The sequence below is a fragment of the Pelmatolapia mariae genome, linkage group LG14 (assembly GCF_036321145.2).
Source record: "Pelmatolapia mariae isolate MD_Pm_ZW linkage group LG14, Pm_UMD_F_2, whole genome shotgun sequence".
NCBI classification, from domain to species: domain Eukaryota; kingdom Metazoa; phylum Chordata; class Actinopteri; order Cichliformes; family Cichlidae; genus Pelmatolapia; species Pelmatolapia mariae.
The window spans coordinates 16,872,000-16,944,088 of record NC_086239.1 but is presented as its reverse complement, the minus strand read 5'-3'; the positions used below and the strand labels follow the sequence as shown (position 1 = coordinate 16,944,088).

Here is a 72,089-nt window from a genome sequence, read left to right as displayed (position 1 = left end):
AGGCTGGTGGAAAGGGAAGGTTTTCAAACCACTTCAAGTGCAGGCCTGGAGTCAGCTCTAACAGTGGTTACTGAGCCTCCCTCTTCCTGCCTGTTTGCTTAACGAGCTCTCTTGTTTAAACGATTTCTTTGCACTGATACTATCCAAAAATGATTACTTTTATTTAAAACACAGAAAAGCTACATATAAAAATGTAAGTGGTTACATCTTTTTGGACACACGGAGATAACTTGATAAAGTTATTTTGATCATGCTTCTTTCAGCAGCATCCTCTGCGTCTCTGTAAGCTGGAGCTTAGGCGCTCATAGCTGAACATCAGAACACGCACACAGGATTTGTTAACCGGTGACGCAGCACACACCATCGCAATACTTTGGAAATGAGCAAATGAGGTGACTGCTTCACTGCACTGTAATTATGTCCACATGATTGAGCCTGTGGATTATCCTGCTTGGCTGGGACTGCACTGTTTCCTAAACTACAGCTAGATATACTTTGGTGACCTTTTCAAAAGTGGACAGCTCACGCAGTGGACACGAATACTTGCTTTCCTTAATACTGCTATTCTTACACCCTCTATTCAGGTAGCCGGGTGTAACAGGTTGGAGGAGGAAGATAGTCTGTGTAAGTGACTAGTTTGTTTGATCAACAGGAGCCAATGTTCAGACTGCGCCTTGTTTGTTCTGAAAAACATTTGTTTTCTGTACACTGAGGAATGGATTAGATGGCACTTTGTGGTGTAGAGACTGAAATCTAAGCAGCAGGTATTGACATGAATTAGCATATTAATTCAGCATAGCAGTCATTTAATCTGTCCCAAATTTACCTTTGGGAGTCTGATCAAATCAGCCTTTTTTATTCTGAAGTGGACTGTGAAGCACTCAAGCCTTTAATAGGAGTGCCCTCTAGTGAAAAATATAAGCAACTGCATGTAAAAGTTTCAAAAGATCTTAATAAAGTGGACAGTGCCTGTGTTGTGCCAAAAACAACAAACGTTTTCCCAAAAATTGATTTTTTTGTTTTTTATTTATTGTTTTTTCTGTGATTTTGAGTCATTTTGAGCCAGAAATTTGCACCGTCAAAACTCCTAATGTCTTTTTCAAGATAGATCTGGTGTAGAGGGTGGCAGGAAATAGGATCACAGTGCTATAAAAATATTTTAAGTGGCCAAGATTGATTATAATGCAGGTTACTACTTGCAAAGCAGGTCATTTCTTTATTTTGTTTTTTTTTAATCTAATCCCGTCATGAATCCTATTCACTACAGTCTATTTATGAGTATAAGTAAAGAAATTATACATAAAACACATAGACACATCAGAAATCACTTTTTTGCACAACATGTTAAGACACAACACAACAAGTAAGTGCAATGCTGAATACAGCTTGTCCTGAACAACACAAGCTCACAATGCTCTGCAAACTTGAATCATCTATTAGCTCACTCGAAGGCTCCAGGAATCATTACAGATGCCTGGAAGAGGATTATGAATAAACCTATTAACGGGTTCATCTGTCTGACTGCATTTCATTATGCATGGCCAGGTTGTTATAAGTAACCATGTAACAGATGTCCAGCTGCTTTAAGCTTTTTATCAGTTGAGCCCACTGATCACACCGCACTAACACAGTGTGTCAACATGTGGGAAGTTTATAACCACTGCCACTACCCCTCTTTAATATTGTACCATAATAATAGTAATAATAATAATAATAATTCCAGTATTAATCAAACTTTTCCAGCTTTATTTTAATCATTGTAATTTCAAGAAACTTGAAAAAAGGGAAACAGTAGTTTAATTAAATACTGAGTTCACAGAGTAGTCGACCAGAAAGTCCAAAATAAAGCTCATAAGCTGCATCTACTTTCTGTAAGATGGACGGTCATATGTACTTAATCTGTGCTAGTTTAGGCTTCACAATGTGAGGATGAATACGCCAGGAGTATCCACAGCGAGGGGTTTAAATACAGCACAATGAACAGTACATGGTGAATTTATAGAGCTTTTATTTTGGTAGAGTTTGTTCACAGATTGTGTCAAGTTGTTATAGATTAGATATCGTGGTTAGACCTTTCCAGAGTGATGAAGAACCTGATCAGGCTCATGTTGTAGCTGTCTTTGAAGATGGTGGTTTCTCCTCTGAGCTCTGTGCAGCATCAAAAGTTAATGTGGGGGTCACACTTTTTCGGGGCATCAGGCCTCAGATTCACTTTCTTTGGGTTTGGACCTGTGGTTGCTGGACATGTGACATTAATCTACCGTTTATGATAAAGAAGTCCTCAGTTTTTCCCGAAGATAATCTTACAACCAAACAGTAAGTTTGGTTGTAAGATTCCTACCATAGAAGGGTCAAATTCTCGAATTCCTTCAATATGTAAGAAGTTTTTAATCCCTCCTGTGTACCACTATATAATAATAATTAAAAAACATGACTTCATTCATCAATAATCAAACTTTATTTGAATTAATTAAAAAACTGAAAAAGTCAAAGGAAGCACAAAAACTGTTCGGTCAAATATTGAGATCACAAAGCATTCAAAGAACTTTACCAGAAGATCCTGACATCCAAAATAAAAGTTGGGACAAATATATTGTTGTAAAATAAATATGAGAAAACATTTCTATAGAATTTTCCAGCATTCTGTGTCCAGCACTATAGTTAAAATAAAAATCTCTACAAAGTTGAGTTCTTCCTTCTAAGCTCTGAAGTTTCCCTGCTCATACACTGGGCTGTCTTTCCACATTTCATTTTGATATGTATTTATGTGCATAGTTTGTATTGTATTTCTCAAAGCCTGCTTTAATTGAAATCAATATAAGTCGTCGCTGGATCCTGTGGTCCTTCTCATCAGCAGTTGAGAATGGAGTTGGCCCTTTGGATGCGAATAACCTTCTTTGAGTTGTAACTGTACTCATACTGCAGGTGTTCATGGAAGAAGTACAAGTATCCTGTAAAACAGAGATCAGTATCAGTACTGGTGGATAAAAATCATACCTTTGGATACTTCTTCTACTCAGAGTGTGACTTTATTATACCATAGTGATAAGCAGCAGCGTCGACCTCATCCTCCATTCCAGGAAAGTCCTCCTCAATGGATCGTGGGTAGCCACTGTCCATGGTTCCTGTTGCTTCATCATAGCTGTGGGTGACACATAACCATTTAGTCATTCAACACTGTTGAGTCTGATTCCTGACAAAGCTGCAGTGTGACCATTACAATCACTCCTATGTCTCCACATACCTCCAGTAGTCTTCATCGGTGAACAGCAGAGTTTTCCCAGTGTCTTTGATGTGCACGGCTGCATCTATTTTCCTGATGCTCTTGGGAAGACCAAGTTTATGAATGTATTTTGGGTAACCATCCACAAGGTTGTATCCATTCAAAGCCCACATTTGGATCCCTGGTGAAACGTGGAATAGGTTTACGATGTACACGCACTCTACTGTTTATTTAAGAAATGACCAGAAAGTGTGAACTACTCACCACTAAATATCATAACCAAATCCTTCTCTGGGTTCTCATAAGCTGCATCTACTTTTTTGGGAATAGATGGCCAAGTGGACTTAATCAGAGTCAATTCAGGCTCCACCATCTGAGGATGTATGCGCCAGTAGTATCTGAAATGAGGTGTGAAAAAACAGCACGATGAACAGTACAGAATTTACAGAGCTTTTATTTTGGTAGAGCTTAGGCAGAAAATGGAACTCTTGTTCATAGATTGTGTCAAGTGGTTATAGATTAGATATCGTGGTTAGATCTTTCCAGAGTGATGAAGAACCTGATCAGGCTCATGTTGTACCTGTCTTTGAAGATGATGGTTTCTCCTCTGAGCTCTGTGACAGCATCAAAAGTTAGCTCGGGGTCACACTTTTTTGGGGCGTCGGGCCTTGGTTTCACTTTCTTCGGATTTGGGTTTGGACCTGTGGTTGATGGACATGTGGCATTAATCTGCTGTTGATGACAACCAGTCCTCAGTTTTCCATAAGTTAAGCTTACAGTCAAACAGTACAGTACTCCTACCATAGAGGGCTTGAATTCCTTCAATGTCATCTTCAGCCAGTGGGTAGCCTGTAGTATAGGTGTAGATGGGGTACATCAGTGCGCCTGGGTCTGTGGAATGGGACATCCCCAGGGCATGACCCAACTCATGGGCTGCCACTATATACAGGTTGTAAGCTGAAAGAAAAGATGTTGAATTCAAAATATTGTTGGATAATAGTAATTATCACTAGAAAAAAGTTTAGATATTGCTCAATATTCTTGTGGATAATTCTTACCCGATGAATCTTTGGTCCAGTGTTCATCCTCATCAAAGTGAGTGTCTCCTCCAATGCCTTGGCCAGGAGGGTAGGCATGAGCCAGCAGTCCATCAGGCCCATCAAATGGGTTGTAATCTCCATGCTCTTCAGAATAAAGGGTAGACAATGAGCAGGAATGCACCACAGCAACCCTTCAACACTTGTGTTCAATTCAGTTGTAATATATCAGAATTCAATCAATAGTTTGTGTACCTTTTGATCCAAAGCTGATCATAATGTCTGCATTGCCCTTGTAAAGCTTCTTAAAAGTCAGAGGAGTAACGTCAGCCCAAACGTTGAGAGCCCTACGGATGGCTTTGTCTACATCCGCTTTCTTCAGATCTGGTGTGTAATTCACTATCCTGAAACATCAGAGGATATAAGACCGGGAAAGCTGGTGAATAAATTACACTTGAGCAAAAATACTTGCGTCACCTCTTACTTTATGGCACCTAAATGCATACCTGAATGTTACGTTGTTATTTTCCCATTTGAGGTGTCGAGGGAAGTGGTTGTACTCCCCAATGTCTGGAACGCCACATCTGGGCTCCTTCATCACTGCTAAAGTATTGTCATCTAGAGTCCCTGTGACCTTTACAAGTAAAAGAGATAGTGGAGAATATGTCATGTGAGTACATATATCGTTTCGATTAACACTTTTGTTATTGTGAGCAGCTGAAAAGAAGCTGGATTCCCTGATAATATTCAACTTTTGAATGGTGAACTTTTAATACGGAATATACTTTTTTCATTTCTTTGGAAATTACTGGTTATATTTTTGAGTACCTCCAGTTTGAAGAATTTCTGCATTTCCTTGATCTTGGCTTGAAGGAAATTTGACGACGTCCGTCTACCTTGGAGACCACTTGGAAGGCCATAGAATCGATGAAGGTATTTCTGTTTGATACAGAACAAAAAACTGTGATATGAAGCTCATTTAAAAATCAGAAAAGCTCCAGACCAAACATTCATGCTCATTGTAACAAAAACCCCAGATAAAACAGAAAAAAAACAGAAGCCAGTTGAAGGCTAGATAATGACTGAATAAGAGCTCTTACCTCAGCTAAAAGCTGCTTGTCAATGTCTTCAGATGACAGAGGCTTAGCAGAGGACTGGGCGGCCAGCGCCAGCAGCAGCAGCACCACAGCGATCATACTTGTTGGCTCACAGTCGTTTACTGTGGCAAAGAAGCTCAGAGGGGTATTTATACTGTGTTTGGACCACTTTTTTCCCCCAGCTGTTCCAAGTGATTCATGTGAAAGCACCTACCCACTTCCTCTTTTGCCTGCTGAGAATGTGCTTGGGTCTGTAAAACTGCAGCAATTTTGGTTTGAATCTCCTTTGAACTCATAGTTTGATAACACGTGTTCTATTTCCTGAATGACCACTACCCAAGACGTTTGGAAATCAATTTACATGGAAATGTCTGTGTGTCAAAATTATGCAACCATGTGTTTGTTTTTCTCAAATGTGAGACATTTTGAAGAGATGCATTTTTTGGCAGAAAATACTGTCAGCCTCATTTTTATAAATACATCACGTCAGTTGTTATTTTCTGTACATCTTCTTCTTAGGTTACAGTAGATGACATATAAGTGGCTGACTATAAACAACAGGGGATTTTGTGAATTGTGGCCTCATGATCGTCTGTGCCTTTTTTTTAGCTGCACAGGTTTTAGGATGCATGACTAACAAACATATAAAAAAAGGATGTGATGAAAGCACAAACTTTTCATTTAAAATGTATTTTACATTTCATGTGACATCATGTGGTTGTGGGATGCAAATGTCCTGCATTTGCTTTGGTGAAATCAGCTCATTCAGATGGACAGTACTGTGCAAAAGTCTTAACCTAACCTTCGTTTCTTTCTTTTTCTAGGAAAATGGGAGATGGTAATATGTCTAAACACTTCTTGAAGGACATTAAAAGCTCTTCTTGGGATGTTGGCTGCCTTTTGTTCTGTTCTCTGTCAAGAATCCCACACTGATTCAATAGTGTTATGATTCAATAACGTCCAGGCTCTGGGGAGGCGAGTCCGTGACTGACAGTGTTGCATTGTGTGTTTTTCCATCCAGGCATGCTTTTACTGTATCGACAGTGTGGATAGGATCATTGTGGTACTTAATAAATGAAACCATGCCAACCAGACACTTTCTTAATGATATTGCATGCCATTGTGTGGATCAAAATCAGACTGTCTGTATTCATAATTCCATCAATTTTGACAGGATCCCCCATGACCCTGCCTGAAATGTAGCAACAAACCATGATAACGCCACCAACGGGTTTTATAGATGGCTGTAGACACTCACTGTTGGACCTCTTTCTTGACCTCCTCCATACATATTGACAATAACTGGACCAAAATCTGAATTTTTCATACTTAGATTCATCACTCACGTTCTTCGTTGCCTGACTTTCAAATACTATTCATCTGCTGTCAATTGTTTTTGTTTTGTTTTTTAGACTAATAATTTATCTTTTTCTGTCCTCTACATGTCGAGTTTCCTTTGAGGACACACCCGACACCATATTGAGATATGCCAGGTTTTGGGCTATTAGTAAATTAGCTGGTCCAAAAAGTGCTATTTAATGCCCGTCAAACTCTGTTATCTTGGGAATTTTTCATGTATTGAACAAAAGAAATGGCAACAAATGGTGTGCCTTTGTGACAAAGTGGCTAAAGATCCCATTTTAAACTGTTCTTTTGCTTGTTGTCTGTTGTGCTGAGTAAGGTAAATGTTTTATGCTTCTATGCTTTTATGATTCATAGATCAGTGTTAGGTCGTTAAAAAAAATTCCTCTGAAAATGGCCAGGTCCAAGAACTGGACAAAAAAATAGAGTTGTAATTCTCAGGAACTGCGTAGAGGATTTGGTCATAGCTGAGGTAAAAACGTTGCACATTAAAATGAGAATATTTTATCGTTATGATATATGAATAAATAGAATCATATAATTAAAGAGTCAAGATTATCAAGGTTTTATTATTCTTTTTATCATGAATACACATTTATTGTAAATTGACATTTTTAACCATTGCTCTAGGATTGCTCTGGGATCACATGCAGCTCTTTTCTCCATCTCCAGTTATGACAGTGCTTTACTTTCGCTATATATGGACCAGTCATGCTGAGGCGTGTATTTATTCTTTTTTTTGTAATTTTGGATTTTATTTTGTTCCACTTTATTGGTATTTTCAAAAATAATTTCATTATTTACACTCTTAGTAATGCATAGAGGTTAATTTATACATCAGCAAACGTAGCAAATTTCAGTATAATGGGACCAGTAGGACATGGTCTCTATGGGAACTTTCTAAACATTTAAAGTTACTCTGTGTAACTGTGTAGGCGGTCTCTAGCGGCATATGTAAAACGTGATTAGACAGAAGGGAGATGTCCTTCCCACCCACTATGTTCAAATACGGTCGTGGAACATGGCCACTTCCACAAACGGCATAAGTTGATGAGGATGCATAAGTTTGTTGGAAGATGCAATTACATGCTATTCTATGTATATTTATTAGCATAGCATGGCTTTTTTCTGTTAAATAACATATAAACATTACAGATTGTACCTTTAAAGTACCTAAAGGCCCTCAAGGAAGGTACAGACATGCTGGCTATTAGCCTACTATTACTCCATCCCGCTGTTGTTGATGAGGAGTAACAAAGCTTTGTAATTATTTGCTTCTTGTGCAACAGTGGAATTCTTTAGGCAATGAAAACAGACGACTCCAAACTGAGAAAACAAATGAATAAAAATTAAGACGGACCAGTCCATATGGGCATAAAAAGTTTATTTTAGACTTAAGCATTAAGAATTGTGTTCAAATAAAATTGCTGCCAGTTTTAACAAGATCATTAAGCAATGTTGTAACTCCAGTTATTAGCAAACATACTTTTGGAAATGGTCTTCTATTAATTTCTAGTAACAATGTTTCGGTAGACGCATCAAGTTTTGCATTTAAACTGCTGCACTGTTGGACAAAACCAAGTCTTAGACACTGTTTTACTGTAAGAAGTTCAGGTTTTAAATGATCATTGTGGTAATAGTTTGTGTACCTCCTGATTTTTTTTTTCTTGTAAAACTCTTCCACCTTTGTCTTAAAAGAACAAAACATACAAACAGGAATTGTTGCCTGGACTACATACATACTACAGGCCATCTGTATTTCATTAGTGATATCTTGCGACCACACACCAACATCCATATTTGGAGTAGCATCATGGCTTTTAGACAGCGGTTGAGTGCTCCTGACTCATTTTAGGGAAGTAGGCAGTTAGGGGGATTTTTGGTGTATTTTAAAAAGGTTATGAACAAACACAAAACATACACTGACACACACTTAAGGTAGACATCACTGGTCAGTGCTGTGACCCATTTTTTTAACACAAAAAATGGTCCTGGTCTAAGATGTAAATCTGTTAAATCCAAATAGACAGCTCATTAAATGATATAATATCATATTGTCCTAACCTTTCACCCAGATTTCAGCAAAACAGGAGATGTATTTACTGGACTCTTAAAGCACACTATAGACCTACTGTATGACCATCTTAGACACTTTTCAGGTAGTGGAGTGCACAGTACAGGTCAGCAGTCCTTTCCTGGCAAGCCACTTTCAAATTATGGAGAAACCGTGAAACGATGACATAATACGTTATTACTTTGCCCCCTTTGTAAAATAAAAAAAAAATGAAATAAATAAATAAAAGTGCACACTTCTTAAAGTAAACAACAGGATACAGTACCAGGAATAATTAGCTCATCATTACAAAGCCACAGTAGTAAAATGCAATGTAAACAACATTCCTGCAGCCAGTTTACTGCACAGTAAGCTACTTTTGATACCATTTCCACTACACTTTTATATACTTTTTATTTGCAGTGTGGTATTATTAGTAATAATAAAAACAAATGTTACATATGAGAGTTAGCAAAAACATTGAGGAAATGTTAGAGAAAAGGAGGAAAAAGAGAAAGCGCTTCAGAAAGAAAGGAGAAATTACCTTTTTGTCTCATTATTCACTTTAAGAGTGATAAGTACGTCTAGACTTCCCGAGTTTTTGTCAAAAACAGTTATTTTGGTCATTCCCATGTGTTCTGGGGAAAGATTTACCCAGTGACTGATGCATAACGATTGCTTCGATTTCTAGTTGTGTAGGATGCTTTTCTTGGCAGTTGCTAAGATAACCAGTGTGGGTTTCATGTGTTATGGTGGAAGTTCAAGTAAGGATAAACCACCAAGTACGTATATTGGCAAAGAGAGGGGATGTTGCTACCCGAGTAGCGCCTCTGTATTATCTTAAGCAACAAGAGTGGAGATAGTCATCTGTGTTGGAGAGATGGGCTGTTTGTACTTCTACAGTAAAAAATAGAAAATGTAACTAATTGTGAATGAGCCATAAATTGTGGTATTAAAAAAAGATTTGACAAATATTGAAATCAAGATGATTTGTATTAATAAAAAATATTAATATAATAAACCACTTTTCAAAATCTACCAAAAAGTTTTTCACAAGAGCAGCAAATCAAAATCAAGTCAGAAAACCATCAAGTCTAAAAGAAGCTTCGACCCAGTGTTTTGAGTTTGGGTTTCAGTTTGGTTCTTTTGTAGTATTAGTGAGATTGTTTTGCCACTATTATGCCCTGTTTTGTATTATGTTTAAATTCTAGTTTATCTTTGTTTGTGATCCCTTTCTATGTCCTGTTCTATGCTTTGCCCCCCTGTCTGTCAGGTCTCTGTTTAGTTACGTTTGTTTGTTTTAGTCCAGGTCTCAGTGATAGTTACAATAAGACAGAATTGAATGGAATACAATAGGATAGCCCTTTATTGTCATTTTACATGTGCAATGAAAATTGTGAACAATGAAAGTTCCAGTTTTACGTCCTGTTTTATTTAGTCTCTCAGCTCATGTGCATTATATTCACTTTTGTGTCCCCTTATCTCATTAATTTGATTAATTAGATTGAGTTCAGCTCTGTTCTTTGGTGTTTCCCACCTCACTAATTACCTGGATTATATCTGAGTCTCCTTCATGCTTTATGCTGTGTGCTTGTTTGTTGGCCTGTTGTCCTTTAGTCCTAGTTTTCATTCTTTTTAGCTCCTGATCTGCTGTTATTGTGTTTATTAATCTGTGAGCTCAAACCCAATAAAACTCAGCTAATGAATTTATTTCTGTCTCCTGAGTCCTGGATCTGGATCCACACTCTGCCTTCCTCACATGGGTCCATGACAGAAGCGTCATGAGCTGTGCAGTGGAGGAATGTTGAGAACACAAGGCCAGACACTTCAGTCAAAACAGGTTAACTCAAAACATGATTTTTATCAAGCAAAGAAAATACAAAAATCAATTAAAGTGATTGTAAAATGCTCTGGGAGCCAGTGCGAAGTGACAGAAAACAATCTGGGGCAGAAACTCCAGTATTAATATTAAATATGGGATCATCCAGTGTGTTTAAACTTACAGTGAAACTCTGCGAAAGGTCAAGGAAGAACTGTTTTAATCATGTCTTTCATTTTTTTGTGTGAAGTCCATTATCTTTGTGTCTAAAAGATGCAGTGTAAAAATGTCTAACTGCCTGAAATGGCTTAAGATTTATTAACTAATACATTGTTCATATACCGTACACATGCTTCTCACTTTAGCTGAACGTCAGAAATTTTGACGCTTGTCTTGTTTCCAGAGAATTGCAGAATATGTCTCAAGCCCTACTTGTGAATATTTCAGAACCTCCTCCTTGCAACACCCTGTGAGCAACATGACATTTGAAGTGTGAAGGAGCTCAAAAACATTTGTTACGACATACAAACTCAAGATGGCAAATATCCAGCAGCATGTGTGCTGACGAGCATCCGTGTCTCCATGATGTGTTTCTACAAAACCTGTGAAGAAAGGAGAAGTGTGATGAAACTTCATGCGAAATAAATCCCAGCATATAAACAGTACAGTAGTTCACACCCGAAATGTGTGAACTTTTTGTGTGTGTGTTTTGATGGAGTCAGAAGTATTAAGGGAGGACTTTTAATGGTTTACAGTGGTAAAAACCATAGAACTATTGTTGCCAGTGTACTACATGAGCCACTAAACACGTTTTAATTAGTGTTATAAACTTGTGCATGGCATGATCTGTTACTCAACGATTTTAACGAACTTGCATATGAGGTCACACAGTCAGCAGAAAATAATGATATGGGAAGCAGTCGAACTCACTTATTTGAAGAGAGAACAGCCATAGATATACTGTATGCCTTATTAGTACCATAGTGCCATTTGATCAGGATTTATCCAGCCTGAGGTTAGAATCAGAAACTTTGTTGTCATTATGCCAAAAGCACAACAAGATCACATGCAGTCCAATTCAGTGCAAAGAAAGTAATCTAACTATTTTATTAAACTTTTTATGTTTATATGTGTGTGTGCTTGAGTTGTTATTGAATGCAAGGTTGTTCACAGCTTAAGAGTAAGATAGTAGTGGGGGAAATGCTTACAGTTCAGGATTCACATTAATGTTAGTCTGCTGTTATAAGAGAATTGCAAAATGAACATCGAATTGTGTGATATATTCATCACACAATATTACATAGTTTTCATCCACATTCAAAATATACAAGAGATTAGTTAGCACATACTAATTAAGGAGGATGACCAACGGGGTTGGTCCGTCTGCAGCTGCACACTGACTAACTGTTTTCCCAGCAGAACATGTAGCAGCAGCTTTTTAAAATCATCTATAAATTTCCATAGGCTGCTTTGTAACATCTGTAATCTATAAATTGCGTTCTGTTTATTTAGGGAAAAAGGGGGTCAACAACATGGAACCAGAGGAAGGTCTGATGTCCCACTTTTCCAGTAGCGCTTGAACGCAGCCTGCATTTGTGGATCTGTTGGCGGCGTAAACCGGTTAAACAGTTCCAAGACCCCAGGTCGAAATATGACGTAATCTATGTATCGCACATTTAATATTCTGCAAGTGAGCGAGATGGATGTCACAAATACTTTTGGACAGGCCTTTATAAAATAGTTTTACATGTTTTCAAACTGCTCTGTATTTGTGTGTAGATTAAAGCGCATACTTTAATGAGTACTCAGAAACCACATAGGTAAAACTTGCGGGTCACATCACCGTTTTGAGTTCAGTGTAGTCTGGAGTCAGAAAGACTACATTAAAAATAAAAACAGTACAAAAAAAATAATTGTGTGGGAAGGAAATGCTCTTCTGATGCAAATTTGTTTTATTTGCTTCCTCCTAATGAGCAGCAAAACAAACTGAGGAGGAGAGAAATCCCTCAAACAGGCCCAGACTCCGGTGGACAACGAAAGAGGCAAGAATTTCCATGTACTGTCAAAGTTAGCTGGAAGAAGTCAAATTCTCTGATGCTATGGTAGTTTTGGTAAATGTTTTGGTAAACCTTTATTTAATTAATATGTATTTTCGCTTGTGAATTACTTGTAATATTTTAAAGCAAACATATCCATAATTATTTACTGTATGTAGTCACCTCCAGTCTGAAGAATGTCTGCATTTTCTTGATCTTGGCCTGAAGGCCTTCTACCTTGCAGACCAGTTGGAAGGACAACATCCTGCAGTTATTTGTTGCAGTTTCACATGTCTTCTGAGCAATCCCAGCCATTCTTCTTGTTGAATCTCTTAAGGTCTTCCAGATTTGATGGTCTTCTGCCAAGGACCTTGGGCATCAATTCACCCCACAAATTTTCGATTCAAGTCAGTGCTTTGTGCAGGCCAGTCATTCACATTTGCTTTAGTTTCTAGAACTCACCAGGAGTGGTGTATGTTTTGGATCACTGTGTTGGAAGACAAAGCAATGACCCAGACCCAGTTTTCTGCTGTCTGCTTGAGGGTTTCTTAAAAAAACCTTCAGATATTGTTCTTTCCTCATGATTCTTTCCACCTTGACAAGATTCTCAGTTCCAGACACTCTGAAGTATCCGGCAGCGTAATACTCCCACCACCGTGCTTCACTGTGGGGACGCTGTTCTTTGGGTTGTACACCTCACCCTTTCTTTCTCCAAATGTAATCAGTGTTTCTGTGGCCAAAGACATCTAGTTTTATCTCATGCATACTACAATGTATGCATAATCTAAGGAGTGGAGCTTTACGTGGTCTGAAAAACAGTCCATTCCTGTGGAGGGTTTAGTGATGGTCTTCTTTTAGACCACAATTCAAAACCCTCATTTTTAACTTAATGTTATAAACTTTGAGCATTACAAAGTTAAACTGTCTGACACAGGGCTAAGTGTGAGGTAGAAATGATAATAAAAATAGTAATAAATAAATGTTACATATGCGAGTTTGTAAAAAAGAAAAAAAGAAAAGGGGTTTAAAGAAAAGAAGAAAGAAAAAGTCAGGAATGAGAAATAACTTTTGTACAAATGTTCACTTTAAGAGTCAGATTAATGATAAATGAAGTCCAGGTTTCCCAAAATGAATGTATTTGCTTTCCACAAACAGGTCACTGGCATGTGGTATGAGGAAATATTTACCCAATTGTTGATGCTTACAGATTTTCTTGATCCTTTTTTGGCTGTTGCTAGGCTAACCAGTGTGGGTTTTATGTGTTTTGGTGGAATTTCAAGGAAAGGATAAACCAACAAGTATGCATACTGGCAGCGAGAGGGGATGTTGCAACCCAAGGCTGAAGAGCACCTCTGTGCTATTCTATTTGTACTTATATGGTAACTGCTGTGTTGTTAGGACCAGTCACTGAAAGCTACGTATATGAGCTAATTATCTGGCCTTATGTTAGCTGTTAGTGAAAAAATAAAAAATAATCTGTTTTAAGAGGGCAAAATAGTTCCAGATTCACAGTAATGTTAGTCTGATGTTATCAGAGAATAGCAAATTGAACATCAGTGTTCAAGTGTGAGATGCTTTCATCACACATTACATCCATTTACAAAATATACAAGAGGTTAGTTAGCACATACTCCCTTCAGAGGATGAGCCACAGAGTTGTGTAAGAAAACGTGTGAATTTAGGCAAAAAAGTAAAAAAAAACCCCAACCCCATAACATACAAAGAACATGAACACAGAAAAAGGTCTAGTCCTGCTTTTCTATTAGCGCTTGCATCTTGCATGTGTGGATCCATGCGAAGCTGGCAGCATGAACAGTCACAAAACCCTGTATACAGATATGATGCGATCTATCTGACACGCAGTGTTGGGAAGGTTACTTTTAAAATGTATTCCACTACAGATTACAGAATACATGCCCCAAAATGTATTTTGTAACGTATTCCGTTACGTTACTCAATGAGAGTAACGTATTCTGAATACTTTGGATTACTTAACATATTATCATGCTGTTTACAACTACATGAATGTGATTTATTACTATTACTGAAGGTCCGCGGCTCCGAACCATAGTAAAGGGCCCTCTGGCTAATACGTCGGGTTCCGTGTTGCGCTCGTAGCTGAAAAATAGCTTTACTTTGTTGTCTGGGTCAACTTTGCTAGCAAGAGACAGAGAGAGGCGTTGAAAGGCTGCTCCAACGGAACTTATTGTTTCGGAGGAAAACACGAACACAGTGTACAGTTGAGTCTTAATAGCTTACTTACAACTGGGCTCATCAGGCACTCTTCTTGGCTGCAGTGGTTATTATTATATTTACATGCTTCCAGCTCCCGTTTCTGCTCGATGACAACTCGTACTTTTCCACTCCCCTTTTTCTCCCTCCTCGCGCTCACAGACACATAACGGGTATGGCAGTCCATTCTCGCTGCAGCACGGACTACACTGCCCATGAGGCTACATTCTTTAGGGTTATGCCTGTAGCATTCTGCCTATTTGCTTAGCACAACAACAACAAAAAGGCGCTCTCTCACCCAGGAAACACAGTCGCAGAGAGAGCGCGTCACCCTGTAACCATGGCAACCGTAACGCTGCCGCCTGGAACAACAGAACATAGCTGTCAAACAAAACCCAAACAATCCTGACCCGTGACAATATGAAACAGGAAAATACCGCAGTGTAATCCATTTATTTCAACAAAGTAACTGTATTCTAAATACCACCTTTTAAAACGGTAACTGTAACGGAATACAGTTACTCATATTTTGTATTTTAAATACGTAACGGCGGTACATGTATTCCGTTACTCCCCAACACTGCTGACACGTGTGTTTAATGTTCTGCAGGTGAACAAGAAGTACTTATAAAATAGTTTTTTTTAGCTTTACATGTGTTCAAAGTGACGCAGTCGTGAGTTCTCAATAGCAGAAATCGTTGCACACATGCGTAGATGTTAGTTTATAGTTGTACATCATGTCACACTTATTTGTAACCCTTTGAGACAAAATTAAACGTAGGCTGGAGTGAGAGGCTGCATCCTGTGGAAATGGAAATCAAGCAAAAAATAATTTGTGTGGCAGGAAAATTTATGTAAACATATAAACACATAAAATGATACAAGGACAAGCCCCCCACTCCACCCATACATATATGTGTTTTTATATCCTTGTGGGGACATCTTATAGACATAATGCTTTCCATAGCTGCTTACCCTGACCCTAACCATCAAAAATGACCCTAAACCTAACCATAACCTCATTGTAACCCTGACACTAAAACCACATTTCAAGTCTCAAAGATGCCTTCAAACTCGTCACAATGACGGTAATACCCGTCCACACACACACACACACACACACACACACACACACACACACACACACACACACACACACACACACACACACACACACACAACAAGCAACAAAACAAACTAAGTGAGAAGTGACAGACCCAATTCTGTCCTAAGGATATCCTGGTAGCTCATATATGACTCATGCTGGATGTTTAGCATTAATCACCATTAATTAATTAAATTGTTAGTCATCGTTGTTACTTTAGCACTTTGATTACCTACAGATTATATTCAGATACTGAAATCTATAAATATATGACAGCCCACTGAAACATGTTGGAGTGGAACTGAAAAAAAGTACCTCAAACATGAAGTACGAAGGTGTCTAAATATAACAATAACCCTTTTGTGTTAACTGTCAAGTCATTCTTGTTTACATACATACACTCGAACAACAACAGAAGAGTCCAAACCAAAGTTCTTTCTAGAAAAGGGCGTTTACGTTCCGGATCTGCAAAGATAACCTTGATATGAGATGAGAACAGACGGATGGATAAATAAATAAAAGTAAAATAAATTAAAATAAAGACCGTTTTAAAGTGTGTGCGAAAATGGGAAAAGTGTGATTTGTTTTGCTAATGCAGTTAACTGCAGAAAGTGTCAGTCATTTAGCTGCCATGAACATGTATTCAGATTAATGATGACACTTCATAAATCATGGTGCGCTGCTCAAGTATAGAACCTGAACTCTGTGATCGGCTGAGAACATGGATGAATGTACTGAAGGGACACCACAGGGGGGCAGCAGAAACTATAATCAGGAGCTTGAACGTTTTGTTTGTTGCAATTTGAACATCTGGTCTTCCTACAATGTTATCTTTGTTGAAAACAGACATTTATTAACAACATTTGGTATCTTCATCTCTCTCATCTGACATCTTACACGTGTGGAAGGATGCAGCACATTCCATTGCATTTTTATACCACCACTAGGGGGAGCCAAAGTAAGAGCTCTTTGCCTCCAATTTTACAGTCACTGACTTCAAAGGGGCAGTTTGTTGCAGTGTGGTCTCAATTCTGTATTTTCTCATTTTTAAAACTGAAACACTGAAACCTTTTTATTGAAAAAAAATGATAATATAAAAGGACATGATTCAGTTACAATAACAATTTTAATCATTCTTTTGAAGTTTGTGATTGACAAGCAACACAATAAATATTTTCCTTTAAATTATGGTAATAATATTATTTGGAATTCATTCGGTCACTGAAGTTGTCTATTGATAATCACTGATATTGTAACAACCCTTGTTATTGACAGTGCCTTACTGTAAACTCATCGGCCAGGTGTTCAAAGTTTTGTAACTTTCAGGTTTTATACTTTTTAACTCAGTTTTCAGGTTTTGTCACATCTGGCTGTGTGGCAAGCAGGATGTGGCCCAAACATCTAAAGAAAATCAGCTTTAATGCTGAACTCAATGCAAAATAACAAGACAGAGGGGAAATAAAATAAAATTAAATAAATAAATAAATAAATAAATAAAACATGTCACCAAAGACAAAGCAGTAATTAAGTAAACAAAAACAACAGACTAACATACAAACTTAACACAACACAAGGGGGAGACTTGACAGTAACAGGAGGCTAAATAGAATAAACAATAAAATACTAATAGCAAAACATGCTCTAACTGAAACAAGAAATTAAGGCTCAAGATACTAAGGTGATATCAAATACAACAATAATTTAAATTGAAACCTCTGGGTCCAAAACCCAGGATCAGGTTTATTTAAATAGCACCAAATCACATCAAGTCACCTCAAGGTAAAAACCCTGCTGTATCCTTGGCAAGCAAGCAAGCACTTTGTGAGAGTGGGAAGGAAAACTGCCTTTTAACAGGAAGAAAACTCAGCAGAACCCCTCTCAGCGAGGGACAGCTATCTGAAGCGACTATTTGGGGGTAGAGGGGAAGGAGAAGATAATTCTTAAACCCGTAACAAACTGGATTGATCCTACTTGTGATCCCAATCAGCTTGTAACCTTGCAGCTGCTGCCTGTGACCTCTTTCATCATGGCTGCTTTAGAATGATGTTAGTGCCTCCTCTTTTCTGCTTGGAACACAAAATCTTACTTTCTTTTGGATTCCAGTTTATCTCACTGGTTAGGGTTGGGGTTAGGTGCCCGTATTGATGACGTGCAGCAGCCTGGTTTTGAATTCAATCTGGGGCCCTTTGCTGTGTGTCTCCTCCTCCTCTCTTTCTTGTCTACTCTTGACTGCTGAACTGTCAAATATAGACAGAAAAGCCCCAAAATAAATGTCTTAAAACAAAAATCTTCCTTTCTTTCCACAAAACAGCGTGGGCTACACTGTAAAGGTCCGCTCAAGTTGCCCTACAGTGGTATGCTGTGTTGGCCCCATAACGCTCCACAATGACCAATCAACCTTAATTGTAGCCTGAAAGTACCACAGCACCACCTTTGCCAGTTTAAGCATCCTGGGTTATGCCCAATGAGGCCTTAATCCCCTCCCTCTCAATTTAGGCTCCCGTTCTGCGAACTCTCTCATTCAGAGTTGTGACATGCATTTGCTAAAATGGGGACGAGAGCTGGCCTCGATGGGGTTATTTTAGGAGACCTCGCAGAATGCGTGGGACGTGTTGCATCAGTCTGGAAGGAGTTTAAGTTGAGATTCCTCTACAGAAGCTCCATCACTATTACGCTATCACTGCTTAGTTATTAACGCTGTAAATATAAACATGTTTATGCCATGCCCATTCATAGTGATGGCAATGAGCACATAGTGAGGAATGTTTTACTGTATGTTGCCTCATGTTGTAGTTTCACCATTGATTCAGGATTATCTGTGAACCAGCGTGTTGCAAGTTAAAAACTCCGACTGCGCTGTGTCTTGCTCTGGTTTCACATATCTGCTGAACCGAAACAAGATTTTGAAATTGGAACTGTGCACTGCTCTTTATTTGATTTAAACCATCATTGGTGCAAACATGTCATGTGACAAAATGTTCAAACGTTATTTTTTCTTTTTTTTTTCTTCTTCTTCTTCTTTTTTTGTCCTTGGCCCTTTCCAAACTCCTCCCTAATTCTGTAGTGCTGTCAGAGGCTTCCCTGGGATTTGCAAGTGGTATGAGTCACAATAACCATTTAAAAGGCTTTCTCATTAACCAGAACTTCCATCTCCACATGCTTAAACTAGGCCACTGCAATTCACTGCAGCGTTAAGTCTGTGAAATGCATGTCATGCTGCTCTCCTGCTGTGTTCTGGTCTTGCTTGTGCCCGGTCCAGGTTTTACGGCACCCACATTTACACCGAAGGAAGAAAGCACTCCTACACCAGAACCACAGGTTGACTTGAAGCTGGCCACAGTAAGTGTATAATTGCACGAGCTCCTTTTACAAATGTTTTCAGAGTGGACTGCATGTGAATTGATGTCTTGTACAATGCAAAGTCATGCTAAATTGGCGGGATTTTACTGCAGGGTTAAAGAATTTGGAAGGATGCATTATTTCCTGTGCGTATTTTAAGATATTTTCTTTTATTACATTTGTTTTTGTGTGGGTGGAGGGTGGAGGTACACAACTGCACTGCCCTTTCAGCCCTTGATGCTGTTATATTATGTCCTTTAAAAGATTTGCTTGGCATCCCCATTTTCACATTCTTCATCCCAATTTAATTCCTTACATCTATTTTTTTTGTCTCTTCCTTTGAAGCAAGTTGCTTGTCTTTGTTCCATCTTGTGCCGGCTTTTTATGCAAGTGTAATTGATAGTTGATGCTGAAAATAAGGGTGTTTATGTTGAAGCCATGATAGATCAGTCAGACTTTTTATAGCAGTTCATAATCTGTAATGCATGTTGTGATACAAGAATAAAGTTTTGCAGTAACTAGGTTAAAATGAAGAATTTTATATCCAAAATGCTGACTTTAGCTAATTAAATTATTCCACTAGTCGGTCAGTTTACGCCAACCACATTTTTCTTAATGATTAATTATTGGAATTAATAAACGTTTGATTTTATATATTTCTGTTGCATTTTATTTAAAATGATTGCTTTCTGTTTATTAAAGGTGCAGAATCTGATTTTTTGTTGAGTGAATCCAACCCTCTTTTGTGCAAAATGCTATCTGATGTGATCTGATCTTAAATCTACTTTAAGGACTATCTCCAGCACTATTACCACCTGCAAAATGATCCTCTGGGGCGCATGAAACGAAGCGGCCCCTCTTTTACCTCCAAGGTGAAAGACATGCAGATTTTCTTTGGGCTGAATGTGACAGGAAGACTGGACTCTGATACCCTGGAGGTGATGAGGAGTCCTCGATGTGGCGTTCCAGACGTGGAGGAGTACAGCCACACCCAGGGGACGCGCTGGAATAAGAATGTCATCACCTACAGGTATTTACTGTGGTCTTCACTGATGCTTAATGATTATGCTTAATGAAAACTATCTGGAAATGAATGTTATATAGTGGGCATGTCTAACCTTGAATGAACTCAGGGGGGAAATAAAAAACACAAACTGTCTGGCTGTCTTCACCAAACCTCAGAAATACGTGAGGATCATTTTAAGAAGACAATAAACCCTTTGGCAGAAACGGGGAATAGCCACTGTCACAAATCATTATGGCTTTTGGTTTGGGACTTCTGGCTTTGAGAGTTACTGTGGGCTTGTTATAGTGCCAAGCTGAGCATACATGCTTTAACTTACGTAACACTGTTTGAGACATCCTTATACATTCCTGTGCAGATTCATTTTGAGGCATGGCTGCTGGATTACATACTGAGTAAATGTATAATTAAAAAGTAACAAAGAAAGACAATTGTTTTTGTTGTTATTAAAAAAGAGACTTCATTCAAGTTAGTATAATGTTTTGGTATCACAGAAATTTTTATTTCACAAAACCTTGCAGGAATAACCTAACCATGGCACAGCTCCAGATCTCTCTCTTTAAAAGAGTGAGACAGGGCATTGGCTTTAGTGGATGACTGCACCCCCTGAGTGCCCTTCTCTTGATTTTTTAACAGGAAGTTTACACAATAACTACACAATGTATGAAACTTGGTGAGGAGTTGGATGGAGAAAAGGGGAGAGCATTCATTTTTGCTGCAGATCTGGATCACATTCAAAAGTTATGAAATAGAGAATTGGCCTAGAAAGATGGTGTTCTCTACAATACATTTGTATTGCGTGTGCAGTTTGATATTAATCAGCATGTGTTGCTCTTGTAGCATTGGCAGGTACACCAGAGATTTGCCTCGCAGCACTGTGGACTCTTTGATAGAGTCAGCTTTCAGCGTCTGGGCCAGAGCCAGCAGTCTGACGTTTGTCAGGTCAAACACTCGCAGTGCTGACATCATGGTGGAGTTTGCGAGCTATGGTGGGTTTGTATTTTGTTCTACACGGTGCAGTCATGGAATATAACAGAAAGAAAAGCAATTCTTAGCAGCTCTCATCCTATTATCTCATGCAAATATAACAGAGCAGCAATTGTACACATAGGAAACTGCAGTAGTAATTTCATTGTTAACCAAGGTAGTGTCATCATGCACTGGCTGCTAAACTCAACTGACTCATTCTAATGAGGTGAAGAGAAGCCTATAATTTTCTTTTGGCATGAAAGAAAATGGTTTTCTCTTTGGTTTCTGTTTCGTGTTTGGCCTTGATTGTATCATTTAGCGCACGGTGACTTGTTTCCATTTGATGGGCCTGGAAGAACACTGGCTCATGCTTTCGGTCCGGGGTCAGGAATCGGAGGGGACACACACTTTGATGATGCTGAGCGCTGGACAGCAGGAGAAACAGGTGCTGAACCAATCAAACTAGAAATAAAATTGGAAAAAAGAACGCTGGAAATCAATCACATCTTTATGAACACGCTTCTCTTTTTGTTGTTTCAGGTTTTAATTTGTTTGTAGTGGCAGCTCACGAGTTTGGCCATGCTTTGGGTCTGAAGCATTCCAGAAACCGAGAGTCACTGATGTATCCAAACTACAAACCCTTCCGCTCAGCAAACCTGTTATCCAGTGAAGATGTAGCCAACATCAAAGCACTTTACAGTAAACACTTTTGATGTATTCCTGAGTAATCCTCAAATTCAAATGCAGTTTTGTGTGAAATAATTTCCCCAATTAACATATCTATATTTGCCTGTGCTAGGTCCTATCAGAGGTCATCTAAATAATCTTCTGACAAACTTTCATCGTAACAACTGGTTGTCTAGCGTACTATTCCCTCGACTCATGCAGGACAAATGTGCAGCAGACTTGACCTTTGATGCAGTTTCCACTCTCGGGGATTCCACTTTCTTCTTTAGAGATAGGCATGTTGATGACTAATTTGCTTGAAGCTGTCCGTACTCTTTAGTCAAGTCATCACAGCACCATTAGAAGATTTAAAAATACTATTTAAAACATGAAACATTGTATTTTCTTTTAATAAATTAACTAACAATATTTCCTCATGCCAGGTATCTCTGGATTAAGCATAATCAGCAGGATGACATCAAGGAGGGTCCCATCTCAAACTTTATGCCCAAGATTGAAACCAGCATTGATGCTGCCTTCTGGGTACCTCGCAGATCCACTGCTTACCTTATTCATGGTAACTACACAGTTTTCAATATATCTTGGGCTCTGTTGTGCCCTACCCCATAATTCTATGTAGTGCTCCCAAATAGCTTTCCTACTGCAGAAACCTTAGAATTCATAGTAATAACTATACACCTTTATATGCTCCTTCCTATGTGGAGTCCCTCAAGGTTCAATCCTTGAGCCACTTCTGAATTCATTATATATGTTACCTCTGGCTCCTACCATTGCTTTCCTGAGTGCACTGTAAATCTCTGTTAAGCCTAACATGCTTGCTAAACTCCGATTGCTTTTCTGGGAATTTCTGAGTACATTTCAGAAATTTGAATAATTACTTAAAAAGCCCTACATTGCAGCTCCTGCTTATGTAGCAGATGCTATGAGACCTTATCTGATCTGGGCATTTTGACATTCTTACTTTAAATCCAGAAGTGACCACACGTTTGAGGTTGTAGTGCCTTTTCAGTTTGACTGAATCTGTGGTTTTCTTAAACTGTTATAAACTCGTTTTTCTAGATTAGTGTTTCCATAACCTTTCTCACATTCTTTCTCACAGTCTGTGCATGTATGAACAAATGTAAGAATGTAAGCTTGACTGTGTGCTTGGATGGTGGCAAATGTGAACTTTCTTTATGTATGTTTTTGTGCAAAAAGTACTTTTTAAACGTGATTTAAAGTTATTATTATTATTTATATTATTATTATTATTGTTATGCACACTTAAACTGTGTTATAATAACATTTAAAAAAGCAAAAGCCACCAAAAATTCTGATGATTGAATCATTTTGACAATAATTTTATTATTGTCAAACAAAAAAAAATTCTGTTTTTTATTTGCATCTTTATGTGTAAAGCATATGTATATTAATAAACAAATAATGCATATTTATAAGGATACTCTTTTCTTGGACAGACTCCATGTTCTGGACAGTGAAAGGTTCTCTTGTGAAGGGAAAGCCCAGAGCACTAAGTCACTTTGGGTTTCCAGTCTGGGTTCAGGATGTAGATGCAGCAGTGCACATCGCCAAAACAGGACGAACTCTCTTCTTTATGCATGATATTTACTGGAGGTAAGACAACAAATGGATGGCATTTATCTGATAATGATCAAGTAAATGTATCCCCCAGTGCAATTAAAACTTTTATTTGCACGCAGGTTCACACATTAAGGCATTTTACTTTGCTGAGCTTGATTATTTGATGTGATTTAACTCAACTGCTTTTGCTCCACAGGATTATAATATCATGCCTTGGGCCATTTCTTTGTTTTTCTTTTATGAGTTCGGGGAAGAAGAGACTTGATAAATGCATGTATGCAGGAACAGCAAATTGAATTAAATCAAATTATACTCTTCTTCTCCTATTTTAGCCACAGTAAAGTGCTGTTTAAAGACTGTGCGGTATTAATGGAGGTATAATGCCATAGCAGGGACAAATGACAAAGCAGATGTCGATATGGACTTTTAAAAAGTTTTGCTCAGATATGACTAAAGGATTCCCTCTGTCATTTAGACCTCACGGAGAGAGAGGAAAAGGTTCACCGTACACAAGTTACATGTTTAGTCCAAGCTTTGAATGACAAACAGATGATTGTGAGTCACGAGTTCTAACAGGGTTTACATTACTTGCAGTTACAACGAAAACCGAAAGGTTATGGATTTTGGTTACCCAAGGTTCATCAGCGAGGGCTTTCCTGGACTCAACAGCACAATAAATGCAGCTCTTCATAAAGATGGTGAGGAAAATATTACACCCTACCAAGTGCATGCTTTCTGTTTGATTAAATCTTTCTTTATGCAGTAACTACTTAACATACATATCAACAGTCCTCAAACTAGGTGATAATCTTGTCTGATTGTTTAGGATGTAGGTTTGGCTGTGTTTTTAATGGCTTTTGCAAGCTGCATTATCATTGGTAGCAAAGGAATGCTCATTTAAATTCAATACCAGCTCTGTGGAGTTCAGTCTGAGCAGAGCATGTGGTTCCCCACTTAGATTTAAATGGTATAATTTACCACTTAAAATGCTTGGTACGATATACTACAATTTTTCTGTATGATATATAAGACACTCATTGTGTAAATCATTGACATCAACATCAACAAACTGGAGGAAGGAAATCTAGAAAATCTAACATGAAAAAGTAGAAATGCAGTATGTAAATTATTTCATTTGCATATTAAAAATCTTATTTTGTTTTTGTTGTTTTTTTCTTTTCTCATCTTAGGCTTCATCTACTTCTTTGTGGGACCACAAGTCTACAAATACGACTACATGCAGAAACTTGTTGTAGGAGTTGAGAAAGCAAATTCCTGGCTTGGTTGTTAAAATACTGTCTGAAATCCATGCAACAATGACATTAGCTAAATCAAAGAGGGCAAATGGAAACACATTGTACTGTACTTCTCAGTTTTTAGCAGAATTCTATTTATCAGTAGTCATGTCATGTCAAAATAAAGAATTACAATTGAAAACTTGCTATTAGATTTTTGTAGTTTTTCTATGTCAAATCATATTTTCTAATCATGCCTTTGCTGATCAGTTTATGAAGTTTGTTTGATTTATAGATGTAAAGAAATCAACATGAGGTATAGACTCATATAAACATGAGACAGTGTACATTAAGTTTTTCTCCTATCTGACTGAGCAGTGAAAAAAATGCAATTTTCTATGCTATGGAACAAACCGTACATATGATTATCGCCATTATAGACAGAAAAGCCAGACATATGTAGACATTTCATTGTGAGGTTATAACCACAAAACCTCTCGGGGCAAATATATACCCAACTTTAACAGCCAGCACGGAGCACTTTGGGGCCATGTGATTGCAAAACAAGCTCAGGAATACTCCCATATAAAAATGTGAAGCGTGGTTGAAATGTGCATTTAAAACATGGATTTGTTGTGGATACCCGTTTTGGGCTCTCTGATGTTGGTGGAAATCTCGTGGACTCTACCCATTGACAAAGATCAGCAGAGGCTTGAGGATGTGGAGCTGGCTGAGGTTTGTGAATGGATGGAAAGCTTACGAACTTTGTGTAAAAACCATATAAATTAGAATTGTTGTTTCAGTTAGAAATGTTGGAGATAATGTTTGTAGAACCTTTAATGTCAGACTGTGTAGACTGCAATGGCTTCAATTAAAATTGTAGAATTATGAGTGTATTTCGTTTATTTAAACAACGCTACAGTTCAGTGTGTGTGTTTTCTTGCTATTAAACATATGATACATTCACTAAATTTTTATTTGAAGTGTCCTGCATGTTTTTCCCCTTCACTTGTTTTGAAGTTTATGTGTAAGCATCTGAAAAAAAACTAAACTGAACCAACATCTGTGATACAGTTTCTTTTCCTTTTTAAACTCGCTTGCTCTCTCGTTTCAGCTGTTACAATAATAAGCAGGAGGGAATCTTCCTTACCTTTGCTAGACTGACATATTCAACATATTTTATTAGGTGTTTAAGGAAGAGAAATAATTAAATATGTTTTATATTACATGTAAAAAATTATTAATAAAAACCAGCTTTACATTTTACACGCCTCGTCTTAAGCGTCCAGATCTAAACTCTTCATCTCAACAGGATTACCTCAAGAGGTTTTACAGTCTGAATGTGGGAGACCACAGACCTCCAATAAGAACTGTGAGGTCTGCATCCACCATGGAGGCGAAGATCCGAGAAATGCAAAACTTCTTTGGTCTGAAGGAAACAGGAAATATGGACCCTCACACCCTGAATGTGATGAAGGAAGCAAGGTGTGGAGTTCCAGATGTGGACAACTTCGGCTTTTACCCTAATAGGCCTAAATGGAAGAACCACATCATCACATACACGTGAGATTGCATATTCCATGTTTCCCAGATTTCACAGTAATCTACCGTTATTTGTGAATATAGTCAAATGGCGTAAAAGATTAAAAACTCTGAGAGAAAATATTAACAAGTGTAGTGCACAATCTTACAATATTGTGCTATTATTTTAAGTTAAGTTTATTAGTTACTTGACTTCCACATTTCGTTTGTTCCAGCATGTATAGAAAGGGAGTTTCTGAATAGTTCTGTACTGCAAAGACTCATTGGAACATGAAGTTTTCTTATTAGTTATTTCATTTTGCTGGGTTTAGACTTCCTTGTTGTGAATGTATGATGTGGTTTACAGCATAATTCCAGCAACTGTGTGGTGTAATAAGAGGTAAAAATTGATATGTATGTAATAAGAATGAATAAGAATGTGAATTCTGGATATGAAGGTTTGAATATGCAGATCGAAGGCCCCGAATAGCACGAGGAATCTTCTTTTTATAGATATAAATCTAAAGCAAATAAACTGTTGATGGCAATAGCATGAAATATAGCAGGAACGCTAAATAATGCTATAATAGCAACGATTAACAATGTTATACTGTAGAGTTTATATTCCACTTTTGCAATTAGAAAATAATCTTGTAAATTGCTTAAAATTTCTTTTGACCACCAGAGGATATGCTAGTATTTGTAGCAACATATGTTGAAACATGTTGTTCCTGATGCCTCATGTTTTTCTCAATTGCTGGCATGCAGGATTGCCAGATACACTCCAGACATGAAGAAAGAGGATGTGGAAAAGTCTGTTCGTTCAGCCTTGAAGATGTGGAGCGATGCAACCCCGCTGAAGTTCATCAAAATCAACCATCGAAAAGCTGATATTGTCTTCTCTTTTTCTCGCAGAAGTAACTCTGAAAACGTGTCTAAGGACTTTTAATCGTGACTTTTAATTATGATTAATAAAAATCAGATCCTGTATTTTCCTGTAGCTCATGGAGATTTCTTTCCCTTCGATGGACCTGGGGGCGTGTTGGCTCATGCCTTCATGCCAGGAATGGGGATGGGTGGAGATGTGCACTTTGATGAGGATGAAACATGGACGGCAGGGACTCACGGTTTGTCAGTCAAAACACGAATGCAGTTTGAAAGCCCAAAGATGACACTAGGCAAAAATTTGGAATTAAATACATATTCTGAGCCAGACAGAAGCATTCCAGCAGTTTGTAATGAAATAATAACAACTGTTTGCAACTGTGTTTCAGGTTACAGCTTGTTGAGTGTTGCAGCTCATGAACTTGGCCACTCACTTGGTTTGACTCACTCGAGAGACCCCTCTGCTATCATGTACCCCAATTACAGACATCAGAGCAATGCCAAGTACTCGCTCTCTAACGATGATGTGATGGGGATCCAAACTCTGTATGGTAAAGAACAAAACATAAAACATTCTAAGTATTGAATTTATAAATCATTAAACACTGAAATAAAATTGTGAGAGCGTGTTATATATTATATACAATGTTTTCTATGTGACTATTTCACAGGTAGGCCCAACAAAAAGACGGAAACCCAGGTGGCTTCAAAAAAATGTGACCCAACATTTCCCCAACTTTTTGATGCAGTAACACTGATTGAAAATGAGATTTGTTTCTTTAAAAACAGGTACAATGTATTGCCACTTAAAGGTGCACAACATCTTAAATAACCTCTCAATAGCAACTCACTTTTCTTGTTTCATTGCAGACACATGTGGATGAGAACAACAAAGACAACTTATTGGAATCGTTTAACACAAGGCCACATTACCACGTATTTACCGAGCATCAGTTCTCAGATTGATGCCGCTTATGACATCCCAGCCAAAGGCGTGGCGTACATATTCACCGGTACAGTAATGGGCAGCCTGCAAAGCATCACTTAGACCTTGTCAGCATGACAAGGCTTGATTTCCAGTAGCAGAACACGCAAATTACAGCCTTGTGCAACATAAGTGTTGCAGTTCATGCAAGAGGCTCATTGAGTTTGGCAGGGCTTGTGGTACGTTGCTGTTTTTCATAGTGTCCCCAGATCCAGTGACATGGCTGTGTTTTTCCAGGTCATAAGTACTGGGTGGTTGAACAGCTTAAGATGAAAAGTCGCGCTGGCTCCATTTACGAGTACGGCTTCTCTTCCAGAGTCAGGCGGGTTGATGCTGCTGTGCATGTCAGCGAATACGGGAAAACAATGTTCTTCGTAGGAGAGTTTTATTACAGGTAACTTTTTAAAGTGCCGCTTTACAGTTAGAATTGTTCTCTGTTCTGATTTATATTTTAACATGATGAAAGTCACAGGACAACCTGACCTGTATATGGCTGATTATAGCTGGAGCTAAACTGACCCCAACCTCATTGTTATTTCTGCCATTAATCGATAAGTTGTTTGGTCTGTAAATATCACACACTAGCTTAAATCACTAAGCTTCTGTCTAGTCTAAATTGAACTACATTCAGTTTACTAAAATATAAGTAAAAAGAAGCAACAAATATAATCAGCATATAATAATCAACGGTTAATTCTGGCATTAAGTAAATGATGTTTTTGCTTTAAATGTCATTGACATTGCCACACTAAAAAATGTACTAATGCTTTTTATATATTTCAACTTTATATATTTGAATGATCAGGTATGATGAGCACAATAGGAGAATGGACCCTGGCTTCCCCAGACTCATCCGAAACGATTGGTCTGGAGTCCCCAGAAGGGTTGATGCTGCATTCAAGTTACAAGGTAAACACACACAAAAAAAGGGAAAAAAAAAACACTCAGGAACTTCAAAATATGGACCTTAGCAGCCAGCTGCAAATAGAGTACAACTGAAATAGAAGTTGTAATTTCTTTTTTCTTTTTTTTAAACTGAGTTTAGGTTTAGGTAGTAGACGGGTGGAGTTTACCACACCAAACACACTTTGATACTTAAAACACCATCTAGTTTCAGGAACGATATAGATTTCACAAGTAGAAATAGAATACTATTCAGAGGCAAACATGGCTGTGCACATGCCAGACCATATATCTGGAAATGACATGTGTGAAACATTTTAGATTTCAGATTTAAAAGGTTGAACTCCAACCATCCAACCATTTACCCAGCTCACATCCAATCACAGTCCACTCACTCACACTTAAAGGATTTACAGGAGCAATGTCTCACGCTCTGTTTTACTTACTGTTTCATTCTCACTTGCCATTTGGGTGGATTTTGGCACCAAAGCTCTGTATGCTTTAGAGGGGGGGAATCATAGTGTGGGCTGAGATACATCCACTCACTGTTTTTGTATGATTTTCTTTTCACAGGTAGCATCTTTCTCCTCTGTGGAACAAAATCCTACCAGTATGACTTCAGACAAAAGCAAGTGGTGAATGTAATTCCAGGAAAGTCTTGGCTGGGATGCTGAATTGAAACAGAAGTGAGAAAGACAGCGAGAATTCCTCAGTTATAAAATTACCAAAAACCCTCTGAATATGTTAAGCTAAGATAACCATGTAGCGGTATAGTAGTTGTGCTACATTTTTTAAGGATATGTGTACTTGTCTGTAAATTATACTAACCCTATCTCTGATTATACTAATCCTGTGTCTCGTTCGTTCCTGTTGTACATTGGTAGTAATACTTCTTAATCTGTGCATGAATATACTAAGTACTTATACTGTGAGAGTCAAATGTAAGGTGTACATTTTTTTCAGTACTCTACACGTATTCAAACCCATGTACTCAAATCTTCTTTCAAAATGTACATCCAGTTAAATTACACCTTCAGGAAACCTCTCTAAAAAGCTTACCAGTGAACTCAGCAGGATGTTTGTTATTAAACTCACCTCAATAAAACAGAATCTTTGTGAAGTGCCCCACGACTATCTTTGCAATGCTGGAATCTTACATATTCTTATTAGCAAAAACAATATGCAAATACCCCAAAAAGTGCAGGGGAAAGGCTTTTGTTCTAAATTGCTCTTAAGATTTTTTGCAAATGACAGCCTCTCAATGCACACTAGTGACACTCACACTACATTAAACATTATTGTATTAATTAAAACACAAAAATATTGATTGAATGTTCAATATCAAAACACAAAAATGTTGGCAAATGCATTATTTTTTCTTGATAGAGTGGTTTATGCTTTAATTTGATGGTTTTGAAAACATAAGCCTCACTTAATTGGATGCTCCCGCCTGCAGCAGCTTTAGCACACTGTACCTATACCCCCCTCCCAAAAAATAGACAAAATAATGAGGAAATTTGGGATAAAACTATTTAAGCCTCTCTTTTAAAATGATAACATCAGCACAAAAACATGATCTAAACAACCTTTTTTAGCAGGAAGGTAAAACGGATCATAACAGCTCCTCCTGCTGTGTTATCAGAGGGGCCGCTCGACTCTTCTTTTTTCTCCACTGTGGTAGCTTTTCTTTTTTACTGTGCATTCTTATTGATGTTTTATCAGAACAATATGCACCTCAGGCTGCCGTGGCTGCCCTTTTAAGAGGATAATGGATAGCAGGCAGAAAATAAGATGTCTCTGTTTTTGAATAGTACTAGTGGGCTGTTTATCCCTTTCTCATGGAGTGTTTACCATAGTGCCTGAAGATTATCCTTGAAGGCAAAAACATTAGCAAAGTAATGTGATATAAAAATGGGTTTTATACATTTATTATAAAATAAATCTGTCATGATCAGTCTGGCCGGACTCAAACGGAGGACTCAGGAAGGAAAGTTCAGTGAGTTTATTTACAGTGTTGGTGCAGATAGTGCTATATAGTCTTTTTGAAGTGCTCAGTTCGAAAGTGCCAATATGTACAAAATCCAATAGAAGGAAGGTTCTGTGAATCCAGGTCCCCGATCCTCTGAGTCTCCCCAACAGAAACTCCACCAAGTAACAAACACTGTCTCTGAACTCCGCTGGGCTGTTGTAGGCACAGAAAGAAAGATGGTGGAGAAACACAGGAGGACTGTGACAACATTATAGTAATCATATAAAAAAAAAACATCTTCCATTTCTTCCTGTGTAAATTGTCTCAGCTCATTGTTGTGATGTCTTAAATGTGACGCATCACCTTTTTCATCTCACATCTTCACTCATTAATCAATATTTCAGTTACTTAGAATTTTATATTGTACAGAAATATGACGTGGACTGGCAAAACTGACAAAGCCGTTGTAATGATAATACAGTGACTTCAGAGTCACTCAGTAAACTTCTACTTCACATCACTCTTATCGATGTGGCACACTTGAAAACAAACAGGAGCTGCCCAAACTAGAAATGTCCCCACTGAATTTGAAACAGGTAAACAATGTTACAGCAAACATGCAATCCTCTTCAAGGGCGGATGTTAGGAATTCATTTGGGAATGTATCTTTGTTATGGTGTTAGTGGGTTATAAGGGTGTTGATGCCAAATGATCCCCTGGTTTATGGGATTATCTTTGTTGACACACACCCTTTCATAGGACCTGGAGGCTCACACAACTTCCGTCAACAGGGTCACAGAGAGGACGCTAAGTTTCAGAATATGTGATACATATAGTATTGTAACAGTCTTGAGTCCCCACTCTTTTCTTTATATTTTGCTAGGGTAAATAGGAAACTGGTACAGTGATTGATTAAAACATATATATTTCACATATTTTATTCTTAACAAAAAAGAAAAAAAGCACAATTTCATTGTATGTGTACAATGAGAATAAAGGGCTATTCTATTTATTCTATTCTATAAGGCAAAAACAGGATGTACAATTCTACAATTTCTACAGTTTCTCCGCCCTCTTTAGGTATGAACATGCAACTAGGAGGACTGATATGAGTTGCATATATCAACATGCAGTGACACAGCAAAACATTGGGAAACAATTTAAGCTGCTGTGTTTTTTCTCGATCGTGTCTGAACTGTTACGTTGTGAAACGCTCACATGCTTTGCTCAGATGCTGCAATTTCGGAAATAAGACCACACAGTTTGTAAAGCCACATAAGACAAGCTCCAATAACGGAAGAAGCCTGAGTCACCGTTTTGAACATGGATATGGATAAATTAAGGATTTTATAGTTTAGTGTTTCATGTGTTATGGTTGAGCCACAGAGCAAGAACAGGCCTAAGAGGTAATCCAGTACAAATGATACAACTCACAAGAGTAGGAGACCTTCAAATGGTTAGTTACCAAAAATTCTCCTCTGAGTTTTAGTTTTACTGCCAAAAGACGAAATATCTGTTACTAAAATTTCTGAGACTCCAGTGCAGTGGAAGTGTGTACCGTCGATTTCATTTATGCACAACAGCAAATCCCCACTCTCAGTTTGTCCTCTGATAATTGTCAAAAAGTTGTTCAATTTACAGTACGATCTATAAATTATGCAGACGCACCACAATGGAAATTTCATTCACTTCCACTGAATCGGGCACGTCTAAGGAAAAAATATATCTATATTTCACTTTGGTTAGATATCCTTGGTGTATGTACCCTTTAATTTGTAGAAAATATTTGGTTGTCTTAAAGAGAAAAACTATTTAAAAAAAGATTAGAACTGCTTCAAAACAGATTTAAGAGAATGTTGACCATTTTATTGCAATTACATTTTGATAAAAAACAGGCGGTAGTGCTGGTGTAATTTGGACAGGAAATGCTGATCATGTTAGATGTTCTAATTTCCAACAGTCAGGAATATTTAAACATGCAAGATGTCCTTGTAATTGGTGATTCATTTTCAGCACATAAAAACAATCACGCAAACATCAAATAAGTCTCGACCACACAAGCCATCATAAAGAATGGGTAAAGACATTATCTGAAAACTCAGCAGAGAGAAATACTGTTTGTGCACATCTCAATCTAAAACAGCTGCTGGAGCGGAATTTTGTAAGGAGTTCAAGTATGGTAGTCATCTCTAAACACAGTACCTTAACATAGAAGGTCATGCCATTCAAATTACTATAAATTTGAGTTACAGCAAGATGTTTCCTTGTCAGACATGAGGTGTATCATTGTTACAGCCTTCTTGGTAATCTATGTCAAAAAGCACTCACCTCTGACTTTTTAATCACAATAAGCTGCTGCCCCCCAAAAAATCCACTAATTATATTTCATAGTGGTAAAGTTTTTTCTCACCTACTTCCTTGACATGCTGGGAAAAAAAGGAGCAGGATATATTTTGAAAAGGTACTACAACTATTTCCACACCTGACAACTATTTTGTAACTATTTGCAGCGGTGTAGTAGTTTTAAATCAGCATATATTAAATGCCTCACATTTTACCTAAGACACTACATTTAAAAAAAAAAGCACAGAAGCCAGAAAGAAAGATTTTCACAGTTGGAAATCAGTCATTTTCAAGATTCAACTAAACTAGATGATAACCGGGGCAACAAAATGTAGCATGCCTAATGTTATTTTTAAAAAAAGAAAAAAAAAAGATTAAAAGCAGAATATCATCACTCATACTGTGAAACACTTAAGAGGTGCAGGACAGTAGTAACAGATAAGTAAAAATTTAAATAAAATAATGGAAAAGGGGTTTTTTTTCCAAGTGTAACTTTCGGATTTTATTTTGATGAGCCGTAAATGTACACCGGATATCCGGTTAAGTGCTCATCCGTCTTTGGTTCCAATACAAGTCTTCTTGATCCACATATACCTTTACTATGCTACAGTAAAACTGTGAGAGATATTTGCTTTTTTTTTAACCCAACGTCAAATATGTTCACGAGTTGGACTACACCAGTGAAATATTTATTCTTTCAACTCTGGATTTGAACACGGAAACTGCTCCTAGCCAATGACTCCTAGCTAGTTGATGTTAGCATTTAGACGCTCTGACTGTAAACAATGCAATGAGGACGGACGAAGGTTCCGGTTGACACGGAAACTAATAGTGAGGAGCACGAAGTGAAATAAGTGTTTGGTGCAGTTTCATTTGGGTAGGTTTTGCTTGTAGCTGGCCCTTACTGTACTGTACCTGATGTTATTGTGCAGAAGTCAGTGTTTGCCTTGCTTAAGGTCTGCAGTGAGGCACGCCTGTAGACTGAAACGCAGCTAGATATTTTCTCATTGACGTTTCTTCGCAGATGCTCATACCTGCCCTCCATGGAATCCCTCAACACGTTTGAATCTGAGATGGAGGCTGATGGACAGGGGAACTACTCTCTGTTTCCTGCTCTGGACAGCATTGCAACTCTGTCTGGCACCACTGAAACTCTGGAGAGGTGATTCAAAATAATCAGATTTTATAATACATCATTTTAAAATGTTACTGTCTACTGTAACTTCATTTATTTTGGATTAAGAAATATAATGCTAGTATTGACATAGATTATAGAATTTCAAGTGTTTTGAATACTCAAGCAGAGTAGAAACCCTCTATATACGAAACCAGTCCATTTACCACCATGTTCAGTTAGGGTACAGCTAAGAGCAAAAGAATCCTCAGATCACTGACAAATTCAAGGGAAGAGAAAATGTGTCTTAGTAAGGTCTTATGGCATCATATACTGCCAGAACAGCTTCAGTGTGCCATTTTTCTAAAATATATTTCATCCTTTAGTGTTTTGATAAAGCTTTGATAAGTTAGTTTAAACTAGCTGACTCTCCATAGACCATAGTTGATGTGATTCACATAATAATAATCATAATAATCAGTGACCCCATGAGTCCTATGAGCGGAGGCACCGTCAGCATAGAAATGTACTATTATGGGAATTTATTGAAATGCTTCTAAGAAGTTATCACTTCCCAGCACTGTAAGGTTAAAGGGCAATAGACTTTTCCTTTTGTCATTCATCTGCATAAGCAATATGAACATGTATCCAGATAAAGTGGGTGTGCTTGCAGGAAATCATGCCAAAATTTTAAAGTACAAATAAATCAAGGAGATAACTTACACCAAAGGACACTGACATTTTATTTCCTGTTTGCAGTGAACCACCCAGCGAAATAGCAGAGAAACCGAACCTGACGTGGCTCGATGCTGCGCAGGTATGGGCCATATATTTGTAACATTTCAGTAACATTCACAGCACTGAGGGTCTTTTGCGTTTGGTTTTGTAGCAAGTTTTTTTCTTCTTCTTTCTTTCCCTTACATAGATTGTTTTGGAGGAAGCGAGAGGTCCCTTGCACATAAAGGAAATTAAACAGAGAATCATCGACAGGGGACTTGTTCAATCCAAGTACAGTGTTTTCTTCAGTTTAACTGTCTAGGTTATTAGAGCATATCTGAAAGTCAAGTTTCATAAGTTTTGATGAGCTTTGGCTGGACAGCATCAGAACAAATTCATGAAGACCAAGAGTGTGCAAGATTGCTGTCTTTCAGTGGGTACAAGGGAGGAGGGAGATATGGTTTTCTGTAATTCACTATGATCCTTTAGACTTTGCTCATCTCGTTGTTCTCTCCTTGGCAGTGCAAAATCAAGCTTGGAAGCTGTCATGTACCGCGAGGTAAGGGAAATGTTTGAGACTCAGCCTCACAGCAGCCTCTGCTGTTGAGTGCAGTAAATTACACCATCACCTGTTGAGTGGATTTGGTGCAAACACCATTTGCATTTCTGTTAGCATCCTTTGTTTTCCCATCCCGCTTCTTTGACTTTTATTTGTTTTGCATCATTTTTTTTAATGAGGCAGACATTTCTGGGCTGTAATCGGAACAGACAGTTCTCTGTGCGCTCTGATGTGCGGGCCTTTAAACTGTGATCTTATAATGATTGAATTCATCTAAATTGACCTCCAGCTTGTGTGAATCAAACCCAGCCTTTCCTGCCCCGTGCATTTGGCCTCAGTCTCGCATTATGTTTCAGACACAAAAAGGCAGCAGGAGATTCAAGAGGATTGAAAACAGAAATGGAGTCTTTGCTCTGCTGGTGAGTCATCTGAGATACTAATGGCACTGTTATACCAAACCTAAATATATTATAAGGTGCTGCAAATTTGCATTGCTTTGTATGCCCTGCTGTTGGTTATGGATAAATATGGAAGCCTTTCTTTTCACAAAAGAGCCGGACCCAGAAGTGTAGAGGGATACACAAAACTGTTCTAAGTAATTGAAAAAAATCATATATACAGAATTAAAAGTTCACATTATTACAACTAGCATTTTTGCATTAAGCCTGTGTCTGAGTGAAATAAGCTGAGACAGGGAGTTCAGTTCTGTTTTAATTTCTTGTGCATCTTTTGTTTGGTTGAACTTTTGTTATTTGTCAAAAAGCACTTTTAGTGGAAGCTGCATCTGTGTTTTGTTTTGTTTTTTGTGTACATTTCATCATTCTGAGGAAAGCACAAGCATTAGGCTCAGGCACTCGTGCTACAAATGAACAATCCTCTGTCTTTGTCTCCCCTCCATCTTTGACTCCTTACAGACTGATGAGGAGCGGCAACAGGCCCTGCAGGCTTTCACTGCCCAGTCTTTCCTCAGCTCGCCTCAGCAGAATACCATCTCTGGTTCTGGGTCAGGAGTCTCAGCACCAACCTTCCCATCTCCCACTACCTCCTCTGAGCATAAGGCCAAGGGGAGGAGGGGTCCACGAAAGAACCAGAATGAAAAGTATAGGCTCAAGTACCTCCGGCTGCGCAACGCTGCTCGTGCCATGATATTTGTAAGTAAATGATGTTTCCATAAAAATAAACAGTCTTACATCATGCATATAAACTCACCAGCCACTTTAGTAGGTACACCTGATTAGTTGCCTAATAATGCAAATCAGCCAATCACATGGCAACAACTCAGTGCATTTAGACATGTAGATATGGTCGAGACAACCATTTTTTAATTGAATCTGACATAGTTCTTGGTGTTGGAGTCTTTTAGAAACTGCTGACTTTTACAAAGAATGGTGCAAAAAAGTAAAATGTCCAATGAGCAGCAGTTCTCAACATGAAAGTGCTTTGTTGAGGTCAGAGGAGAATGAGCAAACTGCTTCAAGCAGAAAGGAAGGCACTAACTCAGTTAGAAAAAAAAAGAAATCTGCATTCCTTGTTACAACCAAGGTCTCCAGAAGAGCATTCCACTACTGCGAATAAGAAAAACAAATTGGCACTACAGTTTGGAAAAACATTGCGTGGTCTGATGAGTCTTGATGTCTTTCTATGGATGGTACGGTCAAAATTTCACATAAACAACATGAAATCATGGATCCATCCTGCCTTGTCTCAACAGTTCAGGCTTCTGGTGGTGGGATGAGGGCTTTTTTCTGGCACACTTTTGGGCGCTTGTGATCAGTGTATCCATCTTCTGATGGCTTCTTCCAGCAAGATGGCGTTTCATGTCAAAAAGCATAGATCGTCTCAAACTGGTTTCTTGAACATGACGGTGAGTCATGAGCCGATGACCTTCTCAGTCACCTCAGTCCTCAGTGTGGTAGAACAGGAAATTCACGTCATGGATAACTGTGTAATGTTGTCTTGTCAATATGAACCAAAATCTCTAATGTTTCCTGTACCTTGTTGATTCTGTTATGAATTAATGCTGCACTGAAAGACAAAGGGGGTCCAAATTTATTAGGTACCCCAAAAGTGTCTGAGTGTAGACTAGGACATGAAAAGTATGTTATCCAATCTGACCACACCGAGGTGTAATTTTGCCAACAGGAGAATGCAGCTCTCTGTGATGAAGTTGCTCACATAGAAGAAAAGTTTCTGAGAGCAAAGGAGGAGCGGAGGTGAGTACAGGTGACTGCTCTGTGACATGCGGAATGATGTGCTTTTGCTCTAATGGCACATGGTATTCATTAATTTTTTTATTTTCAGGTTCTTACTAAAATCCTTGTTGCAATACCAGTCTCTGTCAGAGGGGGAGCTACTGCCCACACCCAGCTCAAGCGCTCATCTACCTTTACCACCAGTGGCATTGTCCTCAGGTCCTTCTGGGGCTTCAGGTCTGTCCACTACCCACAGTGTGTCATCAACAGTGCCAACAGGCGAAGAAGGAGCACTTAAAAAACCCAAAAAGGAAAGGAAAGAGCGGGGGAGGGAGAATGGAAAGGATGAACGTGAGTGTTATGATCAAATATTTATTAAGACAGAAAATGACATCCTTGTGTTGCTGTATACAACTAAATTGTGTTGAAATTGGGCTTTTAGTTCCAAAGAAGATGTCCAAGAAGAGAAAACTCGCAGATGGCTCACGGAAGGTGGTGCAGCCCATCCCTCTCGACTCTTCTGGCCGTCCTGTCTTTCCCATAGTACTGGGAGGTTTGACAGTCTACAGTCTGGGCGAGGTCAGTGTCTCAGTGACAGTAAACCTCTGAGCTGAGGTTTTAAAGTTCCAATCTTTAGCATAAAGTGAGCTTTAGAGGACACAATCAAGCCTCTCGAAATGCTGACACTAATGACTGGATCCTTCTTGTCTGCTCTCCAGATCATCACAGACAGAATGCTGTTTCATGACGAGTGTGCCATCTACCCAGTGGGCTTCTGCAGCACGCGCATCTTTGCCAGCATGAAAAACCCCGAGCAGCAGTGCCTCTACACCTGCCAAATCAAGGACGGGGGAACAGGCCCACAGGTCAGTTCTCATCTCGCATGCAAGTTTTGGTACATGTTTATATAAATTCTGTTTACTTTTAGGTGAACACACGACACTAAGATTAAGATTTGTTACTTTAAACAATTATGTTTTTCAAACACCCTCCATCTCCAGTTTGAGATCGTGCCTGAAGAGGACCCTCAGAATGCGATCGTGGCTTCCTCCGCCTTGACGTGCCATGCCAATCTACTGAAGGCCATCGCGTCTGTGAGGTAGAGCAACTTCACTGCCACATTCTGAATAAATGAACAAACATGACAAAGCTTTTGTCTTCCAGTTACTTAACCTGCTAGTACAACTTGAATTAGTTTTTGTCACCTTCAGTTAAAATAAATCCTTCTGCACATTCATCTTAGTGCCAAGTCCGTGGTGTCGATTGTTCCATCAGGAGCAGATTTCTTTGGCTTCTCTCATCCCACCATCCAGAATCTCATCCAGAGTTGTCCCGGAGCTCGCAAGTGTAGCAAGTAAGTGCATATCTGCTCCCTAACAACGGATTCTCAACTTGATGTATTCAGCTTTTCTAGGTTTAGCTCACTTGCATTCTGTTAGACATCTTAAAAATGTCTTTATAGTATTTTTGTTTTTTTAAAAAAAATTGTTTATTTAGCTACAGATGGATTCGTTTTGAGGTGTGTCGCCCCGGCGATGGCCAGGTCCCTCACAGCCTATCAGAGGATGACGCCTCAATCAACTTTGAAGCGTTCCAGAGGCACCACAGCTTTGAGAACATCAAGACAGAGCATATCACAGGCATGTACTTTCCAAAATTTCACACTCAGAGGGTCCATTAAAGTGATAGATGGGTTTACTGTACAGTGAGTCACAGGTTGGTTGGGGGGGTTGTCATTGGTTGGGACACAAATCAAAAACTGTGTCAACAGCTGCTGTCTGAACAAAGCAGATGACTCAGCTGTACTTTGCTCTGCTGGAGTGTGTTTGTTATTCATCACAGATGTTACACTTTGGATTTCAAAGCAGTTTTGTTTGTTTTGCCAGCGCTCAAATGACGATTACTCAGCGTGACAATGACGATGACTTCTCTATCTCCATCTTCCCTCAGGACAGACACCACAGTCTCCTAGTTCATCTCATCAGCATCACCTGACCTCCCCCACCATGAAGGCTTCGACCTCATATTTCAGCTCCTGATGCTCTGTGCTGGAGCATCTCTGAAATCAAGGCCATACCTGAGCTTAGTTGTTGTAAATATTCCTTGTAAATTACAAGATGGAGCATATTTTTTTTTTCCCTCCACCAGGGGGCCTGGGCTTTCTTTCCAATGTGGCTTTTTGTTAGTTAGGCTCTGTTTAAACTTCAATAAAAGTGGGTGTAGTCATTTTGATTCAATTAATTGATTATGTTTTGCCAAATGGTAAATGGCCTGGATTTGTATAGCACTTTACTTAGTCCCTAAGGACCCCAAAGCGCTTTACACATTCAGTCATTCACCCATTCAGTCATTCACCCATTCACACACACATTCACACACTGGTGATGGCAAGCTACATTGTAGCCACAGCCGCCCTCGGGCGCACTGACAGAGGCGAGGCTGCTGGACACTGGTGCCACCGGGCCCTCTGACCACCACCAGTAGGCAACGGGTGAAGTGTCTTGCCCAAGGACACAACGACCGAGACTGTCCGAGCCGGGCTCGGACCGGCAACCTTCCTACAAGACGAACTGCCAACTCTTGAGCCACGATCGGCCCCAAATAAAAAAAGTAACATTTTATAATTAGGCACACTACAACATGAGTCGCAATTCCCCAGTGATTAAATAGAATTTTGAAGTATTTTATTTGATCTTACAATGTCATATTTACAACGTTAAAGTGTAAAGTTAGATAAGGTGGGAACAAGTCAGGTTTTTACATAAGTAAGTAAATTTAAGTAATAAAAGTAATTTTAGGTAATACATGAGTAATTTTAAGTATTGCATAACTTCAGGTGTTTTACAGGAGCAGCAACACAAATTATACAGTAAATATTGAAGTACTGCATAAGTAATTTTAATTAGTGTGTAATTTCTTGGTAGTTTTGCAATAATTCACCATCTTACATTGTAAACACACTGTACTTTTTGTGGTGCAGGTCATATCCTGGACCTAAATTCTAGATATTTTACAGGAAAGAACACAGTGTTTTTTTCCTTTTCAAAGTTATGTTTGAAATGTCATTGTGAAGGGAAAAAAATGAGAGTTGGCTCCATCATTACAAGGTTTCATAGAACTGCAAATTTTGAAGACATTTATTTTTTCTTGTAAGTTGGTAAGAGAGAACACTTTATTATACCGTTACTATTGGTAAAATAAAAGGAGAGATGAATACATCATACACATCAGCATAATGATTATTAGATAAATTTTCTGTAAAATTACCATGAAAATGCACAATACTGAAAATTACTCACAATGTAATTATTTTTTTGTTTCCTCTTCTTGTTTTTCAGAACCCCCCTTTATAGGTAGTGTGCCTACCTTTATGTGTTACTTTATGACTTTATGTATTTGTAGGTAAATATACTTTGTTCCATCCATCCATCCATCTTCATCCGCTTTATCCGGGGCCGGGTCGCGGGGGCAGCAGCCTAAGCAGAGAAGCCCAGACCTCCCTCTCCCCAGCCACCTCCTCCAGCTTATCCGGGGGAACACCAAGGCGTTCCCAGGCCAGCCGAGAGATATAATCTCTCCAGCGTGTCCTGGGTCTGCCCCGGGGCCTCCTCCCGGTGGGACATGCCCGGAACACCTCACCCAGGAGGCGCCCAGGAGGCATCCTTGTCAGATGCCCGAACCATCTCAACTGACTCCTTTCAATGTGGAGGAGCAGCGGCTCTACTCTGAGCCCCTCCCGGATGGCCGAACTTCTCACCCTATCTCTAAGGGAGAGGCCAGCCACCCTTCGGAGGAAGCTCATTTCTGCCGCTTGTATCCGCGATCTCGTTCTTTCGGTCACTACCCACAGCTCGTGGCCATAGGTGAGGGTAGGGACGTAGATCAACCGGTAAATTGAGAGCTTCGCTTTTACACTCAGCTCCCTCTTCACCACGACGACTTTGTTGTAATTGAAAAATACATTGAAATTTTGTTTTAATACAGTGGAATTTTATCTTTCTTTTAATCTTCTAAAGTAAATGTGAGTCTTACAGCAGGTTTTAAACTTAAACTCTAAACATATCCACCTCTAGTGTGCAACACAAGTTACCATGGTGATCAAGCCAAAATATGAGAGCCTGTTTTGTGACATTGAAAAATCTGACTTGCAGATCAGGTCGGGTTAATCTTCCTTCAAAATACACCCCTTGGCTTTCTACTGTATGTGAAAAATAGCTGTGCTTTATTTTGAAGCCTGAGCTCCAGCAGTTGTTTCAGTTTTATTGCTATAACGTTACTTACTAATTGCAAGTTGCACAGAAAACCATGTGAAAATAGTTGCTATGCTTTTCCATGTATGGGATACATATTGCCCAGGTATTTAACTGGTACATTACAGATAAGTTTTTTTTCCAGTTTGTGCTCGCATTTAGCAAAACATGTTTCTGTATTTTGTTCTTGTTTTCAGGAAAAGTGTTGGATTTGAACACAACACATCAGACTCCCTTAGTTGTCATTTATTTGTGTAGATTTTGAGTCAAAATGACTTGTGTTGTAAATTTAAATTTACAGTGTGTTAAAATAAACATTTGCCATCCTTTTCTACAGTCACACGGTGCAGTAATTATATGCAAATTTCAGTTTCAGTGTTATACATAAAAAAAAGCAATTGTTGAGAAAACCTTGAAGTAGATATAATCATTTGCCACTGGGGTTCCTAGATGCACACATACTTTATTTTCTTCATGGGGACATCTGAATTGGACTTCAAGCTAGCCAAAACAAATCTATTACATAGCAGCATTAGTCTAATGGTATTACTTTACATTCCAGTGGGATGAGACACTTAATGATGAGACACTTAAGTGAACAAATGAATGTGACTATCTGGCTCTGACAGTGGTAAAAAGGAAGTTAAATGCAGACAAGGTACATATATTATCCAGATACCACTAACTGAGACTATTGCTTAGGGATTCAGAGTCCACCCTGTGACATTTATTTATTACTAGCACAAATGCACAGAGATTTCCAGGCTCTGAGGTGTTTTGCAATGTGTTTCTCATTCAAACTGCTAAACTTGCAATTAGTGGAAATGCTAACTCACACCTATATCGCTGCCAGTCCTACCTCAAAGACCCTTTAAGAGCCAGTGACAGAGGCTGCCTGGTCATACAGAATACTTAAGTTGTGGCAGTTTCTTTGGGGAAACGTCCGAGGATGTGTATCATAAACCTCGGATTTGGGACACAGAGTCAGTCTATAGGATACATCCTACTCATCTCGGGGATGGATCGTGAAAAAAAAAAATACAGTGCAGGACTAAAAATTGTTTTAATGTTTTTGATAGAGTGACATGCTAAGATTACAAGAACAAGTCAACACATCAAACAGTAAACCAAAAGCAGTTCAGAGGAAAATGGAAAATCCCTGTTTAGCTTTTTGTCAGAGAAAAAATGTCTTTAGATGTTAAAGTCATGCCAGAGACATACCGTGTCCTGGCAGCATATCAGGCCACAACCATGAGAAATGCTTTAATGACCCACTGGATGCTTGAGCAGGAGCTTTTTAAAAGTAATCAAGTCAAACTGTGTGTAGTACTTGTGGTAAATAGTACACACCTTCTTCCCCACACTTTTCAAGTGTAGAGTTGGTTTCACATGCAGACAAATCTAGATCATGGTGTTTTATTTTAGTGATTTCAGTTATTTTTTTACCTGGCCAGTATAAGACAAGATGCATGCTTATTGAATGTGCAATAGTGTGCAAAATTGCGTTTGCTATCATCTGTAAAGCCAGGATGTTAGTCTCTAATGCATAAACTCAGTGTGTTCTTATTTGGAGGTGAGGGAAAATATGCATACACTGCAAAATGGAAAAGTGTGCTCATCCCTCTTCCAGTTGTATTTTCCTTAATAAGCATGTCTACATTTTAGACTTTGTACCTTTAAATATTAAAATGTATGAGATGACGATTATGAGGCGTCTTATTAGTTGAATTACTCGTGATGCACATCAAGATTTTCTCACACTTTTGTGCTGTTAAATGCTGTAAAGTCAGGAATACTTGAAGACCAGAATCTACAGCCCCAATGTGAAATCAGTGTTGCTCTATGGTACAGAATATTGGAAGATGACAAAAGCTGCCATCAATAAGATGTAGAACTTCATCAACAGCTGCCCATGCAAAATTTTGGAGACCTTTTGGCCAAAGATCTGTAATCACGACCTGTGGGGGAAAAGCAAAGCAAGTACCTATACAGGTAGAAGATGCATTAGACATACACTGAGGAAACTGGGCAACAACATCACCAGATAAACCCTGACATGGAGCCCACAAGTGAGGAGAAGAAAAAGAGGTAGGCCAAAGAAAACATGGTGAAGGGATCTCTGAAAGGATATCGAACAGGATACTTGGCACCAGATTGAGAAAATTGCTCCAGACTGAGTGTGGGACAGGCAGTATTTGAACAGGAAGTAAAACTTCAAATCAATTTCAGTTTTTCAGACAGTGCTGTGGATGTTTAGACCAACCCTGTGGCGACACTGAAAATGCAATGTAAGTTTAGTGTGTGTGCAGAGCAGGTGAGCAAAGCAGAATGTGTCTTACTAATGAGCTACAGACAAACAAACATGCTTAACTTGTCTTTTGGCCCCACCACAGCATCATGAAACGTTAAGTTTTCATTTATTTAGCATCTACAAACTACATTACTAAGAAATTGAAAGCTGCAACTGGTAAAAATGTAAGTGTTCAATGTCTGTGAACACATCGTGGAAGAAGGGGCTGGAGCCTATCCCAGCTACTATAGGTCCAGAGACAGGGTACACCCTGGACTGGTCACCAGTCTGTTTTAGGGTTAACGCAGAGAGACAAACCAATACATGAACTGCGATCAAGTAAAATTAACAAATCAATGTAATACAAATTTTTACCCAAATGCAAGTGATTGATTCAAAACTTTACAATCACTGCCTGAATGCCCTCACAGCCGTTACATAACAGAAGCTCTAAAGCAAAAGTGAGGAACCCGCCATACCTGCTGCTGTCAGGTTCACTTAGTTTGACTTCTGTTTCCAATCAGTAGAGATGTCAGGATAAATCCCCTTTTGACAACAACGTGCTGTACTTACCGTTTGTCACAGTGAATGGTGAGATTTGCTTCATTTGTTTCATTAATCCTGACAAGGAGACGGTAACCTGTGCAGCCTCAGGGCTATATCCTCACAGCACAGCTCTCTCTGGAGACTTCTACAACACCATGTGGTCTCCGTAGTGAACGAAATGAAAGAAATTATATTTGACCCTAAAGGTATATTGGTACATGACCCAGTGGTGTTTAAGGCTGTACAACAGAGCAGGTTAGCTCATATAGGTATTTGGGCATCTATATAGATACATGTTTTAAATGGGAAGTTCATGTTGATTTTTATGTTAGAAGTTAACAAACAGACTTCATTTTCAATGCAGCACTGAAAGGTTTGCTATATGGGATGGCAGTCCGGCTTGACTCACTTGCAGTAAAAACAAAATCTAACATCTTTCCTAAATTATAGGAAAGAGTATCAGTCTCTCCAGTCAAAATATGAAATAAATGTGAATCATCACATTTATAAAATTGTCAGTGATCCATCCCATATATTTTTCCAGAGTATGAGCTACTATCCTCAGGGAAATACAGGAAGGTATAGACCAGGGGTCTCAAACTTAAATGAGCTGTGGGCTACTGCTGGCGCTGTCATCTCATTGGAGGGCCTCTTTAGTGTTTAAGTAGTACAAAAAGCAAGCAAACAAACAAACAAACAAACAAACAAGAAAACACCCTCAAAATGCAGTGTTTTGTTTTTTTAAATTTCAATTATTGTGTAACAAGACAAAACTGCAAACGTGAACGCAGTTTTTTTTCTCACTCTTAACTGAAGCCTTTCATTGAACTACCAAATAAAGAAGTTGTTACTCTCTTTCTGATCAGACACGTGGCAGCGCTTCTGCTATCATTTTGTTCATATTTGACAAAACAAAAATGCAGACATAAGTGTACACATTAGTTTTTGACTACTAGTGAAAATTGATTTCAGAAATAACTCTCTCACTGAACTAACACAACCAATCCCTCAACATGTTTCTACTCTCTGCTTATATTAAATCATTTTTTGCTTTTTAAAGAAATTATTTTAACGTTGCACTCGACATAAACAAATCCTCCCTAACAGAAAAGTAACTTCAAGGGCCAAATCGCATTATATTTCCTCACGTCAATATATGGGCTGCAAGTAGAGGTGACGTGGGCCGCTAGTGGCCCCCGGACCGCGAGTTTGAGACCCCTGGTTTAGAGGAAGCAGCTCCAAAACTAACTGCTATAAACTCTCATTCCCTCTCATTTCTTACATATATTGCACTTACAAATAAGGATTTAGTGCCACATCAACATGTACTTTAATGTATCATAGAAAACAAATGTGTATTAACCAATTAATTAACTTATTAATTTTTCTGACTGAACAGCTTTTCCAGTTTTTCATTAAAGACTTAAAAAACTTGTCCTGTAGTTTTTTAGTTAAATCTGGAACTATTGCTGAACTATAAACTATAACTCAGTAAAACATCTCTGCCTAAGTATGCCATTATTTGTCAGTGAAGGCTGATATTAGATGATATTATAAATGGTTAAGCTGGGGAACATTAAAGCAGAATTTTTCTCTAAATCTCATGATGCATTTTTTTCAGTAATGTTAAAGAGCAAAACAAAACACAAGAAAATGAGGTCACTACTTTCCATCAATAGACTACATTTTTAGGGAATAATTATTCAGACAATGAAATGGTCATAATCTGGGGGAAGATCCGTCTTTTGCTGTCTCTGATCTGTTTCTCAAGATTTTTTCTTCAGTTTCTGTCTCCTACATTTGTCCCTGTCAGGTTACAGCTGAATTATTATAAAATTATACACTTTAAATTAAAAATTTATTTTATTCAGTGATGATGACAGAATTGACCGGGATGAAAATACTTTTCCATCCTTCCTGATTCACGTAAATCATGGCCTAATCAGCTGTTCTGAAACAGGAAACGATTCTTTATTCATTAATGTAAAACTCACAAACATGACATAAGGATTCAGTGGGAAAGCATAAATGATAACAAAAAGAGTGCAATTTTTATTTTTGATTTTACAACTATTGATACATTTTCATTAATGCTTGTAACAAAAATAAACAACAAAAAACTACAGTAGTCAGGAAAATTTGACTGAATCATCTAAAAATCATCACAGTGATTGCTGCTCTGCAAGGAAGGCACAGAACATTAGTTAAGAACTTCACAAACAAAGAAAAATTATACAAATACAGCAATGAGAACATGATTCTTTACCAAAAAAAAAAAAAAAAAAAAAAAAAATCAGGTGAACTGGAATCAGTGAAAAATGTATTTCAGAAAAAAAAAATACCTGTCAAACTAAGAAAAAAAAAAAATCCCACGCAAATTAACATCAATTGTTCAATTTTATTTTGAGTGACTCATCTTCTCAAATTCCAACAAAGGTAAACATGGAAGCCTGATCGCATATTAACACCAGAGCTCTAGGAAAGAAAAACAAAACTATAAAGCTCTTTTTATTTTTTTAGAAACCCAATCACTCCAACATGTCTGCCACACCACAATCAGACACCATCAGTTATTACACCACTACAGTGAGTGATCACGAAACCAAACAAGCTGCTAGATAAGGCTTCGCAAACATCCTCCTCAGATACACAGAACGGTGTGTTGCTGTGAGGTGAATCCTTATGAATGCCACAGTAATTAACATCTATAGACTAAAGCAACAGCATGAAAAATGAAAGCAGATGCAACATTAATTATCTAACAGCTTACCAGCCAGGTGCTTATTTACCAAAGGAGTTTACCTGTTTGGCTTCAGCAAAGACAAATGAACACACTGCGTTCTGTTGGCATGTTATTTAAAACTGAATGTCAGTAATAACCAAAGATAGCTGATGGTTATAGGCAGGAGAATAGGAAAGCTGTTGGTTGGAGCATAAAGTAATGAAAGAACTGTGAAATGTTCACGTCCTGTACATGATGTTAGACAGAGGCCACCATTAATGTCCAACCATTGCAAACTGCTTTAAAGATCTGTGTCAGTACATAAAACTGAAATTACCACAATGTAAAACTTCACCAGCAGCTGTACGTCTCACAGTTTGGCTTTTTTCTTAATCCAAACAGTGAGACATATACTGTAGTACTCCTATTTTGTTTTTAATTCAAGTTTCATAGGCTTGCATATCACATTCCAGCTCCACTGTTAAGTGATGCAGTTGTCAAATTGAAGAACAACCTTGTTGGAGCAGCTTTGAAATGGCGTCTAATAACAAGGCTGTAAAATATACGGCTCTTTGGCTCATTTGGAAATGAAGAGAGTGATCACTGATTATTACTTAATGTTTCCTTAGTTTGACAATGAAAGTAAAATTCAGTTTCAAACCATTCTGTTCCTGATACATTGTACTGTATTGTGAAACCTATAAAGGGATTATTTATTTTTTTATTAGTTCTAGATGTTTCTGATCAATGAAATACAACTATTTTTAAAGTAAAAGGTCATATTCAAAGTAATAAAGAAATGGTATGGAGATTTTTATTATTTTATTCATCAAATTTCATGAAGATTCATCAAATTTCATGAAGACAAAGTGTTTTCACCAAATGGAATTACAAAATGAACAGACAAGCTGCTCTGAGCCTATTACAAACCCTGGAGAGGTCGCCAATCAACACCTTGCCCAGTTATCCCAACTGACTGTAGAGACAAAGGTCTTGTCACAGTTTCAGGGTTAGTAGCTTTTCCAAACGCCTCCTTTCCATGAAGAGTGATTGATGATGAAAGGAGGAGCTGGTAAAATCCGACTGGCGCTGTAGACTGGACAGGCTTTAAACTCACAGGGCCAGTCTCTCCAAGCGTATCGAACAGCAGCGACTTCAGACGACTGACACACAGCAGCTGACACCTGGATGGTGGTCAGATCCCACCCCACTATAGGAGTTTGAAGCCAAAGGGACTTAGGCCCACATGGAGCCCAAATATCCGAGCAACAGACCTTGATTAAAAAGACAAGAGAACAACAAGTGACTTTGATTTAGAAGTCATCACACCAAGTATTGACTACAGCTAAATATTCTTTAAGTGCATAATTATAGGAGTACAACTTAGACAACCCACAACTACAATAGTAAATAATCTAAGAAGTAACTTAACCTCCTAGGACCTGGCGTCCACATATGTGGACGTCACATTTTGGGTTATTTAGACCAAAATACTCAATTTTGCTCTACAAGGGCCTGATATCCACTTACGAGGACATTATACTGCTACTGTTCTAATGAAATTTTAAATGAATATCCTCATATGTGGCTCTCATTTTTCTTAGAAACAAAAATTAGATAAAAAAAAAAAAAAAAAAAAATCTGGTAATTCTTTGTTTTTACATTCATCAGGTTCCAATCAGCCCCAATATCAAAGAGAAATTAAAAATGCATGCTGTGGAAGAGTTCGGGTCTTAGGAGGTTAACCAGGCTGTGCAGACTATTCTACAATGTTTCTCATTGATATGCACACACAACCTGCACACCAGTAGGGACAGTGTTGGAATGCAGGGTGCAACGGTCATGTGCTTTGTGGTTTTGGAGAAAGCGTCCCTCAGAGGATCCTGTTTGAGAGGGTTCAGGAGTATGGGGTATCTGACCCACTGCTATGAGCTATTCAGTTCGGTGGCTCTTGGACTTCACCCAGTTTGTTGGTTTTGAATTTGTTGGCTTCAAAAGGTGTAAGCTTTATAGGGTGGCAGCCTCCAAATTGGACTGGAACCTCCAAGTCTGAGACCATGGTTCTCAGCAAAAAAAAGGGATGGTGTTCTCACTCCAGATCAGGTGCTTTGTTGTAATTAAGTTAGACTACTCTACTTGGGGCAGCAACTCATCCTAAGTATCCTGGGGTCTGGTTAACAATTGAAGGGAGAGGGGAGCCGGAAAATGACAAACAGATTGGTACAGCTTCTGCATTGATGGGTGTACCAATCTGTTGTGGCGAACCAAGAGCTGAGTATAAAAGCAAAGTTTTTGATTTACCAGCTGATCTACATTCCTACACTCACTTATGGCAACAAGCTCCAGGTAATGACTGAAAGAATAAGATCGCAGATACACGTGGCAAATATAAGTGAAGTGTGGCTGGGCTTAGTTTTAGAGATAGTTCAGTCATTCAGAAAGCACTCAAAGTAAAGCCATGACTCCTCCACATCAAATTGAGCCAGCTGAGGTGTCGCTGCCTGGGCGAGGTGTTATGGATATATTTCACCAGGCAGATATCCTGGGGTAGGCCCAGGACACGCTGGGCATATCCTGGGGTGGGAAGGCAATGGTGTTCCCCCAGATGAGGTAGAGGCTTGAGGCCAACTGTTTAGGTTGTTTTCCCCATGACTTGGCCCCAGATAAGCCGGACGGACGGACGGACGGATGACACTTTTGAAAGGGGTCTAGGGATACAAATGTCAACCCTAAAGTTTTAGGATTTGCGCTAACTCAAGCTTGCATCCCTGCCACCCTTACCTCAAAGATGTCTTTGGATGATGTGACAGAGACTGCCTGGTCATAGGTAATGTTGACGTAGATCTGAGTGGAAGCAATTACTTTGGGGAAAGGTCCGAGGAAGGGCACGTTCTCTTCCTCATAAGCCACAGCCCTAGCACCCAGTGTCAGTCTATAGGCTACATCCTGCTTGTCTCTGGGATGGATCCTGAAACAAAAAAACAACAAAAACCCACGTCATTCAACTGTGTGTTTGTTTGTTTTTTTAAGAGATGTGCCAGTTGGTAAGTCAACAGGAGGGGATGAGAAGTCAAACGGCAAAAGCAGGTCACAACATGTGGGTACTTTTTATTGAAGAAAAGCCTCCACAAATCAGTTTCCCTGTTGATCTTTTTGGTTCTGGTACCTAAAGAAGTCTGTTGATGTTAAAGTTATGCCAGGCACAGGCTGTGTTTTGGCACTATAACAGAACAAAAGCAGAAACTCTTTATTCAGAAGAAACTTGAATGCAAGAGTAGAAGCTTTTCAACAAGTAGAACTTGAGCTGATTTCTCCCAATAAAAACTCTTGCAGCAGTATTTTTATAAACAATCTGATTGTCATATAAACTAGAATCCAATATTTGTACTCTCAATACTTTGTATCTGTTTAGAGTTAGCTTTACACTAGCCTTACCACTGAAAAATAATCAACGTCATCATCAAATACACAATTCTTTCCTTCATAAGTGATTATGATGACATTAGATAAATTCAGTAATCTGCACTGGATTGTTCTTTTAATAATCTCATGACATAAAAAAAGAGGTACATTTCTTAAATGGAGTTTTAAGCATCACTCATCTCTTTCCCACCAATGCAGAACCAATTCTGCCACTGTAAGTGAAAAACAGCCTGCATGTTAATTCCAGTACCTAATCTAGAACTGATACTACTAGGTTAGACACCTACCTTATGGACAAGAGGTAAAATTGGCATGTTCCTCTCATCAAGTAAGGGTCAAGTACCACTTACCAACTCCATCCTCTTTTCCATAAATTGCCACTTTTGGCTCCAAAAACTGCAACATTTACAGCTAGCCTTGAGTTTGGTATTTTCACCATCCACAAACAATCAGTGACATCAGAGGGGTATGTTCCTTTTTTTTTTTTAACCTAGTCTATTTTCATCCCCAAATGTGACAGGTGTGCCTCAGCTTGTAGAGCGGGTAGACCAATGACTATTTAGAGTTTTGAGGTTTAATCCCCACCTTCTCCTGTCCACATGTAGAAGAGTCCTTCGCCAAGACACCAAAACCCAATTGGCATCTGACGAGAGGAGAGCTCCTTGTGGCTCTTGAATGTTGGATAGAATGCTAAAAGTATTAGCTAAAAAGAGTTGTACAGTCTGTCCATCTTAAGACAGTACAATGTGACTGACATACCTGTGAGAAAAATGTGCCTATTAAAGGCGGCCTCTGAAATGTTGATGGTTATGTATGAAAATACAGTTTACATTGTTGGGTTAGGTTGCATACTAATACTCAACTGGATAGAGAACTGCATCACATGTCTGTTAAATAATGAAGAAGTGGAGAAAGCTCATTTCCGCTGCTTGTATCCACAATCTTGTTCTTTCGGTCACTAACCAAAGTTTGTGACCACAGGTGAGGGAGGGGATGTAGATCGACTGGTAAATCGAGAGCGCTTTTACACTCAGCTCTCTCTTCAGCATGACAAATCGGTAGAGTATCTGCATTACTGCAGCTGCAGCACCGTCTGTCGATCTCCCACTCCCCTTTCTCCTCACTCGTGAACAAGACCCTGAGATACTCAAACTCCTCCACTTGGGGCAGGAACTGGTCCCTAACCCAGAGTGAGCACTCCACCCTTTTTCGGCTGAGGACCATGGCCCCAGACTTGGAGGCGCTGATTCTCATTCCCGCCGCTTCACACTTGGCTACAAACCGTTCCAGTGCGAGCTGGAGGTCACTATCTCATAAAGCCAGCAGAACCACATCATTCATAAAAAGCAGAGACGAGATTCTGAAACTGCCCAAGCAGAAGCCTTCCGCCCCTTGGCCTAGAAATTATATAAAAATTATGAACAGAATCGGTGACAAAAGGTAGCCCTGGCGGAGTCCAACGCCCACCGGGCACCAGTCTGACTTATTGCCGGCTACACAGACCAAGCTCTTCCAACTGTTGTATAAGGATTGATTTGATTATATGTCCAATTCTTATTAATATCCGACTCTCTTCCACAGTGTCTCTTTTTTCCTGTCCACCTCCCCTTACCCCCAATGACTGTGTCCCTTCCTAAGCCTGGTTCTGCCGGTGGTTTCTTCCATTTAAACGGGAGTTTTTGCTTTCCACTGTCGCCAAGAGCTTTGTCATTGCAGATCATCTGATTGGTGGGGTTTTCTATATATTATTGTCTTTACCTTACAATACAAAGTGCTTTGAGGCAACTGCTTTTGTGATTTTACGCTATATAAATAAGACTGAATTTAAATAAATTTGTGTGTTTGGAAACCAGGGTTTTTCCACAGAGTACTAATGTTTAGCTTGAGAATATGCAAATAAATGTATAACTTTTATGTAAACTGCCTTTTCTGGATTTTTGGCTGATATTCTGTCTCTCTACACAAAAATGAAGCTACCAAAAAAAATTGGAGACTGTTAATTTCTTTGTAAGTGAACAAACCAAATAATTCTGCATGGGATCCAGTAATTATTTCCCCCACTGTATACAATAGATATAACAAAAATTCTATGCTTTCACTTGCTCTTACGTGCCATACGGTGAAGTTGCATCTGGTAAATCCAAAGCCACAGCCATGAAGGTTTTCTTCATCCTGAGGTTAGGAACAAAACCAAAGTCTGCTGTTTGGTGCCATCGGATGTTTGGAAAGCCATCATCTTTGGAGCTCTTTATGTAAGTGGACAGCTGCACATGCAGAGGAATCACTCATCACCATTGCAACACAATAAACAATGTTATAAATCGGCCTATGTTACACTTCTACTGAAAAGAGAAGCCCTTGTGTTGTTGGATGCTACAGTGCTACAGTAATGGTGCACCTACACCAAAAATGTTTCAAGTTTACTCTTTGTTAGTGTTAAACCAATGCCTAACAGACCTGGACAAACCCAAAGGGGAAGTCGGGAGCTGTTTGCCCCCCTGAGCCCTGATGAAATGCCAACCTCCAGTCATCAATCATAGCCGGGAAGGAACAGTTGTACTTGTCCTGGTTATACTCTGCATTGGCCTCACCTGAAAATGTGATAAACCCCAGAAGTTTATGTGAGTCACTGAATACTCCAAACCTACCTGTGATATAAGAAGTCTTACCTTGGTACCAGAGGGCTCCTTTGATGGTCATATTGAGCAATGGGTGGATCATTGAATTCCACAAAATAGAATTTTCTTTAGGTCTGAGATCATGACATGGAGAAAACATGCACAGTGCAGTTAGTACAGACCATGTTTGATGGGTATTAAACACACAGAAACAACTGCTGTCTTAACTTCAGTCAGACTGCTGGCTAGCTGGAGAATGTGTCTTTATGTCCTTACCCGTCTACAACTGGCACTTCTTGACACTGTTTCAGGGCTCTTGAAGATGACCACACTTCGACCGGTGTGCCACCCCAACAGGACTCCACCAGTCCTATGGGGTACTTCAAGGTCTCATACATGTAACGTCCAAAGAGCCAGCACACAGCAGAAAACTCTTCCACCACACCTGGAAACACAGCTGTTCATTAATCAACCAGTATAACGCAAGCTAAGAGCGGTATATATGCATCATGGTTGATATTTATTTGACCTGAGACTGTATTATAATGTCATATGTTGAAACCACAATAAAACCATAGCTTGAATTTAGGGACAGATGCAAAGTATTATATGAATGTTCAATAATCCAAAACAAAACCTTTAAGTATAAACACATTTTCCAATAGCTCTATAAATACTTAAAATGAAAATAAAATCTTATCTTACTGGCAGTGGGCACAGACCAGGGAATCTCTACTTCTATCAGATCCATTAACTCGATGTCACTTGTGTTCAAGGCTACCATAAAAGGCCTCACATAAGGATACTTAGCAACAACAGACAGCTCCTCTGTTGCATTGAAAATCTGGTGAAGAGTGAGTAAACAAAATAGATATGCTTTAACAAATGACTAAATACATTTTAAGAAGAAACTGCTTTTTGCCTTATATGTTTGATGGCTCTTTTGTAATTGGGCAAAGATGCAGAGGGTTTTGGCATGTCCCAGCTGACACCAGGTATAAGGCAAAACCTGAATGTCAGCACAGAGACAGACAACCTTACCTGAGTCATGTTAAACCACATGTTGCTCTGCCCTCCACACATCCAAATGTCTCCAAACAGCACATCTGTAAGAGTAGCTGAATCGTTTTGAACTTTTGCTGTCACATTATATGGACCACCAGCAGCAACAGGGTCAAGGGTCACTTGCCAAATGCCTTTAAGAAAAACAAAAAAACTTTTAGCTATGTGTGTAACATTGTAGCATCTATGAAACATGATCAAGACAAATTTATAGACCGATTCTGAGGCACAACATGCTGTTACTGTTACTAGGTCAGTGACCACAGTTACAGAACACAAGCCCTAAAACAAAAGTGAGGTACCCGCTATATCTGCTGCTGTCAAGTTCACTTAGTTTGAATTCAGTACAGACATCAGGATAAATCCCGTCTTTGACAACAACGTGCTGTACTTACCGTTTGTCACAGTGACCAGTGAGGCTTGCCGTTTAAATAAACCTGACAAGGAGACGGTAACCTGTGCACCCTCAGGGCCATATCCCCACAGCACAGCTCTCTCTGGAGACTTCTGCAGCACCATGTGGTCTCCATAGTAGGAGGCAAAACGCAACTTCCCATCTACACACACCAACAAGTTTTATTATTTTATTACACTGAAAAAAAAAAAAACCAAGCAAGATTAATGCTGCCTATGTCAGCCCAGGACACTTACAAAAGATAGTGTTCGCCTCAGCAATTTCACTTCCTGGTTATTTAAAGTTTCAAGGAATCATAAAGCTTGTGCAGATGAATAAAAAAATACAACATAAAAATGCCCCCCCCCCCCATAAGATACATACACATGCTAATTTTGTCCTGAGTAGGCAGATGCCTTTAACGATCTAAGAGAGAAGCTGTATTTTGGGTCCGGTTAGATTTACATTAAGTAGGTCAAAGCTTGCTGGTAACTCGAAAACTGCCACAATATGCAGCCTAAAGATAATGCACTTACCACAAGTGTGAACAGAAGCTAAAAGTGCAAAAACAACACAAAGTGTAGCAGCCATGATCACAGCCTTAACAGAAAGCTGTGTGGGGAAAAGTCACGCGCTTGTTGGCGACAGCCCACGTAACAGATACAAACATCACTTGCGTTTCGGGAATCTGGATTTGTGCATCGATGTCGTGACGTCACCCAGCAGCTGACGCGCAAATCTCGTGATCCTTCAAAATAAAAGCCAGAAAAATCAACCGTTTTTAGTAATTCCGAAACGTCCGGAGCTCTATTCCACGAAACATTTTGTCCAAACTTGATAAACAGTTATGATGATAAATAATTCACATTATTTAATCTCTTTTTGTGTTTTTTTTTTTTTTTTTTTTTGTCTTTTACATTTATCGGATACTCTAAGAGACAATACCAGATATATGACCCTGAAAGATTTTCCATCTAGTAGAACTCTTTCAAACACACTTGTGTCCCTTTGGAGTCATGAATTGAACATAAATTTACAGAAACCATTAATGTCTCTTCTTATTTAAAATAAATAAAACACTACTAGGAGTAACTGTGACAACCACAATGGGCATAAGATGTCTTTTTTCCTTTAAGCATTAGATTTAGTGCAATCTGCAGTAAATTAGTTGCTGCAAACTTTAGTATAAACATTTACATTATGCATTTAAATAATTTCCTCTTGACAGGGAAATTTTCATCATGCTAGACCAGGGGTGGGCAATCTCAGTCCACGAGGGCCGGTGTCCCTGCAGGTTTTAGATCTCACCTTGGGTCAACACACCTGAATCACATGATTAGTTCGTTACCAGGCCTCTGGAGAACTTCAGGACATGTTGAGGAGCTAATTTAGCCATTTAAATCAGCTGTGTTGGTTCGAGGACACATCTAAAACCTGCAGGGACACCGGCCCTCGTGGACTGAGATTGCCCACCCCTGTTCTAGACTAAAAATACCCCTATTCACAAAATCACTCACAAAACCTTCATTTTTTAATATGAAAGCATAGCGTGCGGGCTACTGCCATATTGCTTTGTTACCGCAACAGTAGAGGCCGCTGTGAAATTCAATATCAAATTCAAATATCACACATTTGACCTGACAACGTCTCCATTTTGCTTTGGTTTGAATCCCTGATGAGTTATCAAGACAGTAAACAGTCAGAGTAATACATTTTGCCCTGGAAGTCAGTTACCAGACTGACTCATGTTTATATATGTATATGTATGTGTGTGTACATGTATATATATATATATATATATATATATATATATATATATATATATATATATATATATATATATATATATATATATATATATATATATATATGTGTGTATTGGTGGGATGGCTGTTTGTAATTACCTTTTGTTAGTACTAATTGCACAAATGAAAGAGATGCTAATTTTGAGCTAGTGCCTTAAGCTTTAATTTAACGAAGCAATGGTTATTAAAGGATGTTCTAGTAATTAACAATTGATGCAAAAAGCGTGAATTCAAATCCTGGTCTACCCTAAATCTGGCCTTTTATGTTCATTCTTTTTTAAAATTTGAGCCTTTGCAATGAAATGATCATTTTTGCAGGTTGTTCTGGTTTATATGACCTGCATAAATGTTTCTGGACATAGAAAGATTGACTACATGTTTCTGGAACAGAAAACCTCAACTCAGAGTTGTTCACTAAATCTGCTTTCAGGAATAGGGCCTTGGTCTGCTTTCACCTGTTGTGGAACAAAAAAACACACACACACAAAGGGATTCATTGGGAAAGTACAAATAATTATGATACATACGCAAAAAGGGCAATATTTCTTTTAGATTCATAACTTTTCATTAATGCTTTTAACAAAAGGAAATACAGTAGTCAGAGAAATTGGGCTGAATCTCCTAAAATCACAGTGATTGCTGTTCTGCAAAGACAGCACAAAAAATGACTTGAGACAAGACCATCACAAGGTGTGCTATACGCCGTGAAAGTCATGTCATGTAGTATGCCACACCACAAACAGATATCATCAGTTATTGTGCCACAAGTTTCTCAAACATCCTCCTCAGATACACAGAACGGTGTGTTGCTGTGAGGTGAATCCTTATGAATGCCACAGTAATTAACATCTATAGACTAAAACAACAGCATGAAAAATGAAAGCAGATGCAACATTAATTATCCAACAGCTTACCAGCCAGGTGCTTATTTACCAAAGGAGTTTACCTGTTTGGCTTCAGCAAAGACAAATGAACACACTGCGTTCTGTTGGCATGTTATTTAAAACTGAATGTCAGTAATAACCAAAGATAGCTGATGGTTATAGGCAGGAGAATAGGAAAGCTGTTGGTTGGGGCATAAAGTAATGGAAGAACTGTGAAATGTTCATGTCCTGTACATGATGAGGCCACCATTAATGTCCAACCATTGCAAACTGCTAAAGATCTGTGTCAGTACATAAAACTGAAATTACCCAAATTACCACAATGTAAAACTACACCAGCAGCTGTACGTCTCACAGTTTGGCTTTTTTCTTAATCCAAACAGTGAGACATATACTGTAAAGAACATTTTTCTTTTATGTTGTTTTCATTGATTTACTCTAAGTTTAACAGGCCTGCATATCACATTCCAGCTCCACTGTTAATCAGTGTAATTGTCAAATTGAAGAACAACCTTGTTGGAACAGCTGTGAAAATGTGTCTAATAAAAAGGCTGTGAAATATACGGCCCTTTGGATCTGATTAAAAGGAAATGGAGAGGGAATTACATTTCTGAATTGACTAGGTGAAAGACACTATATTGTGCAGAATCCCTTTGCTTCATTAGCAGTTTCAGTTTGCACATTCTCCTCTGCTGTCATAAATACTCACAAAGAGAGCGTAATCACTATGATTACTTTGGGTTTCTTTGGTTTCTTTGGTTTCACACAGGAAGCAAAATTAAATTTCAAAGCATTCTGTTGCTGATATACCTTCTTTATGCAAACTGTCAAACCTTGAAGGGATTATTTCTTTGTATTTCATTGCTCAAAAAAACTGATCTCATATTTCCACAAACTATCTTTAAAGTAAAAGGTCAGATTCAATGTAATAAACAATAAAGAAATGGTTATTATTATTTTATTCATGGTGTTTTCACCAAATGGAATTACAAAATGAACAGACAAGCTGCTCTGAGCCTATTACAAACCCTGGAGAGGTCGCCAGTCAACACCGTGTCCAATTATCCCAACTGACCGTAGAGACAAATGTCTTCTGACAGTTTCAGGGTTAGTAGATTTTCCAGACGCCTCCTTTAGATGAAGAGTGATTGATGATAAAAGGAAGTGCTGGTAAAATCTGATTAGTGCTAGAGAGACTTAAGCTACACACAGCCCAAATTTCTAATCAAAAGCCTTCATTAAAAACACAAGACAAGAGAAAAGGTATGACTTTGTCTTAGGAGTTAAAGATTCTAAAGATTGTTACATGTAAAACTTGGACAACCCACAAAAATAATAGCAAATAATAAAATAAGTGATTTAACTTTGCTCTGCAAAGTGTATCTCATTAACATGCAGATAATCTGCACACCCTTGGGGACAGGCCTGGTATTGCAGGGTGCCATTTTAAGGCTCAGTGTCTTGCTGCACTGTCAACCCAGCAGTTAGTGTAAATGCTAACATCAACACTATATCGGTGCTGGCCCTAAAATGTCTTTAGAGGGAGTAACAGAGACCCCCTAGCCATAGGTAATGTTGATGTACAATGAAACAATTTCTTTAGGGAAAGGTTCAAGAAAGGCCATGTCCTTTTTATAATAAGCCACCAGCTCAGGCATCCAGTGTCAGTCTGTTTGTCTCAGGGATGGATCCTGAAAGAGAAACCATGTAATCTAACTGTTGTTATTTTATTTAATTATTAATTCATTGTGATGTGCCAGTTGGTAAGATAACAGAATAAAATAAAAAAGTCTAACGGCAAAAGCAGGTCACAACATGTGCATACTTTTTATTGAAGAAAAGCTTCCAGAAATCGGTTTCTCTGTTGATCTTTTCGGTTCTGGTACATAAAGAAATCTGTTGATGCTAGAGTTATGCCAGGCACAGGCTGTGTTTTGGCACTATATGAGAACAAAAGCAGAAACACTTTACTCTGAAGAAGCTTGAATGCAAGAATAGATGCTTTTCATCAAGTAGAACTGGAGCCCATTTCTCCAAATATACTCTTGCAGCAATATCTTTTATAAAGAACCCGATTGTTGTATTACATTAAACTAGAATCCAATATTTGTACTCATCTGTTTAGAGCTAGTTTTACATCTTGACAAATCTACAAGAATCAGCTGCACATCATGATTTGGATTTTTTTTATCCCAATTTCCATCCACCACCTTAGAAACACTTTTGTCTGTTACTAGTGAGTGAGTACAGATGATCAGCCATCAAGTGCCTTAAATCTGAAGGTTGCAGGCTTTTTGATCCACTAGATTTAACATTTAAAAGTTACCAACCTCATTATCAAATACACAATATTTTCCCCAAAAGTGGTTATGATGTCATTAGTTAAATGCGGTAATCTGCGCTGGTTGTTCTTCTAATAATTTCATCATAAAGTACATATCAGGTTTAAAAAAAGGAAGTTATTTTTCTCGAATCAGGTTTTAAGCATCACTCACCTCTTTTCCACCAATGTGCAGATCTAATTCTGCCATTGTATCTGAGAAACAGCACAGGTGTCTATTCCAGTGCCTAATCTAGAACTGATATCAAGAGGACAAAAGACACATTTAAAAAAAATCCTCATCTTACGGGTGGTGGGCGCAGACCAGGGAATCTCCACTTCAGCCAGATGCATTAACTCGCTGCCAAGACTGCTGTAACATGCCTCACACGAGAGTACTTAGTGAGAAGAGCCAGCTCCTCTGATGCATTAAAAATTGGGTGCAAAGCGAGTAAATTAATAAATAAATATGTTTCATCACATGAATAAATACATTTTAAGCATGAAATATTTTGGTTTTGCACTTTGGTATCTAGGCAGGGAGGAAGCGGACAGCAGGTAAGAGGCACAACCCGAATGCCAGCACAGAGAACAGACAACCATGCACTCCCACACCTACACTTATGACCAACGTAGAATGACCGGTTAACCTAACAAGAATGTCTTTACTGTGGAAAGAAAGCAAAGCACTGAGAGGAAACCCAAACTGGCACAGAGAGAAAATACAAATGACACACAGAAAGGGCTAGCACCTCCACTGAGGCGACAGCATCGACCACTGCATCACGATGCTGCTTGCCTAAAATAAACCTTTATCGATATGGTGTGTTGTTCACTTGGCTTACCGTACCTGACTCACCTTAAAGCACATGTTGCTCTGCCTTCCACACAGCCAGATGTCTCCAAACAGCACATCTGTAAAAGTAGCTCTACTGTTTTGAACTTTTGCTGTCACACTGTATGGACCATCGGCAGCAATGGGGTCAAGGGTCACTCATCAAATGCCTTTAAAAAGAGTCATGACATGTGAACTATAGAAAATAGACCGTACCAGTACACAAAAACCTTTTAGCTATGTGTGTAACATTGCAGCATTTATGAAACATGATCAAGACAAATTCAGAGACTGAATCTGAGGCACAACATGCTGTTACTGTTACTAGGTCGGCGACCACATTTACATAACAGAAGCCGTAAAAAAAGTGAGGTACCCGCTATATCTGCTGCTGCCAGGTTCACTTAGTTTGAATTCAGTACAGATGTCAGGATAAATCCCGTCTTTGACAACAACGGGATTGCTGTTCTTACCATTTGTCACAATGACCAGTGAGGCTTGCTGTTTTTATAATCCTGACAAAGAGACGGTAACCTGTGCACCCTCGATATCCCCGCAGCACAGCTCTCTCTGCAAAGAGACTTCTGCAGCACCATGTGGTCTCCACAGTAGGAGGCAAAGTCCAAGTTCCCAGCTACACACACCAACAAGTTTTACTGTTTTGTTATACTGAAAAACATATGTTAACGTTGCTTATGTTTGCCCAGGACACTCTTGCAAAAGTGATTGTTATTCTCAGCAGTTTCACTTCCTGGTTATTTAATGGTCGTGGTGGTGGAGCTTGTGTGTCCCAGGGATCGCAGAGGCTATGTTGTCCGGGGGCTTTTGTCTCCTGATAGGGTCTCCCATGGCAAATAGGTCCTGGGTGAGGGAACAGACAAAGAGTGCTTCAAAAGACCCCTATGAATATAAGATCAAGGGGATAGTTCACCCTGCCCAGGACAGGGTTACCGGGGCCTAGCAACTGGGACATGGAATGTCACCTCTCTGGTGGGGAAGGAGCCAGAGTTAGTATGTGAGTTTGACAGGTACTGGCTAGATATAGTCAGGCTCACCTCAATGCACGGCTTGGGTTCTGGAACCAGTCTCCTGGAGAGAGGCTGGACTCTGTCTCAGTCTGGAGTTGCCCTTGGTGAGAGGCAGAGGGCTGGGGTGGGTATCCTAGCATCCTCTCGGCTTGCTGCCTGCATGCTCGGGTTTCTCCTGGTGGATGAGAGGGCTTGTTCAGTGTACATTCGTGTCGGGGAACTGTCGTCTGCGCTGATTGACGGTTCAGAGCACCCAGCCTTCTTGAACTCCCTGGGCAGGGTACTTGCACGTGGCACCAGGACATCGTAGGCCACAGGTTGATGATCGGTTTTATAATCATATCACCAGACCTGCGGCCATATGTTCTGGACACTCGGGTGAAGAGAGGAGCTGAGCTGTCAACTGAGTTGGATCAGGTGGCGCGGGAGGATGCTGGACAGACCTGGCACACCTAAACGTATAGTGAGGGTGAGCTGGGAATGCTTGCAGATTTATTTAATGGCCTAAGATAGTCCTGTCCTTTGATTCCTGTTATATTAAGTGTGTCGAAAAACTGCAAAAAACTGGCATGCGAGAACAATCTGCAGCAATAATACACAAATGGACACAAATGTAGCAGATATAGTCATCCAAAAATGCCACACATCTCACAGGACTGAAAAAAGGATACTGACACAAGTTTTCCTTTTGTTTTATATTTATTTTCAAGTACGTTATTCTGCTAATAGTTACACACTTTAAATGTCACAGAGCTAACGTTGTCTGCGAAACTGGATGTTCAAAATAAGTGTTTTAATGTACAGTTTTGTGCGTATGTAGCGCCATCTTGCCCGATTTCAGAACATGACGTCACTAGATTTTCTGGTTGATTCCCACTAATAGTCCTACATTAGTTTTATGTTAACTGACTAGTGACGGAGCCAATAACTCAACGGAAAAAAGGGAGATAGAACTAAAAGAGGTTTAAGGTGGGACACTTTTGTGTTGCTGCTGGTTGCTGCAACGATTTTTGTTGAAGAATAAGGATATACTGTCCACTTTCACTTTTGTTAATACCAAAGTAAATGGGAGCACCTGGGAAAACCTTTTACAGGACGAAATCTATGAATCAAACTTAATAAATTCAAATATACACATGGTGAATGAAGAAATGGTCTATCAAGTGATTTTTAATGAACTTGAACCAGTGAAAAATGTATTGTAAAGGATGCCTGGAGCTTAAAAACCCATAAATCAAAAATAAACAACAAAACAATTAACCACGCTTGCATAATTTCTCAGAGTGACTCATCTCCTCAAACACAGACAAACTGTCCAAACATGGAAACTGGATCACTTCCGTGCCCACATAATGCTGTCAGTTACATAATAACCATTAAAAATAACATGAACAAAACAAAACAATCCCAAACCAAAGATCTCACTTTATACAGTGAATCCTGTTTAAAAAATGTAAAAACAAATAAAAACACTTTGCCAGGTAATTAAAAAGTTTCCTCCTCAGATACACAGAATAGTGCGGTGCTGTGAGGTGAATCCTCATGAATGCCATGGTAATTAACATCTACACAATAAAACAACAGCATGAAAAATGAAAGCAGGTGTGACATTAATTATCCAACAGCTTACCAGCCAGGTGTTTATTTACTGAAGGAGTTTACACTTTTGGCTTCAGCAAAGACAGATGAACATACTGTGTCCTGTTGGCATGTTATTTAAAACAAAAAGTCAGTACTAGCCAAAGATAGGTGATGGTTATAGGCAGGAGAATGGGAACACTGTTGGTTGGGGCATAAAGCAAAGATGTGAAATGTTCAGGTCACGCTGGCTACACGAGGTTGTTATGATATGGCGACCATTCAATCTGTATGGGCATTTCCCTTAATTCAAACTGTGAGATGAATACTGCACAACATTTATTTTGTTCTTATTTTGTTTTTTATCATTTTATCAATTTAAGTTTCACAAGCTTGCAACTGTCAAATTGTCACAACTGTCAAATTCCACAGCCGTCTGAGAGCAGCTGTGCAACAGAAGATATGACACTTTGGATGTGCTGCAAAGGAAGCAGAAAGAGAATTATATTTCTGAACTGACTCAGGGTGTAGCTGACGGCATGTTGTACCTAAAATATGTAAACTATGCAGCATAATCCTGTTGTTCCGTTAGCAGTCACATTTTTGTATTCACACGCCTCGTCTGCTGTCATAAACATTGATATGAAAATAAACTCTTCCCGTCACTTGTCTGGTTTTATTTTGAGTTCAAAGTGGAAACTGACGTTACTTTTTCAGCAAAATTGGTATTTATAATGTAGACCATGCAAATTTGGAGTCGTTTGAGAGAGAAAAATGCTTCAGTTTCTAAAAGCGCATTTGTCTAACACATAAAATCCAACAATATGTAAAAATATTTATAAGCCAATTTCCAAAAAAGTAGAAAGAAATGCAATGATATGCAAAATATTTAAATCATAACTGAAAACTCCAAATTTATTGAGCTATTTTATGCTATAGAGACATCTTCAGATTTCACATGGCTTTCTGTTGTTACTTTCTTTATTTGTAGTACTTATTGGGGTATTTCTGTTTAACTAAACTTCTCTGTTTTGTGTAAATTTTATCGTTTGTCATATTGTATTTTTTTTTTAATTCTACTTTATTTAAGCAATTTTGTTATTCCCATGGTTCCCCGTGTCCTCCTTTCTCCTTTTCTCCCCCATTTGTGTGAATGTAGGCATGGATGTTATTAACCACTCTCATCCAGTGGTGAAAAGTCTCCTGCAGGCACATCTGTTCTCCATCAAGAGTCACTGACAGTTCCCAAACCTGCTCTTTTACCCATGTGGCTGTCATGGCAGGGTACGCCAGTGTATTAATCAAATGGACCCAAATGCAAACCACGGGAGAAGTCCTGAGCTTTAAACCAAGAACAAGCCTTTATTAGGGCTGATAACAAGAATGTAAAAATAAAGCAAAGTGAACATGAGAGAGTAAACTAACTATGATAACTGTGATGACTGTGACTAATGTGACATGAACATAATTCTGAACAGGTACATGCAGGGAACTATGAAGTGAAAACATGAACATGACCTGAACAGAATTGTGAAAATCCATTAACCTGACGTAACGTGGAGGGAAAATACAGAGGCGACCTGACAACTACAGAATGAAACAGACAGACTAAATATTCACAGGAGGTGATCAGGGGAAGTTGAAACACAATGAACTCAAAATGCTGGGTCACAGACCCAGCATCTGACAGTGGCAGTTAAGCCCAGACCTCTTGCACTGCTTCATTTGCTTACCTGCTTTTTTGAGTTTCTGTCTGCCTTTAGTAACCCATTGGAAATCATGCCAAATACTTACCTGAATACCTGCCGGACCCACCATCAGCGTACCATTGGAAACAAGCCTGCATTGGAGCCCTAAGTAACGAGAACCAATGTTCCCTCTAATTTTTCATGTGTCTGAGCGAACACACAAACTCCCTGAGCGATCTCGTGGACCACTGTGAGCGACATCAGATGTGTGCACTGTGGTCACGCCAGCGTCGAATCCATCCAAGTTACATGGTTTATTAAAATAATCAAATTACAGCATTTACATTTCTGTTAGACAACTTTTCATTAACTGCTTTAGCCCACTTACAATGAAAATGTAAAACAAAAATGTAGTCATTGACCTGTGTAGTATGTTAACACTATTGGAAGTAAAAATAACTTGAACTCCAATTTTGAAAACACAACTTTCTTTATTATTTTTTTTAAATAAAACTCTGACTTGCATTATGAGTATGAGTCTGTGGTCTGGGAGAGAGTCCTGTAACTCTGTCTGCAAAATACAGTATATAATGACCAATGCTGGGCAATTAATTATATAGTTACTTCTTCAAAAAAGTTACTGAGTTTTGCAAACAACAAAGTTTTTTTCAGCTCTTTACCTAAAAATGCAGCCAAGGCATTTTTAAACAAACATTTCAAAATACTTACAGAACAATCAGCTGTTCTGCATCAAATTTGATGCCACACAAATTATTTGTGCCACCCAAAAAATAATTTCTGTCCACTATGAGATAAAGGAGAACAACAGCCTGATACCTGCAGGCCTGACAACAGGAGATGTATCACTCCTGTAACACCTGTAACATTCAGTAGTCGCCTCATTGTTCTGACACACACAACAAAACTATTGACTACACTACACACTAACTACACAAGATTTGCGCTAAACGTTCCAAATCTCTTACATCTCAAAACACCGCAGTCACTCCTAAAACTTCCTCCCGTCTCTTAACAACTAAATGCCATGTTTTGATTGGTCGACATGGTACATTTTTCGACCAATGGGAAAGGGTGGGGGGTGTTTTGGTTTCGTCTTTGCTCACAGGCTTTCGAGCGTTTTCCTTATAAAACGCCGTTTTTACCGTTTCTTCCGCAGTAAATATAAACAACGATAGTATTCAGGAAGAGAAAAAACATTGCATATATTTTATCATAACTCTAGTTTTACGTGGCCTATCAACACAATTTAAAAACTGGTATAAAGTCCACACTTTTTCCGTCAATTGTTCCGTCTGTCCTGCTCACATCTCCAATGGTTGTACACGTTGTCATTAACGTGGCTTCACTCCACATCAGCCACGCCGCTCTGCTAGCTAAAACACCGGTGTACATATTTACTTTAATTTCAATTCGGGTTAGAATTTTTTTGTGTGCGCAACGCAGATTTTCTCTGCGCAGAGACCGTGCCAACAGTGCGCAATTGCGCACGTGCGCAGCTTGTTCCAAAAATACTTTTCTTTTCTTCTGAGTGTTATCCCAGCCTGAATATTTGCCCCCATACATCCTTTGTTATTCCTGCTTCTTGAGCTCAGTTCAGTAAAATTGTGAAAGTTTGTGTCCTTTGTTTAAGTCCTCCAGGCAAAACCCTGACAGTTACACACAACACAATCTTCCTACACTGAGATAAATCATATGTTGCAAATAAGATCTGACAGCTTCATTTATTTGATTAATATCTTTGAAAAAAAAACTATGGACTCATGTTGAATTTAATCACAGGAAAGCATTTCAAAGAACTGTGACAAATTCATGTTTCCCACTGTGTTACATCACCTCTTCTTTAGAAACACTCTTTAAGGGGAACTGAAGGGGGATTTTTCTATAGTTCTGGAAAAAGATGGGTGTTTTAAATTCCTCCTTCAGAGGTTCTGAAAAGTTCAGAGTCTCTTTGGCTGTGTTTTTCATTTTATATCAGCGTGTTAATCAAGCACATATTGATCCTGCTTCCTGTCTAGTTTCATTTTTTAATAATGGACGGCTCTAAAATGCTACCCACTTGTCATTGTGCCCCTGTGCAGCTTTTTTATTATCACTTTTTCTGTGTAGAACACCTTTAAGCTAAGTTTTTAAAATGCAAAGCGATTTTTAATGCTTCAGTAATGAATCACTGTCTGACTCACTGAGATCTGGAGATTAATTGCTTGTTTTTGGTAGCAATTAACAAAACAACAATTTTCCCAATATCCTTTCAACAGAAATAAGGTCTTTATCAAAAGCCATTATCATATTATCTACAAAGGATTTAAGAGTCCTGAAAACACAGATGTTTTAGAGCTTTGCATCATGTCCCAACAAATCTTATTTCACAATAACTTACAGATGACATGTCAGCACGTATAGAAAACATCTGTGCTGCAGTTGCTAAGTAATATTATATGTCAGTTAGGCAACCAGCATGAGATAGACAGGGACAAAAAAAATCTCCATTATGGCTGCTACCCATATTCAGAAGAACACATGTTACCATCCACTTTACTAATTACAGCCCACACGCTTTTCCCCAGATGCCAATTAACTAAGTGCAACACATAACACATATCAGTGCAGATGTACACACCAGCACATAAGACATATTTAAATAATGTGTCATCATCTGCACCTCCAGGTATGTAATTTAGCCTACTTATCATGTCCATGTACAAGCAGAGGAACACGGTATCAAAGTGATGTGACAGTGCATTTCCGTATGAATAATGCTTCAATATTACCACTTCACTTCACCAAGCCGGTACTCAAATTAGATAGCATAAATTGGGTTGAAAATGGCTATCCGTCCTCTAGTGAGCCGTGGAATGGGCTCTGCTCTGTTCCATCACATTTTACAGCTAATTTCATGTGGTGAAATGAGAGATGCAAATATGTTTGGGGTTTCATGCATGAACCAAGATTTATGACTGCTGTCTGGGACCCTCATAGGTCTCTTAACACATCAGCTCTCATCCATCATGTGATAAATCCCTGAAATTACAGCCTCCCTTTAAGTCACTCAGCTGCTATTAGGTGCATGAGAGGAGCCCGAGGATCATCTCTCCAGCCTGCACTGTATTGTGTTTTTACATTTTCACACTTGCCAACACCTAAATAAGAATACATTGGAGACTGGCTTGCCCCATTTATGTCAAAAAAAACTCTGCTGGAGAATGGATGTTACAGCTATACTGTAAATGTGATTTTTAACAATCAGTGAAAAAGAATGTGCTCTAATGTTTTAAAAATAATCTTGCATTTATTTATTCTGTAGAGAGCATCATGTTTTTCTTGTTCAGTTAACCTCCTGAGATCTTGCTATCACTACAGGAACTCCTTTAAGTGTGGGAAATTAAAGGGTATTAAAGGCCATTTTCATAATAATATCTTAGGCCAGATACTCCTATATGCATCAGATTTCTTATTTTCTTACTTTGACTTTTGCATAAGTTAGCTGGTGATGGGAATTATACAGTTGTTATACAGGGACAACATAAAGTAAGATCATTCCTTATATTGGGGGTGGTACAGGATTATATTAGGTTAATGCAGACCTGGCTGTCATATAGAGACACACAATGAGGAAGTCTCTTTTGAGGATATCGATTTAGCTTTTAAGTACAGTTTAGAGGAGCTGCTGTGCTGTTAAAATGTGTCAGTGTGTGAATAATGGTCATAGACAAAATTCTGCAAAAACCTCCACTTTTATAAGTATAAGTATTTTATAAGTATGTGTGGATCTGCTACCTCCAACCCTCAACACTATGGCCAACATTAAATTGGCCTTTCAGCATTGCTGACTTTGACCTAATGAACAGTCCAACGTAGAGAAAGTTTTTTTTTTCTTATTAACTGTGTGTCATGGTCAGTCTGCGAGGTGTTTTCCTCTCTCCCTCTTTCCTCTCACTATCTCTTTTCTCTCAGGTGAAGTTGTGGCTAACTTGTGATGTGGGTTCATGTATGAAGACACAAACATGAATGTTCATTTATAATGTTATTCTGGCTGTTATAAATATTAAAGACATTAATAATAAGCACATATATTTACACCTTTTCTTCTTTGCGAGATACATATTTGTTTTCAAACAAATATTATGTTCCAGTGAGCCCAAAGTGCCTCTGTGCTAAAAACTGTTCAGGAAATGTATTTACAGTACAAACAACTGCTTGCAGGTAATGTACATGTAATCTCAACAACATACCTATAAGGTACATAACTGTAGACGAAATATAAATGTGATATCACATATTGTTCTGAGGTCAGCTATCCAACATAGTCGATATATTTTGTAAGGACTGGAGTGTTATAGAAATAATCCCCAAAAGCTATATAGATGTTGATAATCGTGGTACCCTAGGCAGTTTATATAGTAAGTTTCATCTATACATTTAAATAATTACAGTGAGATTTAGCCTTGTCTTATTTGTAAGGCCTCCTGTGTTGCAGCACTACTCTGAACTCATTAACTGTGTGTCATGGTCAGTTTGGAGGGTGTTTTCTTGTCTCTCACTATCTCTTTTCTTTCAGGAGGAGTTGTGGGCTAACTTTTTGTCCCAGGCTGTCACACCTGAGGAGTAGTTAGAGAACGCCATGTGCTCCCAATCCTGCTCAGATAGTTTTGGACTCTGTGGTGGTCACTGGTGCTTTCTGTGCTTACCTTGTGTTAGTGCTGTGCTTTGTTTAACCCTGCCTTCTTGTCTGCTCACGGTTACTTCCTCTGGGTAAAAAAAATACCTGCATACCCACTCTCCTTCTTCCAGCTCACCAGTGTCCCTCCGCTGCTTAATGTAAGATATAATTAAGATCTTAGACCAAAGATCCACTTTCAAGATCGTCCTAAAAACACTCATGTCTTGGTGAAACTAACCCATTTCCTCTCCAGCAAAGCTCCCTGCCTCACGCTTGTAAAGAGACACTTCACTTCACTTGCCTGTTTACAAGTCCTGCTGTTTGTCTGTGCAATAATTCCTGTAAATAACCTCTTAAACCTGCCGTAGGTGTCTGGGTTTGTTCTTTAGGGTCCAAACATTTAATTATGACACTGTGTTGCATCATCTACTTTTAACTGACCAGCAATGTCTCGACAAAAGAGGAACAGTTTAAAGGCAGTAACAAAACAAGAATAAATCAACTTCAAGATATTGAAGTAATGATTGTGAGGGATGGTTTAAGAGTGGAAGTGGAAATTAAAAAGCGACAAAACAGTTCAACATTTCAGTTTCTTTTTATCTTTCCTTCACAGCGTGCATAGCGCAGAATAAATTGGCCAAACTGAAGAAAGGCAAAGTACAGACAGATAGAAAAATAATTAGAATCTGCAACCTTAAAAATGACAATCCAAATCCTGTACCAGGCTATAATCATAATATTAGGGGCTCCTGGCAGTGTAGCCACTGTGGCTTATTAATCTCCATGGCCTCAAACAGAAGGAGGAGCTGCAACTCCTGTCTTTCTAGTCAGTACCTCTCCTCATTTCAGGAAATAACAGTTAAATAACAATTAAGTACTAAATTAGGTAATCAGTGCTGTTAAAATTAACACATCCTCCAAATATCTGCCAAAACTCCCCTTCCTTCATACCCAGCTTGGCACACTCTCACAGGGACTTGATCACAGGAGTCCAAAAGGCCTGGACTGGTTTGTCAGTTACTGGATCCAAAACAGAGGAAGGCCAAGTGCAGTTTGGAGTAGAAGAAATAAAAATGAATCAAGTGTCGTTCTTAAAACTGTATTTTTAATCAGATATTGTAAAAAGAGTTTCATGTGTGACTTGGCCACAAAAAATAACACAGATAAGTAACAAGCACCCTGTGTGGTTGTGTTTAGATGTCTTCGGGAAAATGACTGAGCCAAATTGCTTCCAAAAGTGTGAAAACCTAATTCAGAATCACAGTAATGTTTGTGTCTGTGCCAATAATAAAGATTTTCATCAACTGACTTTAACAGACACCATTTCCATCGACCCCGTGTTCATAGATTAAATATCACAGCTTTAGGGAAGAGAAGAGCGACTCAAGGAGTTGCATTTTAATCCAAACTTGATTGCATAACAACAGTTCTATTAAAGACATTAAAAGTAGCCACATATACTTAGACTTTATCTTCTTTGTAAGGTACATATATTTAAAGGAATTATGAGCGTCAGTGTTTGAACATGTTCCAGTGAGCCCAAAGTGCCTCTGCACTAAAAAACTGTTCAGGAAATGTATTTACAGTTCAAACAACATGCAGGTAATGTACATGTAATCTCAACAACATACCCATAAGGTACATAACATAACATAAATGTAATATTGCATATTGTTCAGAGATCAATTATCCAACTTAATGGATATAATTTGTAAGGACTGGAGTGTTATAGAAATAATCCCCAAAAGCTATATAGATGCTGATAATCCTGGTACCCTAGGCAGTTTATATAGTAAGTTTCATCCATCTCTATTAATGTGTCTAGAACGTACATTCACTACTATCATTACAGTGAGATTTAGACTTGTTTTATTTGTAAGGCCTCCTGTGTTGCAGCACCGCTCTGTACCATGTCTAGAAATCCATACAGTTATTTCCATATGAGCAGTTACACGCTGCTTCCAGCTCGCCGCCTCCTACA

At 38.7% G+C, this 72,089-nt stretch overlaps 3 protein-coding genes and 1 pseudogene across 6 annotated transcripts; 2 read left to right on the top strand and 2 right to left on the bottom strand.

Annotated features, from left to right (window-relative positions):
* Positions 1-2,506: 2,506 nt before the first annotated feature.
* On the bottom strand, positions 2,507-5,460 carry mmp13b (matrix metallopeptidase 13b). Its single transcript, XM_063493357.1, has 11 exons — positions 5,361-5,460; positions 5,089-5,199; positions 4,767-4,894; positions 4,516-4,664; positions 4,282-4,407; positions 4,025-4,180; positions 3,804-3,924; positions 3,488-3,621; positions 3,245-3,404; positions 3,039-3,142; positions 2,507-2,951 (listed from the first exon to the last, which is right to left on the bottom strand). Exons 1-11 carry the CDS (start codon positions 5,454-5,456, stop codon positions 2,851-2,853), a joined length of 1,386 nt encoding a protein of 461 aa, XP_063349427.1. The 5' UTR covers positions 5,457-5,460; the 3' UTR covers positions 2,507-2,850.
* Positions 5,461-19,168: 13,708 nt separating this feature from the next.
* Positions 19,169-29,850, top strand: LOC134641647 (uncharacterized; annotated as a pseudogene).
* A 4,108-nt stretch (positions 29,851-33,958) lies between these two features.
* tbrg1 (transforming growth factor beta regulator 1) lies at positions 33,959-42,566 on the top strand. Of its 4 annotated transcripts, none has more exons than XR_010095527.1 (16): positions 33,959-34,282; positions 34,430-34,567; positions 35,279-35,336; positions 35,445-35,527; positions 35,759-35,795; positions 36,152-36,214; positions 36,710-36,946; positions 37,938-38,008; positions 38,097-38,338; positions 38,430-38,566; positions 38,707-38,853; positions 38,989-39,086; positions 39,231-39,341; positions 39,485-39,627; positions 39,938-40,597; positions 41,390-42,566. XR_010095527.1 is itself a non-coding variant. In XM_063493796.1 (15 exons), exons 2-15 carry the CDS (start codon positions 34,449-34,451, stop codon positions 40,024-40,026), a joined length of 1,635 nt encoding a protein of 544 aa, XP_063349866.1. In that variant the 5' UTR covers positions 33,959-34,282; positions 34,430-34,448; the 3' UTR covers positions 40,027-41,281. The 4 variants fall into 4 exon arrangements, 2 of the variants coding, with proteins under 2 accessions (XP_063349866.1, XP_063349867.1); XR_010095526.1 differs by having other exon boundaries at positions 41,326-42,566; XM_063493796.1 differs by lacking the exon at positions 41,390-42,566 and having other exon boundaries at positions 39,938-41,281.
* Positions 42,567-47,354: 4,788 nt separating this feature from the next.
* Positions 47,355-55,963, bottom strand: siae (sialic acid acetylesterase). Its single transcript, XM_063493364.1, has 10 exons — positions 55,829-55,963; positions 55,294-55,455; positions 54,878-55,032; positions 54,542-54,680; positions 54,113-54,281; positions 53,888-53,970; positions 53,676-53,809; positions 53,328-53,482; positions 50,577-50,763; positions 47,355-49,069 (listed from the first exon to the last, which is right to left on the bottom strand). Exons 1-10 carry the CDS (start codon positions 55,881-55,883, stop codon positions 48,806-48,808), a joined length of 1,503 nt encoding a protein of 500 aa, XP_063349434.1. The 5' UTR covers positions 55,884-55,963; the 3' UTR covers positions 47,355-48,805.
* Between the last annotated feature and the right edge of the window lie 16,126 nt (positions 55,964-72,089).

Bases quoted from the DNA above. Each gene is read 5' to 3' on its own strand.
- mmp13b (XM_063493357.1), bottom strand. From the start codon at position 5,456: ATGATCGCTGTGGTGCTGCTGCTGCTGGCGCTGGCCGCCCAGTCCTCT. The intron at 4,181-4,281 runs GTAAGAATTATC...CTTTTCTTTCAG, and splicing joins CTGGACCAAAGATTCATCGG to CTTACAACCTGTATATAGTG. The intron at 3,622-3,803 runs GTACAACATGAG...ACCTCATTTCAG, and splicing joins ACCATCATCTTCAAAGACAG to ATACTACTGGCGCATACATC.
- siae (XM_063493364.1), bottom strand. From the start codon at position 55,883: ATGGCTGCTACACTTTGTGTTGTTTTTGCACTTTTAGCTTCTGTTCAC. The intron at 55,456-55,828 runs GTAAGTGCATTA...TGGTGTGTGTAG, and splicing joins AGCTTCTGTTCACACTTGTG to ATGGGAAGTTGCGTTTTGCC. The intron at 54,681-54,877 runs GTAAGGTTGTCT...ACTCTTCACCAG, and splicing joins TGTGGTTTAACATGACTCAG to ATTTTCAATGCAACAGAGGA.
- tbrg1 (XM_063493796.1), top strand. From the start codon at position 34,449: ATGGAATCCCTCAACACGTTTGAATCTGAGATGGAGGCTGATGGACAG. The intron at 35,796-36,151 runs GTAAGGGAAATG...ATTATGTTTCAG, and splicing joins AAGCTGTCATGTACCGCGAG to ACACAAAAAGGCAGCAGGAG. The intron at 38,339-38,429 runs GTGAGTGTTATG...TTGGGCTTTTAG, and splicing joins GGAGAATGGAAAGGATGAAC to TTCCAAAGAAGATGTCCAAG.